The sequence below is a fragment of the Gymnoscopelus microlampas genome (assembly GCF_963454915.1).
Source record: "Gymnoscopelus microlampas genome assembly, chromosome: 19".
NCBI lineage: Eukaryota > Metazoa > Chordata > Actinopteri > Myctophiformes > Myctophidae > Gymnoscopelus > Gymnoscopelus microlampas.
In genome coordinates, this window is record NC_139956.1 from 9,497,555 (window position 1) to 9,569,045 (window position 71,491).

Consider the following 71,491-nt stretch of genomic DNA (forward strand, 5'->3'; position numbering starts at 1 on the left):
GGGCCAGCGGTTTGCGTCGTTTGCGTTCAATGCCCGTCATTCGTGAAGAATAAGTAAGAAAAGACTTGGACCAGTGTTTTTTTTATTATTGGGTCACGGCCAGCGTTTTGATTTGATTTGCGTCGCGTCTCAGGATTTCACGTAACATCCGTACAGGTAAGTCATCACGTCCGCCCACATCACATAAGTCCATGGTGTGGTGTAGTGTAGTGTAGTATGTGATGTGGATTGATGTGATGTATGTGTTGTCATTTCACAACACATGCGGGTAAAAATTACATTTGATTTCACGTCGCTTCCGTCATATGCAGGTAAGTCTTCATCACGTCAGCCCACATCACATATGACCGTACAGGGGGGCCGTATGTGATGTGCATTGATGTGATGTATGTGTTGTGTTGTGTCATTTCACAACATATGCGAGTAAAACATCATCACGTTAGTCCACGTCACATATGAACATATGTGGAGGTATGTGATGCATGTCGTCCTTTACGTCGTGTGTCGTTTCGCTTAATATGATTGGCGTTATACCGTTTAAGGTTATTTGCGAGTAAATCACGTCAGGCCACATCACATTACTGGTCAGTTAATGTGATGTGGATTTATGTGATTTTGTGATTATTTCACGACATTTGCGGATAGCTCGTCATTCACATCGGTCGGCAATTTTTTCTTTTAGGCGAGGTACACACCGTTGTTTACAGTAGGTCAGAACAGGAAGAGATGTAGGGCCATCATTCATATCATATGCATTTAACCTATTAAGACCTGGAACTGTGTCATTTTTAGATTTGAGCTAAAAAGCTTTATTTTACACTTTGGCTAATCAAAAATAGCAGATATACAAGCTCATAGCGCAGCACCGAGTGCCACGCTATGAGCTTGTAGATCTGTTATTTTTTTATTTATTTTTTAAATGTGTGCAAATCTTTGAATATATATATTTTTAAAGCGAATATTTTTTAACTAAAATCTTTGCTTCTGGGGGGGTCCCTGGAACAAAATATTTTGATGGGTGTCCACGGCCAAATACATATCATTTTGGGGGTCCTTGACATGAAAAAGTTTGAGAGCCACTGATATAGAAACTTATGTTTTTCAGAAAACTGTTGGGATTTAGGAGACATGTAGAATCGGCTCCAGGTCTTAAAGGGTTAATGACTTTGGTTATTCCTGTTGCTTGTGTTTTATGTTGTGTATTAATGTTATTCATAGTGTTGTATGTTGTTTACTAATGTCATTCATAGTGTTGCATGTTGTGTACTAATGTCATTCATGCTGTTGCTGTATTGCTGACAAATATTGGCACAATTGATTTTAGGTTGCGTCATTTGCGTTAAAGCTTAATCACGCCAAATCACATCACATATGACCAGTATGTGATGTGAAGGTGTGTGACGGATGTCGGCATGTGCATCACGTGTAGTTACTCGTTATTTGTGCCGTCATTTGCGAGTAAAGCTTCATCACGTCAATCCACATCACATAATAATAATAATAATAATAATATAATATAAACGATACATACAACCATATGACCAGTAGCCTATGTGATGTGGACTTCGTTTCACGTTGTTTGCCTACAATGCTCGTCATTTGGCAGGAGAATAATGAAGAAAATGGACTATTTTGATGCTGGACTGAGACTGATGCAGAGAACATGAAGCAAAGAATGCTGCTGCCATTGCGTCATATGCGCCTTGTATAATTTATGTCAATCGTACACAAATGATGTAAATTATACGAGTCTCTCTATCTCTCTCTCTCTGTCTCTATCCCTCATCTCTCTATCTCTCCCCCTGGTAAGTATGTTGGTGAATGTAATGCACATTACAAAGTGCTTTGGTTAAAGGTACTATAGATAAATGCACCATTTAAATTGTAAACTTTGAATTGAACTCATAGGCATCAGCTAGCAGCCACTGTGACACTGTGTAAGAGGCAGTTCAGTCACTGTAGACTGTATTACTCCTGGAAAATAAAATAAACATTAATCATAAAGTGTGATTGCATTCTAAACATTACAGTCATAACTGATGTCATTCAAAATGTGTAAGCTCTATATTTAACAGCTACCAGGCATTGTGCCACTGCAGAGGTTCCCAAACCTTTTAGCTCAGGACCCAAACTAGTGAAGATAATAGATTTGCAAGCTCACAACGAGCATGTAAATCTATTTTCACAACCTCTTTTTTTTTTCTCTTTTCTAATTTATTGCTTAGATTTGTTGTTTTCACGAAATAGCACATGTTCTATGTGCTTTTAATTCATTTTAATTTTACTATTTGACCCCAGAAAAAATAGTCACTGTTTGAATCTGGATCTGAAATTATCAATAAAAAAGCAATGGCAAAAACACACTGGAATGTAAACATTTCAGTGTAAAGATTTTCATAACGTTTTAGCTCGAGACCCAAAAGAGAAATGTGATGTCTCCCTGGGACCTAGTGAGAATAGCAGATCTACAAGCTCGGCTTGTAGATCTGCTATTTTCATTACTCTTATTTTAATATTTTAAATGGAATTTCTTTGATTTTTGTTTTTAAATGTATCGGGTTCTTTTGAAACATAAGAACGTTTTACTACTCTAAATATTTTTATTTTATTCATGTAAAACAAATGTAGGATACTAAAAGGAAAGAGGAATATTTACTGACTGATCTCAAAAACAAATGAAATCTGGCAGAAATAAAGACTCACTCCATAAAAACCTTAAGGAAAACTCCTCAGACAGAGACTAAGAACATATATTTTTATTTTATTTTTTCTATGTTCATCAAGTGCTCCAAGTGCTCAAAGTGAAAAGTGCAGCAACACACATTTAGGTCGTAGGACCATCGTCAGTGCTATATCATCAGATGTAATCATTTGCAAGTAAAGCTTCATCACGTCAGTCCACATCACATAATGACCGTAATGTAGTGTAGTGTAGTGTAGTGTAGTATGTGATGTGGATTTCTGTGGGTAAAGCTTCATTATTCATGCCGGTCAATAGGCGAGGCACTGACGGTGGTCCTTTGACCCAAACGTTTGCTGCTGCACTTTTCACTTTTAGCACTTGGAGCTCTTTATGAGCATGAACAAATAAAACACTAATATATATTTTTAGTCTCTGTCTAAGGTGTTTTTCTTAAGGTTTTTGTGGAGTGAGTCTTTTCTTCAACCGGTTTTCCTTTTGTATGAAGATGTTAACATGGCTTCACATTTATGGTCTGTAAATGATTACATTATTACAATTTTCAAAAATATAAAATTGGTTGGAGGAGTCAAGATTTTATTTCACACTTGTAAATTTTGTGGACATTTTTGTTTTTTGATAACAAATATGATCTATATGTCGTTTACCCGATTAAAAGCATTATCAGGTTTTTATTAAAACAATGTCCACAGCTTTAAACAAGTGTTAAATAAAATAAAGTTCCTCTAAAAATGTCAATCTTAATTGTGAAACTTAATTACATGTCGCTCATGTACTTAATCCATAGGGTTAGGTTTTCATCTGCCGTAGTTGTAGATCTTTAATTAAATGTTCAATTACAGAGTGTTAATCCATAGGGTTATGTTTTCATCTGCTGTAGTTGTAGATGTTTGAAATGTGTAAATCAGTGGTTCTCAACCTTATTCTGGATCTGACTACTTAACATGGCAGCCGTGTTAAGTGGACAGATGGGTGGGCCTTTTCAGAGCATGCTTTAAAGACCAATCAATCCATTGGTACTAACTTAGTATAAATGATTTATTTAGTATAACGTTTTTATATTAAATCTTAATGTTTTTGCCAAATATTTAGGAGGAGAACCACTGGTTTAAATTTCAACTAAATGTAAGTTGTATGTTAAACAAATGATTCCCCTACTTTATGGAATTGCTTTTCTTTTTTTAATTTACTTTATGAAATTAGTTTGAGCTTGTAGATCTTCACTCTTGTAGATTTTCATTATTTTCTTTTCTTTATGGAATTTCTTATTTAGCGTTTTCTTAAATTACATTATTTTCAATGTTTTTCTTTATTTTCTGACATTGATCTTCTATCTTCTATATGGCTATTTTCACTTTTTATAATGTTTTTTGGACATCAACAATATTCCAATATGTCATATCTGCTCCATTCAGAACAAACCAATGTCACTTTCAAATGTATTTAATACATTACAATGTTCAATGAACCGTAATCCACTGGCCAATCACCTGCTGGAAGCTTTGATTGAATACTTAACAGGTTGGGGGGGGGGGGGGTTATTTACTCATGACCCAAGAAAATGTGTCCACGACCCATTACTTGGGAAACAGTGGACAAGGGTCCATTTGGTTCCATGTGTTTCCTTAAATATATGAGGTTCCTTTGAAAAATAATGTTTTATTTCTGTACATTTCTTTCTTTTTTTTTATTGTAGGAAACTAAAAGGAAAGACTGGCAGAAAAAAAGACTCCCTCCACAAACTCCTTAGACGGAGACAAAGAAAAGCTATTTTTATTTTATTTTTTTCATGATCATAAAATGCTCCAAGGGATCAAAGTGAAAAGTGCAGCAGCAAACATTTAGGTCATAGAACCATCGTCAGTGCTATATCATCAGATCTAATCATTTGCGGTTAAAGCTTCATTACGTCAGTCCACATCACATATGACCATAGTGTATGTCTGGTGTAGTGTAGTGTAGTGTAGTGTAGTGTAGTATGTGATGTGGACTTATGTCTCGTTTCATTTTGCGTAATTTGATTTGCGTCTCGTCTTATCATTTCACGTCACTTCAGTCATGTGCAGGTAAGTCTTCATCACGTCAGTCCACATCACATATGACCAAAGGCGCTGTATGTGATGTGGATTTATGTGTTGTCATTTGCGGGTAAAGCTTCATTATTCACGGCGGTCAGTAGGCGAGGCACTGACGATGGTCCTTTGACCCAAAAGTTTGCTGCTGCATTTTCACTTAGCTCTTGGAGCACTTCATGAGCATGAACAAATAAAATGCAAATATATTTTCTTAATCTCTGTCTAAGGAGTTTTCCTTAAAGTTTGTGTGGAGTGAAAACATGGCTACCTATTTATGGCCTGTTCATGAATTTTCCATGGCCAGTCATTTGGGATCAATAAAAGTACGAAAAAAGGCTGTTATTCTAGTCCGGACTTGTTCTTTAACATGGCAGCCTTGTTAAGTGGATAAACTAAATTGGTAAATGGATGAACTGTGACGGGATAGATGATGGAGGTCAGCAAGAGTTTTTTTTGTGCAAATATTAATTTGAATATCTGTTAGTTTATTGTATCTTATCTGTATTTTGTTTTAGTTTTTCTCCTTTTTTTATTGTTGTAATGTTAATTATTGACATGTATTTTGGGTTATTGTTTTCTTCTTGGTCGTCATGACTTCATAGGCTTGTCAAAATTACATAATAGCATTAGTCTTTGATGGATAATATCATTGGAAATTATGTAATATTTGCACAAAAATATTTCAGTTGTAAAGTATGTTTTGTTTTAACTTCCATTTACTGTATTTGAATGTGATGTTTTTTTTGTAATTGTATTTATTTGTTTGTTTATTGCTTTCTTCTTTTTTTTGTAAAGGCGCTACAGTATATCACTAAACATTACCGTATCTGATCTCAATAGGCTCATTATCTGTAACTGTACAGCTGTGCTGCTTAAGGAATTCTGTGACCAACAGCGTAGCTCATCATTGTTGTAATGTGAAGAGACTCATCTTCAGACTCCACCTCATCCTGTAGCACTTAGATGCATTTTGAGCTTGTAGATCTGCTATTTTCAAATGGCCAAAGTTTAAATAGGGTTAATGTTTGTATGTTTTGTAGTAATAATCAATATCTACAAAGTAACTAAAAGTTTCAAATAATTGTAGTGGAGTAAAAGTACAATATTTGCCTCTGAGGTGTGGTGGAGTATAAGTAAAAGTACTGAAAATTGGAAATACTCCAGTAAAGTAAAAAATACCTCAGATGCTGGGTTCATTTGTTGACCTGGCATCCTATAGTTTCTATGTACTGATTATTAATTTATTATACCGTTTAGACTGATGCTCGGTTCTTGGTTTACCTGTGATCCTAGTTTACTGAGACACTACACTGTCTCTGCATTCTATGTATGTGTTTACCTTGTTTATTGTGAGTCACTCTGGACAAAGAGTATAGATGAATATCTACATTGAAAATTGTAAAGTGACTTTACTGTTGAAATGTAAATGAGTGAATGTTAACATGTGATTTGTAAATAACAACATAAAAACAAAGGCTCTGGTGTGGTTCTCCTGGTTTACCGGGATGGGGTTCAATTCCCTGCAGTGCCCTACTCATAGTGTTGTACTTACCATTTTATATGGTCTGTTGTATTTATGTTCATAGTGTTGTATTTACCCTTTATGGTTTTATGTTTTATACTTTATGTTCATTGTGTTGTATTTACCCTTACATGGTTTGTTTAATTCTTTGTTCATAGTGTTGCATTTCCCCTTATGTGGTTTATTTTATCTTTATGTTCATAATGTTGTATTTACCCTTACATGGTTTGTTTTATTCTTTATAATGGTTTATCAGACGTGAAGTCCACACACCAGCTCTGACAGTGTGATGGATACGGTTCCAAATGCTAACGCAGCTACAAGCTCTTAGCCTGTCTCAAAGTGGGGTCCGGGGACCCCCGGGGGTCCTTGGGGGGATTTCAGGGGGTTCCCAGTTAAAGTAGTTAAGGTAGCATCATAAACGTTCTAACCACTTTATCCATTTACTAGAGTCTCGGGGGGGGGGGGGGGGGGCTACGCCCCCCTCGACCCCAGCCGCTGCGCGGGGCTTTGCGTTCGCTGGTGCCTACGTGTGTCTGTCTTTGTGTTTGTGTCGCTGTAGCACAGAGTGGGCATTAAGATGGGATGTATGCTCCTTTAAGGGAGGTGGATCGTGGGATTCTGTTGTTTGCAAAGAGGCGTTGTGAATATTGGCTCATTGCAGACAAGCCTTATTGCCACCTGATCGTGTGAGTGAGTGTTGTGTGTACGTAGGGCGGAATAGCTTGTGGGGTTGTGTGCTTTTTTGTTTGCTACTGGGCCTTGCATAGGAATGGATATTTTGAAAATATGTATTGTGATGACATGTGAAAAGGAAGTGCAATAATGTGAGATAAATGACATAGATGGAATTGCATGTGACGAAGTGAGGAGTTTATTTGCATGAAAGGGAATGAAGATTTTGTATTTGTAGAAAATGATGTAGGAGTGAGCAGGTGTTGCAGACACAGACAGTGGCAACGTGCTGAGGACGACAGCTTGTCATGGCTGGGCCTGCGGAATGGGAGAGAAGGACAAGGCAGGAGTCAAGCACGCAGTCTGGCATGTCCATCAGGGAACGGGTGAAATGTAAGCTAGTGGTGTAGTAGTGAAGTGGTGAGAAGCATTGTCTGCATCGGTGATGTAGGTGAATGAGATATGGCACAGGTGACAATGCAACAGATGTACCTAATTTGTGAAGGAGTACTTCCCCATGAAGGAATGTTGTGAGGGATGCAACTTCCATCGATGGCATTCATGGCAGAGCCTGCAGAATGGGAGAAAGACAGAAGGCGGGAAGAAGGACATAATGTGGATGGCCAGCATAGAGTATGTAACAGTAAAGGCAGCATCTTTTGTGTGAAGTGGTAGGCCTTGATAATTATGTAGTGCAAGCATAAATGACACATGGAAGAATGCAACAGATGTACCTCAATGGGGAAGAAGCAGATGTCCATGATGTAAGGAAGTTGGCACGTCATCAGGTTCCAGAAATTGTCAACGCAGGGCCTGCAGAATGGGAGTGAAAGAGCAGCCAGGAATCAACCACACAATGTGACATGTTGAAGAGGGATTATGTGAAAGGAAAGGCAGTGATATGTGTGTGAAGTGTTAAGCAGCAGCACTATTAGTTATGTGGATATATGAGAAAGGAATGTAACAATGCATGAACCTTGCCTCAAGGGGGACGAAGCAGTAGTCCAGGAAAGAAGCTGCAAGGCCGGCAGGTTGCGCAGGTTGTCATGAGAGGCTCTGTAGAATGGCTGAATGGCAGCGGTGACTTTGATGACAGCGTTATTGAAGACACGACTGTGTGTGCGAAAGAGCTTGGCCTCAGGCAAACCGGCAAACCACAGATCATTGATGGGCTGTGGGGGCGTTGGGAAGGCTGGAAGGCGTACCTTGCCCTGTAAGCAGCAGAGACTGCTCGTCTCCTTCTTGAATTTATATGCGCCACATTTGACGCACTTGATGCTGATTGTGCCAATAGTGTCAGCTGTGCGTGTGAGTTCAGGGATTTGTAGGTTGCCATTGAGAATGTGCAAAGTCTTAGTTGCAGGTTTGAGATGAGGCCGGGGTTGTTGTCTTTGTGGCTGTTTGCAGGTAGTTGAGTTGCGTGGTCGGTGTGGCCTTTGTTGGCTGTGTTGTGCTTCCATGTCAGTGGCCTGGGCCGGTGTCTGGCGTGTGTGTTCCTGGTGTGCAGCTGAGAAGGAAAGACAGTGGAGTTAGATTAATAAGTGGAATGTGAAATGAAATGTCTCGGTGTGTTGGGCTGCGGTTGGTGCTGCTGGCAGCTTGTGTTCTTTGCGAGGAGTTGAGCTGAGAAGTGAAGACAGTTGGCTATGAAGTAGTGTGAGGAGCAATTATGCAGTGTGGATGAGAGGTGCGTGAATTGGCAGTAAGGCTGTCTGTGTGATGTAAGTGATAGATATTGGGGGCTGGTGTAGTAGGTAGCTAGTGTTCAGTGTGAAGATGTACATAGGAATGTGGGGTGGAGACTGAAAGAATTGCACACACATGTATGTTGCGGTGTATATAGTGTGTGGTGCTGTTTGTGGAGGTGAAGCAATGTGAAGGTGAAAGGCAATGAGGGCAAAGAGTGTGGCGAGGGGTGTGATGTGAAGGCCAATGCAACAGCAGAGGACGTCCACCTGAGGACAACAGATGTGCGCAAGGACGTCTGTGTCGTGCAGACAATAGAGTGAAACACAGACACTCTGTGTGACAGAGAGACACACACACACACACACACACACACACACACACACACACACAGACACTGCCACACAGACACACACACACACACACACACACACAGACACACACACGCGCACACACAGACACACAGGCTGTAGTTGTGTGTGCATGGTGGTGATGTGAAAGAGTAGGTAGTACATGGATGACAGTGGACTGCATGAGTGGAAGTAATGAGAATTGCATTAGGCAGTACCTTGCTTGTGAGGCAGCTGCAAGGAAGGGCCTGCTGTGTGTGCAGCGTGCTCCGGTGTGTGGTGACTGTGTCGATGGTGTTGTTGTTCTGTGCCAGTAGGCAGGTGTGTGCTGAGGCGATTGGGTTGATGGTCTGCACCTAATAATGGAAGACAGTTGAGGTGGATATATTTGTTGCATTGGAAAGGCAAGTAAAGGCATCAATGAGCAATGTGTTTTTGACACGGTAGGTGTACTGTGGAAGAGAAGTAGGTGAGGGTGATGTGGTGAGGATGTGAAATAAAGATGTCCCTGAAGTGAAGAGAATGTGTTGGAGGGTCAATGTAATAGCATGAGTCGTCACCTGTGGCATGGGGCTGGGTGAATGTGCGTGTCCGTGTGTCTGGCGGCTGTTGCTGGTCGTGCGGGTGTGTGTCCTTTGCGAGGAGTTGAGCTGGGAAGTGAAGATAGTTAGAGATGAGGTAGTGGAATGAGCAGTAATGGCATGTGGATGTGATTATTGCAAGGACGGCTGCGTGTTGCAGACGATAAAGGGCCACGCACATAGACAGACACACAGACTGGCAGTGTTCCTCTGTGTGCATGTTGGTGATGTGAGGGAAAAGGTTGTACATATGCTTTTGCGAAGAGAATGGCTGGAAGTTTGGGAATGCAGTAAAGTCTACCTTGGCTGTCAGGCAGCTGCAATGAAGGGGTGTGAAGCTGGCGTTGTGGTGTGGCATCATGACCGGCATCTGAGAAGTGATGTGGCATGTACAGTATATGAGGTACACATTGGATGAAAAGGATTAAGTGCAGGTGGGAGACGTGGTGTGCTTTGGGTGGACATAGAATGTGCGAGAAGGTGAGTGTAGTCATGATGGGAAAGTGTGCGCCAGTAATGAGCAGTAATGCGATATATGTGAATCAGTGAGACAAAAGAAGTGGTGGTATGTTGTTGTGCTGGGCAGAGCATATGTTGGTGATGAGAGATTATAGGTGGGAAATAGTGTAGAGTGGAAAGACTGCATGGAAGGGATGAGGACAACAGAAGTCATTACCTTGGCTGTCAGGCTGCTGCGGTGAAGGTGTGGGAGGTAGGGCTGGTGGAGTGATGTCGTGCTTGTCAGCTGAGAAGTGAGGTATACATGTTAATAGGTGTTGAATAGGATTGACTGCATGTGTGGTGACACACACACATATGTATGCATAGTGGCTGTGGCATGATGTGTAATGCTATGCGCAAGGGAAGAGCTAAGGACATGCAATGGAGGGGACTGCATAGTGAAAGAGACGTACAGAGAAGGTGGTGAAATGGAAGTACTGCATTACCTGATGTGTGTGGCAAGCGTGGCCGCTTGCGTCGTCTAGCCAATGCAGGCCTTTTCCTTTTCATGACTGCCAGACAATGTGACGGTCCCAAGCAGGAGTGGGGTGGTTGTAGGTAAACTGTGAAGTAGGGAACATTGTGAGGCAGTGTAAGTGTGGTGTGACACCTTGTGAGGGCAAATGAAAAAGTAATAATGGTGTGTACAATACAGCAGTGTTCCTCATAGACATGCTGTGCAAAGTGCTGTGGCCAGCGAGAAGCAGCAAAAGGCACAATAGGATTGACAACGTAAAAGAGGGCCGAAGAAAACAATGTCTTGAAAGTAATGGGTCCAAGACAACATAACAGGCAGTGAGGCAAAGAGTGAAGAGATGAATTAGAACATAGAGAGTGGGAAGAGAGGAATGGAACTGAGTGCTAGAGTGAAGGAAGAAGTTTCGGCGTGTGCTTAGAAACACACGTGCAGTAAGTGGGGCCACAGACAGCGTGTGAGGTGATGGGTGTGTATGGCGTTGTTGTGATTCAGTTAGATGGAGACATGGTGGCAGTTGTGGTGCGCAATGGCTCCTTAGTATAGTTTTGTGTGTGAAGAAGTTGTATTGAATGATGTACTGCCTTGGCATTAGATGACATTACATTGTTGGTATGTGAAGGCGTGATAGCATGTGAAACATTTGTAGTGGCAGTGTGTCAAAGAGCAGTGTGCTGAGGTGGTTTGTAAACATGTTATGGCATTAATGTTAGCAGTCATGAAATACAGGGGAAAAAAGCAGCATCCGTTTAGAAAACAATCATACATGTGCATAGAAAGAGTGTGAATTAGCATGGAGAAAATGCGAGGTTGTGAAAAGCATGGAGATAAGATGGGAAGATGAAAGAAAGAGGTGAAAACATGAGTGTTAAAAAGGCATTGCACATTACATTGTTGGTTTGTGAAGGCGTGATAGCATGGGAAACATTTGTACTGGCGTTGTGTGAAAGTGGTGTGTGCTGAGGTGCTTTGTAAACATGTTATGCCATGAATGTGAAGAGGCATGAAATAGAGGCAAAAGAACGTGCATCCGTTGTAAAGACAATTCAGCGCGCACGCCGTGGCTACTGTGGTGGCGAGATGTGGTGTGTCGGTGTTGTGTTTACTCGACAACAGAGCTGTGGGTATAGCGTCAGTGGCGGGGCGGAAGTCACTCCTCAATTATATAAGTAGATATGTTTATCGTGCCGCGCTGTGAGCTTGTACATCTGCTATTTTTTAAACATTTTCGAAGGCCCGCTCTTGTCCCCAGACGCCTCTTTCGCCGTTTCCACGCTATGATCCCTGCCGAGACAAAGGGAAGATCTCCCACCACCCAGCTGGGTGGAGGGTTTTCTGCGAAAAAGTCCGGAATTCTGTGTGCGATCGCTGTGCTGATGTCCAGAAGTGCTTGCCTGTCATAACTCCTTAGACACCCGACGGTGTAGGAAAAAAAGAAAAGGCTTAAAAATACTAAAAAGGAAAAACGCTGCCACGCTGAGGAGTGTGTACGGAAGCAGCCTTCCCCCTCCATTGGCACTCCCATATAATGATGTCACATGTGTACTTTTTATAGAATGTCATATCAGAAGACAGAGCCTCGCAGCGTAAAGAATAGTTATACCCTTCCAGTCAGAGCTCCTATGTCTTGAAGGACCCATGTCCGTCCCGATAGAGCGAGCTCTGAAAGCACAGAGATGACCGAAAGGAGCCTTGCCTAGGGAAGTGTGTTGTTAGGCTTATGTTCTAACATTAATCGAGTATTGATTCCAAGTCCTTGGAATCTATAAGCGAATAATAGTTGCCCCTTCCCTACCGGCGTCTATAAGGTATATGTTGCATTCTGACTTTGACTCTTGCCTTGAAGACTACTGTGTCCGCCGGGATATGACTGGAGATACTGGGAGACTCCTGTTACTGAAAAACACAAGTTGAAAATAACTTTATACTTAACTTTTTATTCTGGGTGGAAACATTCGTCAAAAATAGCAGATCTACAAGGCTATAAGCTTGTATATCTTCATTTGTTGTTTCTGGTTTATTATTGTTGTTGAAGTAATTGTAGTATTAGTCTGTAGTAAATTCTGAAAAACAGCCACAACAGAAACCTGTGATCTGTAGTACTTTGTAGTGACTTTTTTTGGTCCCTAACATTCATCGAGCTCTGGACTTAGTAAAAAAAAAAATCACCATTGTGTCACTACCGAAACGAAAGTTTGTCACTACCGAAACGAAAGTTAAATCCGAAAAATCACTAAGTGTGGAGGCCAAAATCGTCCCCCCAAAAACCTGTTAGGAGTACGTTTCAGGCAATTTAGAGTTGATTGGTAGCACTTTGTAGTGACCTTTTTTGGTCCCTAACATTCATCGAGCTCTGGACTTAGTAAATTTATTTTTTCACCATTGTGTCACTACCGAAACGAAAGTTTGTCACTACCGAAACGAAAGTTAAATCCGAAAAAATCATTAAGTGTGGAGGCCAAAATCGTCCCCCCAAAAACCTGTTAGCAGTACGTTTCAGGCAATCTAGAGTTGATTGGTAGTACTTTGTAGTGATTTTTTTGGTCCCTAACATTCATCGAGCTCTGGACTTAGTACATTTATTTTTTCACCATTGTGTCACTACCGAAACGAAAGTTTGTCACTACCGAAACGAAAGTTAAATCCAAAAAAATCCAATCCGATTGCCAGAGGAAACATTCTCTTTGAACGTTTTTCAACGTTTCTCAAACTCCGTGCATAGACTACTGGAAAACCACAAATTCCGTGCATAGCCGCCTCGCATCTCCCCCATTTAGTCCAGGGGCCAACACTGATATTTTCACAAATTGGTACCACCTAAGGTGACCGTAAAGTTTTTGTATTTTTGTCTTCCTACATGTCTCTAGTTTATATTTTGGTATGATAACCCTTCCAATCTTGTAGCTTAATGGCAGTTATCACTACCTACCGGCTAATGTATCCGGTAGGAGACACAAAGTAGAATCTTTGTGTCTCCTACCCCGGGCATCAAATTATTGCGACAAAAAAACAAAATGTATCCATGTATTCAAGGCTTCATGGGGTGTGCAATTGATAACTTCTCAGATTTTTGGTGTTTGCAAAAAGACTGCTTTCCATAAGCTTGTAAAAGTTGACCCTCCTTCGGTCTAGGGTGGTCATAGCTGAATGGGTAGAGAGTCCCCCTGGAAAACTTAAAGGAGGAGTTCACCCAAAAAATGATTTATTTTCTATCAATTGCACACCCCATGAAGCATTGAATACATGAATATATTTGGGTTTTTGTTGCAATAATTTGATGCCCGGGGTAGGAGACACAAAGATTCTACTTTGTGTCTCCTACCGGATACATTAGCCGGTAGGTAGTGATAACTGCCATTAAGCTACAAGATTGGAAGGGTTATCATACCAAAATATAAACTAGAGACATGTAGGAAGACAAAAATACAAAAACTTTACAGTCACCTAGGTGGTACCAAAATATGTCTTGGCCCCTGGACTAATTGTGACTAAACCATTTCGGAGGCGCGCAGTCTCAAGGGAATTGTCGCCGTGTGAAGGACCACCGAGCGAGCTAAACCGAGCGAGTTGCCGTCCTGAACATTGCAACATTCCCTTGAGCCTACTCAGCACCGTTTGAGTTACGTACCGATAGGCACAGAATCGTAAATTTTGTTGTGGGGACTGCTCTACTTCCGGGTTTTTCCGGGTTGCGACTGGTTACGCCCACCGTGGGACTCACCGTACATATGTACGGAATTTGGGGGTTTCTAGGCGACTATGCACGGAATGACATGCACTGGATCCGTGCAATGTATACTAATTCTCTGGCGATCAGGCTGAAAAAATCACTAAGTATGGAGGCCAAAATCGTCCCCCCAAAAACCTGTTAGGAGCACGTTTCAGGCAATGTAGAGTTGATTGGTAGTACTTTGTAGTGACTTTTTTTGGTCCCTAACTTTCATCGAGCTCTGGACTTAGTAATTTTTTTTTCCACCATTGTGTCACTACCGAAACGAAAGAAAAAGGCTTATCTGTTGTTGATTTTGGGCTTACACTCAAGCACAGGGTTCTAGAAATGTGTCGAGGAATTACAGGGCAGGATCACAGACCCCCCTCCCCCCCCTTCCAGCTTTTATTTTACACTTTTTGAAATGTGTTTGAAACTTAGGAGGTATGTACTGTTTTCAGAGAGGAGAGTTTCAAAAGAGAAAGTTAAAACAGATGGAAAGCAGATGAACAAAATAAGAAGAAATTAGGAAACAAAACAGTTAACTGATAAATGCGCCAACAACTGAGTCTGGCAGGCAAATAGAATGTCAACCAGCTGACATTTTAAAACCAAGACAAGTCACTTGTGGCGTGCCGCAGGTTTTCACGGTGGATGTAGTGTTAAGATCCGATAAGATTCCAGTTATTTCTTGTCCAGCTCGCTGATCTTTTCACATTTCGATTCTCAACTCAGCAAGAGGTAGCCATTCTATCTGCATCTTGTTTGAATGACTGCTTTGTGCCAAAGAGGGAAACCATACCCAGGGGTCGGGCCTTTTCCTGCGCTGTAGTTCTTATTATGTATCTCGCCTCTATAATGCACCCCAGCTTGACTCTTTGAGACCACGCCCCTGCATAGAAACACGCCTGTCAATCACATTCCCTAGGAAATGCTTTTAAGTGGGTGACTATGGTGAGAGATAGTGTGATTGACAGCTCAGGCACAGGGCACAGGCTGTGAGGGACAACTATTGACAGAATCCTCTGCCAGTGTGTTGGTTTGCATCTCATAAAACAGGCATTTCATTCATATCTGACTTGTCTCCTTCGGTGTAATTGATTCTTCGATAAAGTTGTTATATTCGATAAAATGTCTGGTACAGTAATGCTTTGTTTTGTTTTATGAAGCCAAACTAATTGCACTAAAGCATAATAAAGCAACTTGGAAACTTTGAAATGATGTTCACCACATCATTCCACAGTTATAGGCTTTGTTCTATTTTAAGTCCTTTGATTTTCTGAGTTTCAGATGGTTAATTTACAGTGGCCTGGAAGTGTACACATTTCAAAAAGAACAAATGAGCAAATCATTTGCATCAAAAAACATGAAAAGGAATTTCAAAAAATGTAAACAAGGACAAAAAAATGAAGAATTAACAACTAATACGATATTACAGAGAGTGGGCTCAACTGGGGAGATCTTGAAAGAACCGCTAAGAACCGAGTGAAATGGCGGACACTTAAGTCAAGTAAGTCAAGACTATATTATGTTGTAAAAGAAAGTATATGCTGTCATACTACGTTGGATGTTTCCATAGTGTAAAAGCAACACCACATGAAGCCACAACCTCCCCAGTTTGATTACAGAAAGAGAACATCAATTGCAGTCAAAATATCATCGCCGCCGCTAGCATCACTCAACGCCATTGTCGGGAGTTTACATCTTGAATTATTTAGCGGAGTGACGAATCTGCCGATCCACACAAACCATCTTTTGACCTCTCCCTTCAACCTCAAATATGCCCTAAACATCTCATCGATGTGAAAGGCCTGGCTGCACAAGAGAAGGTGGAGATGCTTCACAAATCTGATGATTGGGGGTTTGGATCTTAAAGGTCCGGTGCAATGACATTTTCTGATATTTTTATACAACTAGATTCTGACAAGGAGCACGTTTTTAAGATTGAGTAATTAAGATTGTTTTTTTTTAGGGACTTTTGATATAAAAATACACAAAAATGAGTTTAATTTGTTTTGGGCATCTATTGTTAGGTATGCCCATATAATAACGTGCAGCTATGAGTATCACACAGGTGAACAAAATCAAGATAAATTCATACTCATAAAAGTGTATATCCCTCCTCACACGTTCACTCACTCAATGACATAGTATGTCGGTAACATGGTCAGTATCATGGTCAGTTAAAACTCAGTGTCAAAAGTAGCAGAAATAAGCGATCTACAAGACCCCAACATATCGTGTGTGTGTGTGTGTGTGTGTGTGTGTGTGTGTGTGTGTGTGTGTGTGTGTGTGTGTGTGTGTGTGTGTGTGTGTGTGTGTGTGTGTGTGTGTGTGTGTGTGTGTGTGTATCTTTAATTTACAGAGAGGAGGAAACCAGACAAACTGCTGTCCTGTGCATTTAGGGGAATAAAAAATACCATTACATCACCCTAATAATAATAATAATTTGACCTATTTGATCCTGTGGCGTAGACTCAGTTTCCAGCTTTACCCAGCTGATGGTTTACCACAGTTAGGGGTCCAATGCCTTGCTCATAGACACGATGACACACTCCGATGAACTCTCCAGGTGGATTCTCTCTCCATTCAGCTATGAAGCCTCTCACTGCACCTTCCATCACCATGTCCTGAGACACTTGTTCAGACCTACTGTCTGTTCTGTGTTCAAAATGTTTTTTACATGCAATGATGGGGTCCTTTCCACATGCAGTAATGTTATGCTAGTAACACTAGGTTAGAGGGGAGTGCACTTTAAATTGCCTGAACCGTACTCCTAACAGGTTTTTGGGGGAACAATTTTTCTTTCGTTTCGGTAGTGACACCATTGTGTCACTACCGAAACGGAAAAAAAATTACTAAGTCCAGAGCTCGATGAATGTTAGGGACCAAAAGAAAAGTCACTACCAATCAACTTTAAATTGCCTGAAACGTACTCCTAACAGGTTTTTGGGGGAACATTTTTTTTTTCGTTTCGGTAGTGACACCATTGTGTCACTACCGAAACGGAAAAAAAATTACTAAGTCCAGAGCTTGATGAATGTTAGGGACCAAAAAAAAAGTCACTACCAATCAACTTTAAATTGCCCGAAATGTACTCCTAACAGGTTTTTGGGGGAACAATTTTTTTTTCGTATCGGTAGTGACACCATTGTGTCACTACCGAAACGGGAAAAACATTAAGTCCAGAGCTCGATGAATGTTAGGGACCAAAGAAAAAGTCACTACCAATCAACTTTAAATTGCCTGAAACGTACTCCTAACAGGTTTTTGGGGGAACATTTTTTTTTTCGTTTCGGTAGTGACACCATTGTGTCACTACCGAAACGGAAAAAAAATGACTAAGTCCAGAGCTCGATGAATGTTAGGGACCAAAAAAAAAGTCACTACCAATCAACTTTAAATTGCCTGAAACGTACTCCTAACAGGTTTTTGGGGGAACAATTTTTTTTTCGTTTCGGTAGTGTCACTACCGAAACGGAAAAAAAATTACTAAGTCCAGAGCTCGATGAATGTTAGGGACCCAAAAAAAGGTCACTACCAATCAACTTTAAATTGCCTGAAACGTACTCCTAACAGGTTTTTGGGGGAACATTTTTTTTTTTCGTTTCGGTAGTGTCACTACCGAAACGGAAAAAAAATTACTAAGTCCAGAGCTCGATGAATGTTAGGGACCAAAAAAAAAGTCACTACCAATCAACTTTAAATTGCCTGAAACGTACTCCTAACAGGTTTTTGGGGGAACATTTTTTTTTTCGTTTCGGTAGTGACACCATTATGTCACTACCGAAACGGAAAAAAAATGACTAAGTCCAGAGCTCGATGAATGTTAGGGACCAAAAAAAAAGTCACTACCAATCAACTTTAAATTGCCTGAAACGTACTCCTAACAGGTTTTTGGGGGAACAATTTTTTTTTCGTTTCGGTAGTGACACCATTGTCCATAAGTATATACTGTTAGGCACATACGTGAAATGTGTCCTCTGCACTTTAACAACTAACAGCCTCAACTCACTCTAAGATTGCCACATTGTTGACCTGACCTGGAATCGTACCCAGGACATCCAGGACCTCTGGTTCACCAGACTATCCCTCTCCCGGCACCGCTATGGCACTCTGATTAACATCATGTCAGAAAATGAAAGGAAACAAAAGTCTGACTATACTAAGTTGTTATTTGTTTGTCTAAGTCAGGCTATACTCTACTCAGAGTCATAAGTTTACAAAATGTACTAAAGTACAGTGAACGTCTGTGCGGTTTGTCTTCATCACTGAAAATAACGTACATGTAAACAGATATAAAACTGCTGTCATGTGCAGTTGGGGTGAAGAAACACAACCATTTCACTCCTAATAGTACCTATTTGATTTGACATCCTGACTTGCTGCTGTGGCTGAGGCTTGAACCTGTTACCTGCGGCTCAATAGTCAGTGACTCTATCCATTCACCTACAGCTGTTTCCTTGGAATCTGTGGTTCTAAAACGTTTTGTTGTCAACCCCCCAAATTGTATTTGGGCAGTGGACCCCAATGTGAAAAGATGTAGCGTCAGGGCCCCCCATGAAAAAGATTTATATTTATGCTGTAACACATTTTTTTAAAGTTATTTGTCTTGTTTGTTGTTCAAGTCAAAACACCAGGAAGGCTGTACTTGTCAGCCATCTGTTAGCTCAATGGGTTGCGACGCAGTATTCATGATCCAGAGGCCATGAGTTCAAATCCCATTGATGTCTTTCCTATGAGTCTTTCCTTTGCAGACTGGCTTCCAGAAGATCAACTGAAAACCACCAGGAAGGCTGTATTTGTCATCCAACTGTTAGCTCAATGGGTTGAGACGCAATATACATGATCCAGAGGCCATGAGTTCAAATCCCACTGGTGTCTTTACTGTGATGCTTTCCTTTGCAGACTAACTTCTAGAAAAACAAGTTAAAACCACCGGGAAACCTGTAACTCTCAGCCAACATCATAGCTCAACTGGTAGAGCATCTGTCCAATGACTTGGCTTGACTTGAGTGGGTTCGATTCCCACTCGAGTCAAGTGTCCCCGGTAACTTGGGGCAACGGATAAATTGATTGATATCCTTAGTGATGGATAAATTGACTGATATCCTTAGTGATGGATACATTGACTGATATCCTTAGTGATGCTTCCCTTTGCAGACTAACTTCTATAAAAACAAGTTAAAACCACCGGGAAACCTGTAACTCTCAGCCAGCAGCATAGCTCAACTGGTAGAGCGTCTGTCCAATAACATAACATGACTTGGCTTGACTTGAGTGGGTTCGATTCCCACTCGAGGCAAGTGTCCCCGGTAACTTGGGGCAACGGATAAATTGATTGATATCCTTAGTGATGGATAAATTGACTGATATCCTTAGTGATGGATACATTGACTGATATCCTTAGTGATGCTTCCCTTTGCAGACTAACTTCTAGAAAAACAAGTTAAAACCACCAGGAAACCTGTAACTCTCAGCCAACAGCATAGCTCGACTGATATCCGTAGAATAACTTGTAGGAGTGTGCACACTCCTACAAGTTATTCTACGGATATCAGTCAATTTATCCGTTGCCCCAACACTTGACTCGAGTGGGAATCGAACCCACTCAAGTCAAGTCAAGTCATGTAATGACTTGACTTGACTTGAAGTCAAGTCAAGTCAAGTCAAGTCAAGTCATGTAATGACTTGACTTGACTTGAGTGGGTTCGAAATTGATAGTCACTATCAATTTATCCGTTGCCCCAAGTTACCTGGGACACTTGACTCGAGTGGGAATCGAACCCACTCAAGTCAAGTCAAGTCATGTAATGACTTGACTTGACTTGAGTGGGTTCGATTCCCACTCGAGTCAAGTGTCCCAGGTAACTTGGGGCAACGGATAAATTGACTGATATATCCGTAGAACAACTTGTAGGAGTGTGCACACTCCTACAAGTTATTCTACGGATACCAGTCGAGCTATGCTGTTGGCTGAGAGTTACAGGTTTCCTGGTGGTTTTAACTTGTTTTTCTAGAAGTTAGTCTGCAAAGGGAAGCATCACTAAGGATATCAGTCAATGTATCCATCACTAAGGATATCAGTCAATTTATCCATCACTAAGGATATCAATCAATTTATCCGTTGCCCCAAGTTACCGGGGACACTTGCCTCGAGTGGGAATCGAACCCACTCAAGTCAAGCCAAGTCATGTTATTGGACAGACGCTCTACCAGTTGAGCTATGCTGTTGGCTGAGAGTTACAGGTTTCCCGGTGGTTTTAACTTGTTTTTCTAGAAGTTAGTCTGCAAAGGGAAGCATCACTAAGGATATCAGTCAATGTATCCATCACTAAGGATATCAGTCAATTTATCCATCACTAAGGATATCAATCAATTTGTCCGTTGCCCCAAGTTACCGGGGACACTTGACTCGAGTGGGAATCGAACCCACTCAAGTCAAGCCAAGTCATGTTATTGGACAGATGCTCTACCAGTTGAGCTATGATGTTGGCTGAGAGTTACAGGTTTCCTGGTGGTTTTAACTTGTTTTTCTAGAAGTTAGTCTGCAAAGGAAAGCATCACAGTAAAGACACCAGTGGGATTTGAACTCATGGCCTCTGGATCATGTATACTGCGTCTCAACCCATTGAGCTAACAGTTGGATGACAAATACAGCCTTCCTGGTGGTTTTCAGTTGATCTTCTGGAAGCCAGTCTGCAAAGGAAAGAATCATAGGAAAGACATCAATGGGATTTGAACTCATGGCCTCTGGATCATGTATACTGCGTCTCAACCCATTGAGCTAACAGTTGGATGACAAATATAGCCTTCCTGGTAGTTTTCAGTTGATCTTCTGGAAGCCAGTCTGCAAAGGAAAGACATCAATGGGATTTGAACTCATGGCCTCTGGATCATGAATACTGCGTCTCAACCCATTGAGCTAACAGATGGCTGACAAGTACAGCCTTCCTGGTAGTTTTCAGTTGATCTTCTGGAAGCCAGTCTGCAAAGGAAAGAATCATAGAAAGACATCAGTGGGATTTGAACTCATGGCCTCTGGATCATGTATACTGCGTCTCAACCCATTGAGCTAACAGTTGGATGACAAATATAGCCTTCCTGGTAGTTTTCAGTTGATCTTCTGGAAGCCAGTTTGCAAAGAAAAGAATCATAGGAATGACATCAGTGGGATTTGAACTCATGGCCTCTGGATCATGAATACTGCGTCTCAACCCATTGAGCTAACAGATGGCTGACAAGTACAGCCTTCCTGGTAGAGTATAATAATGCATAGTCTTAGATATTTTAGGAATGTTTTACAAAGCATGTTAAACATGAACAAACACATTAACAGACAGTTGTAAATGATGAACTGTCTTCACTTTACTATAGGGCACATAATAACATGTATTAAGGATTTATAGATACTTTAGGAATGTTTAACAAAGCATATGTTAAACATGAACAAGCTACCAATAGCTTGTATATATTATGTAACATCAGTTACAAATGATTTAATAATCATTTACAGATATATTATACATGTCTTATTCATGAATAGTCATAAAATACCTTTAGAGATGATTTGTAACCGTAGATATAAAGGTTTTAGTAATCATTTACGAATGTCAATAAACAGGTTGTTAATGATTTGTTAATAGTCTACAAACTGCTTATAAACGTTTATAGATGCTTTAGAATGGGTCGTTACAAATGATTTAATAATCTTTTACAGATGTATATAAATGGCTTATTAATGAATAGTTCACTACTTACTAATACTTTATAAATGATTTGTGACTGTAGTTATAAAGGTTTTAGTAATCATTTACGAATGTCAACAAACAGGTTGTTAATGATTTGTTAATAGTCTACAAACTACTTATAAACGTTTATAAATGCTTTATAACGGGTCGTTATTGTAAAGTGCTACCAAAAAGTCACTACCAATCAACTTTAAATTGCCTGAAACGTACTCCTAACAGGTTTTTGGGGGAACATTATTTTTTTTCGTTTCGGTAGTGTCACTACCGAAACGGAAAAAAAATTACTAAGTCCAGAGCTCGATGAATGTTAGGGACCAAAAAAAAAGTCACTACCAATCAACTTTAAATTGCCTGAAACGTACTCCTAACAGGTTTTTGGGGGAACAATTTTTTTTCGTTTCGGTAGTGACACCATTGTGTCACTACCGAAACGGAAAAAAAATGACTAAATCCAGAGCTCGATGAATGTTAGGGACCAAAAAAAAAGTCACCACCAATCAACTTTAAATTGCCTGAAACGTACTCCTAACAGGTTTTTGGGGGAACAATTTTGGCCTCCACACTTAGTGATTTTTTCGGATTTAACTTCGTTTCGGTAGTGACACAATGGTGTCACTACCGAAACGAAAAAAAAATTACTAAGTCCAGAGCTCGATGAATGTTAGGGACCAAAAAAAAAGTCACTACCAATCAACTTTAAATTGCCTGAAACGTACTCCTAACAGGTTTTTGGGGGAACAATTTTTTTTTCGTTTCGGTAGTGACACCATTGTGTCACTACCGAAACGGGAAAAAAATACTAAGTCCAGAGCTCGATGAATGTTAGGGACCAAAAAAAAAGTCACTACCAATCAACTTAAAATTGCCTGAAACGTACTCCTAACAGGTTTTTGGGGGAACCATTTTTTTTTCGTTTCGGTAGTGACACAATGGTGTCACTTAGCCTGGTAAACCCTCCCTCCGGAAATCTCATTTCAATTCGATTTCAGAAAGGAGTCTGGTCTGAAACGCCTTTCTCCAATAATCGCTCTGCTCGCCGAGCCGACGAGCCTATCAGCGTCGTCGCTCATTGTTCTGTGATTGACAGCGACAGTTGGCCAATCAGGTGGCGAGTTCGAGTGAGCCCGAATGAACCCGAGTGCAGCCTGAGAGCCGCCGAAAAAAGACGAACGGCAGCCATTGTTGTTTGTGCGAGTGCCTTCACTTCTTACTTTCAGTTTTATAACGCTTTCAAACTTCTTTTTTGAGGCACGGAATTTACTTATAAGATATCGTTTGGATAGAATTTAGTTGTTTAACTTCATATATGTGGTCAATTAATCATGACAGAGCCTATTTAAAAATATAAATTTAGAGAACCGGCAGGGGTGGGGAGTGACACGCATGTATCCCAATAAGGCAACCTATTTTCGGCATGGCCGTCCCAAAAGTCCCGTTGCGTCACATAGTCTGGAGCTCGTCAAATTGAACTGCTCATTGGCTGAAGGGGAAAAACGATCATTGGTTGAAGGGGTTGTCAGTCAACGGTATTACTCCCGCCCAACTCCAGCCCACAGCGATTATTGCAGAAAGGCGTTTCAGACCAGACTCCTTTCTGAAATCGAATTGAAATGAGATTTCCGGAGGGAGGGTTTACCAGGCTAGGTGTCACTACCGAAACGAAAAAAAAATGGGAAAAAAAAAACGGGAAAAAAATTACTAACTCCAGAGCTCGATGAATGTTAGGGACCAAAAAAAAAGTCACTACCAATCAACTTTAAATTGCCTGAAATGTACTCCTAACAGGTTTTTGGGGGAACCATTTTTTTTTTCGTTTCGGTAGTGACACCATTGTGTCACTACCGAAACGGAAAAAAAATTACTAAGTCCAGAGCTCGATGAATGTTAGGGACAAAAAAAAAGTCACTACCAATAAACTTAAAATTGCCTGAAACGTACTCCTAACAGGTTTTTGGGGGAACCATTTTTTTTTCGTTTCGGTAGTGACACCATTGTGTCACTACCGAAACGGAAAAAAAATGACTAAGTCCAGAGCTCGATGAATGTTAGGGACCAAAAAAAAAGTCACGACCAATCAACTTTAAATTGCCTGAAACATACTCCTAACAGGTTTTGGGGGGAACAATTTTTTTTTTCGTTTCGGTAGTGACACCATAGATGTTTGATTTTAACACTTCTCACCTTCTTAGAATGACTGAATCTCCAAATACATGCACTAACTAATTTCTTAGTTTTATGACCAAAACTATAGTAGTTTTAATCAACCAGAACTATACTAGCACTTTGGATCATTAGATTAAAACATTTGGTGGCTATAGAGTTTTCAACTAGTTTCTCAAACAGTGTTGTATTTAAATAGTTTAGAAACATTTTAAAAACACAAATCTTATATGGGGGTCCACGTCCACGGCCAAATACATTAATTCGGGGGTCCTTGACATAAAACAATGCATTGTTTTTCTTTCAGCCAGCAGGTGCCGTGCTAACAACACTGAGGTTTGACTCAAGACCCAAAAGAGTCTTGAGTCAAGAAAAGACGCAGGCTCCCGGGGAGACATCAAATTTCTCTTTTGGGTCTTGCATCTTGGGACTCAAGACCCAAAAGAGAAATTTGATGTCTCCCCGGGAGCCTGCGTCTTGACTCAAGACTCTTTTGGGTCTTGAGTCTTGGGACTCAAGACCCAAAAGAGAAATTTGATGTCTCCCCGGGAGCCGGGACCCAAGCCTCAAGACTCTTGAGCTAAAACGTTTGTGAACCACTACCATTTAGTACAGTGGTTTTCAACCTTTTTCATGCCAAGGACCCCTAAATTGATATTTGGCCGCGGACCGCCATCTGAAAATGTTTTGTGCCAGGGACCCCCAGAAGCAAAGATCTGAGTTAAATGTCTTTTTGTATGTCTGCTTCTGGTGTTTAACATTCTCCTTTTGTTTACATTCTACTTTTTGTGTATAACTGAAAAATGAATAAACATTGAATCATAAAAAATAAAAAAAGATCTGAGTTAAAAATGTTCGCTTAAAACATTTATATATATTTCAAAGATATGCACAAATTTTCAAGATTTTTCAAAAATAGCAGATCTACAAGCTCATAGTGCGGCACTCGGTGCTGTGCTGTGAGCTTGTAGATCTGCTATTTTTGAATAGCCAAAGCTAAGTGGTTAAAAATGATTGTGACGCTATCAGTGGCGTACCCACTTTAGAGGCAGGAACTAAAATCTCGCCTCCCCTAGAAAATGAAGCAAAAGACAGGCAGTGAAAAACAGGAAGTGAAAAAAATCCAAACAGAATAGTGGCAAACGGACCATTAGCCCGCCTCCTCGTCCATTCACGCGGGCAGGCACCACTGTATCCATTCAGCAGAGCGACCCTCGCCTATATAGTGATGCAAATGTATGCCTTTGTCTTCATGGGGTACCAGGAGTGCCAGGGGTGGGTGTCTGGGCCATCACCTGTAGGCCTACTCACCTGGCATAAAAGGGGCTCTGAGCAGCTTGAGCCATTCATTACTAAACTACAACATGAAGAGACCACCGCTGAAGAATTGATTGATTGATTATACTTGCATATTGTTTTTATTAATGTTTTTCAGTTTTGTAGTCAGTGTGTGTACTGTGTAGTGTTGTTGTTAACTTGTTTCCCCCGAGGGGGGAATCTCGCCTGCACTAAATGTAATTCCTGGGAACGCCACTGTTCCATGAGCTACTGCAGTGCTGCTGTTCAGCCACAGAGAAGAACACCGCTCTGGTTTTGGGCTCCATGATTGGTCAAGTTCAAGGATTCTGCTATCGACTTTCATGGTCTTTTATAGGAATACGTGAAGCCTGGCTTTATCATCCTGGCTTGACAAGGTCTAGCTCGACAAAGTCGCTCCTTTTCAGCCTGGCTTGGCGTTCATGGAACGGAATAAACCAGGCTGTACGGACCAGACTTTGTCAAACCTGGATTTGACTTAAATCCAGGCTTTTTTAATTCTCCTTTCGTGTAATAGGCCCCCGTGCTCTGAGGAGCACATTTTCTAGTTATGTCTGTTTTTTTGTTGTTGAAACATGCAGAAACACAATGAAAGTTTTCAAACAACACTTTCGTATGTGCATACTGTCTTTGTCGTTTATTATTGTTTTTTTGTTTTTTTTTAAACAAATGAGGAAGATATGATTTTAATGTTAAGTAACAGCCTGTACAACGCAACATACAGAAAATTAAAGAAAAATAAAATAATACAAATTAAATCTTGTACAAAGCAGCACTGGGCCATAAATAACCCATACATTTTCACATTTTGATTGGACGTTGCAAGATTCCTCTATCCAACCCCAATGATTTTCAGTTAATTAAAACTGAAAACTGTCTGAGAACTCACAACTTCCTTTGTTCAATCTGTCATAACAGTGACTTGGAAAACATGGTGGGATCTTACATAATGTACGGTATGTAGTAATGGAAAAACAAGTCTAATATCTAATTGGCAACATATAACAGAATGGCTAGTAGATATGCTTTGGAAAGCTGTTGACATACAATCAGTCGTTAGGTGAATATGTTTGGATAAATGGGGGTGGGGGGGCATGTGTAAATCTTTGTAAATGAATGGGAGTTAGCGAATGAGAAAGCAAAACAATCTACAAAACAAACTGCAAAGCCCTAATGAAATCACATTCACAATGTAAACACCAGCATTAGGGTCTTGACTCTTGTTATCTGAGGACTCCGATTTCCCAATGAGGGACTACTCAGCGAGCATTCCTGCAACATGGTTGACTCTGGAAGTCCTTCCTGGTAAACAAAGTCAGACATCACGAGACAGATGGATCAGAGCGAGGATATGAATGGAAGAAATGTAAACAAAGGGTAAAGTAGAGGGTGGGGTGGGTGACGTGGTAAACCACATTTGTGAAACAAAACCACCTTAACCCATTCAATCTGGGAACGCATCTGTGCCATTTTAGATGTCTTTGGGCTATTCAAAAATAGAAGATATACAGTACAAGCTCATACATGGCACTGAGTGCTGCGCTATGAGCTTGTAGATATGCTATTTATTTATTTTTTAAATCGTGAAAATGTGTGCAAATCTTTGAATATACATTTTCTAAAGCAAACATTTTAACTCAAATCTTTGCTTCTGGAGATTCTACAAATGTCTTCTGAATCCTAACTGTTTTTTGAAAAAACTTAGGACGCTATAATATGAATGGTTCTCAAACCTTTTTCATGTCAAGGAACCCCAAAATGATATGTATTTGGTCGCAGACCCCCATCTAAAAATATTTTGTTCCAGGGACCCCCAGAAGCAAAGTTTTGAGTTACAAATGTTCGCTTTAAAAATATATATATTCAAAGATTTGCACACATTTTCACGATTTTTCAAAAATAGCAGTTCTACAAGCTCATAGCATGGCACTCTGTGCCGCGCTATGAGCTTGTATATCTGCCATTTAATAGCCAAACAAATCTCTAAAATGACACAGATGCGTTAACGGATTGAATGGGTTAACTTCCCAGTCCCTCCACAGTGCAAGCCGGGAGTGTTCCACTGAGAGGAAAGGGGGGGGGGCAGAATACAGAATACCAACGGGACAAACAGGCAAACTGATGCAGGAGATGACAAGCAGAGAAGACGAAACACATAAAGTTATACGTGTAAACATTTGTTGTTTTCCTCCAGTTGTGTAATTCCACAGAAAGCCACGGGACTCGCTTCGGTATTCTCTTCAGAGTTCTCGGATTCCAACCAATTGTCCGTCTTCTTTTACATCTGTTCGAAAAGTTTCCGCTCTTTTTCACAATTTCACTTTGCCCCACGTTTCGGTGTTTAATAAATCTGACAGTCCTTGAGCGTGCAGAATGGCAGATGAAGGTTGTTGGGCTTTCACAGGCTATGGTCCACAAGAGTTGGAACAGGTGTTCTGGACCAAGTTTTCCGTGGAGGATCAAGAGCAGTTGTTCCAAAAATAAAGGGCCAGATCGAGAATAGATGATGAGTGTAAAAATAAGAACAAGTGGGAAGAAAAAGACAGATTAACGGGTTGTGATAGGGTAGAACAAAAGGTTTGGGAAAATGGGAAAATACTAAAAAGGTGCGAACAAAAAAAATAAACGCCACAAATTTAACAATCGTCTTGATGGTAAGTTGCTTTAAAAATTGCCCACGAGTGTCCGAAACATAAAGTGCAGGCAGTGTCTGTTCTTCTCTGAAACCTTCATAGTCCCCCACCCATTAAAAATGTCCAGGAGCAAAGAACCAAACTTAAAAAAGAAAAAAGAAAAAAAGAAAAAGCTCAATTGTCAACAATCCACAGCAGGACACTAAATTCCAGAAGAGTCTTTAGCTCAAGGCAGGGGGTTGGATTTTGGTTGTCGATTAACAGTAGAAGGTGTACCACAGGGCTGCATACCTGGGTATCTTCTCATTCTTTGACTCCTTCCCCCTTCCTCTCGTGTCTCATCTTTCACTCTACCCGGATGAGCAGTCCATAGAGAAGAGTTCCACCCTGCTCCTTGGTGATCCACTCAATCTCTGTGTTGCTGAAGCGGGGATCCAAGGACTCGCTGGGACCTAGCGACTGGGGTCCCACCTTGTAGGATCCTGGCCGAACACACACCTGGAATCCCACCTGAGCTTGGTGGCGGCGGTGAGAGCGAGGGTCCTGAAATCTAGAACAGAGAAGAATAACGATATACAGACTGGTCAATATCATTTTTTTATATTCGAAGAGATGAAGAGAACCGAGAAGCGTAAGTGTAATGCCTAATTTATGCTCCGTCGTAGGACGGTGTCGTGCACCGAAAATAGACGATCTACAAACTCCCAATGCGTCGCGGGTGCAACGAATTGTGAGCTTGTAGTTCAGCTATTTTTGGCGACACCATCGTACGATGAAGTACAAATATTAGGCCAACAGAGGTTTTTATCTAAAAAATGTTTTATAATGATAATAAAACATGAGGACGTACTGCACTTTGGGGGCAAAGATGTCCAGGCCAGAGTACCGCATGGTGGGAGAAAGCTGCACTCTGGGGACCTCCCTGTCAGGAGCACTGTTCTCCTCTGGCTCACTGTAGCCGTTTGGCCCTTCCGTCTTGACTGGAGACACTGAGAAGACTGATGACGTGCCTGCACCAACACAAACAACACAACATCACACATAATTTCATTTCAGCCATTTGAAGCCCACTCACGTCTATCTCATCATTTGAGCCGGATTTATACTTGTCATACTATCGTCGTACGGCAGCGGTGCGCACCACAAATAGCCGGTCTATAAGCTCAGAATGTGGCACGGATGCGACGCTTTGTAAGCTTGTAGATCTGCTATTTTCAACGTGGAACGCCATTGTACGACAGAACATAAATTAAGCATTAAGCTCCTTACACACCGGGGGCAATTTTTTAATGCGAATAATACGTTTTTTTTTTAAAACCTTATGAAGTCAATGCAAGCTTCCATGGAGCGAAAACGCGAAAAAGCGAAGCGTCTTTTAATTATTCGGAACGAGTCCGAATTTTGCGTATATTCGCATAATCGCCGGTGTGTAATGACCTTTAGGCCGAACAGCAGGTTGGCTTTTGGAGCCGTGTTGCAATACATCAAATGTCTGGATCTTTCCTATAGGGTCGAAATATCGATGATTCAAGATAATATATATATATTATTATTAATTATATAATAAAGTGAGGCTGTTATTACTGTGAAATAAAACCCTTCCGGGCCAATCAGGACCTCTGCCTCTTCTGTCTTCGTCCTCACTGTATTTATCCCTAAATATCTAACTAACCAGATATGCCGGTGTGTGAACTACCTGACAATAGTTGGCTGTGGTCCAGAGTGCGTCGTAGGGCTCCTACACTGGTACCATGGTAGGCTATGTGCCACTTCTTCAATGCATTAGAGACCTCACAGTGGGCCTTGATCCTGCAGAGACAGAGGATGCACGTCAAGTACATGCATGTTGTATGCTCATTATTGAAATGTGACAATACCTTCATGTGGTACTTCTTCAAGTGTCAAGGTGTTTTATTACGCATTCACAATGCAACTGGCAGCAACATATAATAAAATGAATAACAAAGAAGAAGAATAAAAGAGTCCAAGGCACTCTGGAAAACTTAAAAACCATTATAGTATAAGCTAATGCATGGCAAGAAAGCGCAGATGTAAGCGAGACCTGTCTATGCATACTGCGTGTCTGTGCATATGGAGGAAAGATCTGAAGGAGACCACTGTGTGTGTGTGTGTGTGTGTGTGTGTGTGTGTGTGTGTGTGTGTGTGTGTGTGTGTGTGTGTGTGTGTGTGTGTGTGTGTGTGTGTGTTGCAGCTTGATGGAGTGGAGATATTCCTCTCGTTTCATTAGTTATAGTCATATTCATTAGTTGTTGTGATTAATTAATTTGACTGGTTCGAGCTAGTCTCATTATGATAGGTGATAACACAACAGGACAGTTTTGCGCATCATTTTGTTCACTCGCTGGCTTTCAGGAACTGGTGTAATGCCTCTGAAACCCAACTAGTTTATGTGATTGGTGGGTAACCTCTGACCTGAGGGCAAAGCGGCACCATCCGAAGGGCAGGGCATAGTCGCGGGGCGGCTCTCCTCTCTTGTAGTAGGCCTCGTCACCCCGCAACTTGTGGCAGGACTCACAGTAACACAGGTTGTACTTTGCATCCTCATTGAAATAACCATCTTGAAGAAAGAAAATGTGTTTGTGAAAATACTGTTGACTGAACGCAAAAGGAGATTAGAAACAAAAAGGACTGTGATAAACTACACAGCTTGGAGGTGATTTGTCTAACTGACCTGGTAATGTCAGCAAGTCCAAGAAGCGTGAACACAACGCCTGGTACTCGCAGGTCTTGTTAGGGTTGACCTCTGGAGGGGGCGTCCAGCACACGCTCTCTTTGATTCCTGGATGGCATACAATCAAAGCATGATCAAACATTAAAATACGATTTTGGCAAATGGGTCCTTTATACTTTCACAAGGTGCCTTGCTAGTGAAAACGTAAATAACAAACGTGGGGTCTAATAAAGGTGTGGCTTGACTTTTTTGGCCTGCTGGCAGCGTGCACAAGAAATCGGTATTCGGTATTTGCGTGATTAGCCACGGACAGACACACAAATTGTGACGCACACACACACACACACACACACACACTGTTCTAGATGGTTTGGATGTGTCTTACCGTCAACCATGTCAGCCTTCTCCATGTCACCCTGGAAGCGGGCCTCACCACTCTCCCCACCAACGGCTGGCACGTTGTTAGTGACTATGGTAACCTGCAGTTACGACACCACATCACCACCATTAGCACTGGAATAACGTGTTAGGTTGTACATATATTATACAATATACAATTTTAGGAATTTAGCAGACTTAAAATAGGGATCGAGCTAGCTGAATATCAACTGTGGTTAATCTAAAGCCCCCACTGGGAGGACGAAGCGTCTCCGTCCTTCTCCTCCCATTCAACATCCCCCACTGACACGCCACCCCAGCCCGTAGGGGTCACTAGCGCAGAGACAACAATCGCCCTCCCTGCCTGGCTTCCCTCCCCCGAAAACTGTGGTGGACAGGTACTTTATCCCTGTGCCATCTGAGCACTATTTATATTTACTAGTTGATGTCAATATATAAACCAGACTTCCAGGAAGAAGTTCCAGGTACAGTTAAAGTACATTTTTTTATACAAAATTAGTTTATAGCTTAGTAACCAATATGTCATTATTTTGCTATGATTCCCTGCTTGCATATGACATGAAAAAAATAAAATTTAAAAATGCTAGATGACTGCCTTCCAGTCAAATTTGGTCACATATAGCTAAAATCTAAAATGACACAGATGCTTCCCGGGATTGAATGGGATAAATAAGTGCCCCTCCTCCCGCCCAATACCTCTATATTGTAGACAGAGGAGTCTAAATGCGTGTGTGTGCGATCTGGCCCTCTAACCTGTTCGCACTGTCCGTAGAGGTCAATGAGGGGGTAGCAGGGTGAGGGGATGTCCTGAGCGGCCACTCCCTGGTCCATGCCGTTCACATAGAGGTGGAGACAATTGTTTGTGTCCACCAACAGACCCAGCACCGTCCCCTCTGGACACGTGTCCAGGTTAGGGCCATAGTTCTCACAGATCTAACAGAGGAGAGGAGAGAGAGTCGAAAGAATGGTGAGACACATAGAAGGAGGAAACAGTGGGGTAGAGAGGTCAGATGTAGAAGAGTGGACAGGAGGGAGGGGCGTTGTTTAGAGAGGAATTAGAGGAAACATAAGAGATGGAGGGATGGAAACGGTAAGTAAAAGAGAGCATAATTGACATTGAATTCACATGGTGACCATTTTGTTGCTACCTCATACTCTGGAAGAGATCAATTCAACAGTGAGGTAGAACACACAGTCAGGCAGAGATTAAATCAATACACAAGGATACAAATTCACTGACAAGTGTGTGCTCCTCCACTGACAGAATGACAGATTGTGTGCGTGCGTGCGTGCGTGCGTGCGTGCGTGCGTGCGTGCGTGCGTGCGTGCGTGCGTGCGTGCGTGCGTGCGTGCGTGCGTGCGTGCGTGCGTGCGTGCGTGCGTGCGTGCGTGCGTGCGTGCGTGCGTGCGTGCGTGCGTGCGTGCGTGCGTGCGTGCGTGCGTGCGTGCGTGCGTGCGTGCGTGTGTGTGTGTGTGTGTGCGCGTGCGCGTGTGTGTGTGCGTGTGTGTGTGTGTGCGTGCGCTTGTGTCAGTCAGTACCTTGAGGGAGTTGAGGAAGACAGAGTCCCTCTGCAGCAGCCAGGCTGAGCGTTTCAGACAGCACGCCGTAGAGGGGAAGTTGAGCCGGTCAGGGGAGTGACCGATCACCCCCAGAGACAGCGACGACGTCCATTGCGGATTCAAACGGTCGATCTGAAACTATACAAACAGAGAGGATGACTGACAAGTTGATGCCTATAAACAGGACTGGATGGCACACTGGGAGTCTCAGTGCAATGGTTATAACATTCATGGATGTCTGACAGACGGAGGGGGGGCGGGGGGGGGGGCGACTGTAATGTGAGCTGAATCCCTGAATGCTCTATGAAAGTGTGATAGAACATTTAGATCCTTTTCTGGCTCTATTCTTGAACTTAACAGTAAAGCATACACTTTTCAACTGTATTGTGTGGAGCTCTTTTGATGAAATCCCTCTATTTCTTTAAATTACTAAGGCAAATAAAGTATATTAATATATATATAAATAAAAAACATCACATGGATGCACCTGGGACGTATCATCAGTGTTGTATCCCGGGGTCATCGGGTGTTTCGGGTCTCGCAACATACACCCTCGGCAACAAATTAAACCGTTGATCCTTCGTGGAATAGTGTCCTCCAGAGGTCTATATACGGTGCACCAAATCTCTTTGGCGAAAATAGCTATCGCCGAATATTCGCCTATTATAGCCAAATGTTCATCTATTATGACATGCACAGAATAAGGACACTAGGGTTCAGCTATTCGCTTGTGGAACCCGCTGGTGATTAGCTTCATAAGAAGCAGCAATGAACAGGTAACAGCAAGCCAGGTGTGACCCACCCTGCTCTCCCCCCCAGTACCTGGAACAGTTGTTGTCGGGTCAGGGGCTGTGCGGTGACCAGCAGGCCCTGGTTGTAGCTGGACACCCTGGCTGCTGTCAGGTTCTGGTTGGACAGCTGGATGTTCTTGCCGTGGTTCTCCAGAAAGGCCATGACGGTGGGCACCAGCGCACACGGCTCGCTCTCCGCCTGGAAGGTACGTGAAAACAGGATTAGAACAGACATATTTTAAAGGGCTACCAAGCTGACGGGATGGATTGAGATGGGGAAGATAGATAAATGGATACATAAATAAACAAGTCGTGTTATTTATTTAGTAAGTGACAAACTGTGGATGATGTTCTGCCACTGACAACAATTATGCTGTGATGTTTTGCATACAAAAACTAAAGGATTTTCCAATTACATTTATTCAGGATTATTTGAAAGAGGTTTGAAAGAGAGAAGTAAATTCCATAAATACATATGAAACTAAGGTAACACTTGCTTTGAGGCTTATCTCTATCATGCTTTATAAACACACATATAAAAATGTTCTTATCCAATACATTATAATCTGATTATAACACTGTAAATGTATAATTACAAGCACTCTTACTTAATGTTTCTGCCTACACTATAAAAGTGATTATAATGCATCACCAAATTATGATAATGAATTACAAAATTGTAATACACTATGAACCTTGAAAAAATCACGTGTCCAGCAATTATAAAGTATTATGATACTTGTTAAGTAATCATAAAATGCTTAAAGGAGGAGTTCACCCAAAAAATGACTTATTTTCTATCAATTGCACACCCTATGAAGCCTTGAATCCATGGATTCTTTTTTGTTTTTGTCGCATTCCTAAGCTAATAATTTGATTCCCGACTCCTACCAGCTAATGTATCAGGTAGGAGACACAAAGTAGATTATTTGTGTCTCCTACCGGAAATACACACGGTCATCAAATTATTGTCTTAGGAATTCCACAAAAACAAAAATAAATCCATGAAGTCAAGGCTTCATGGGGTGTGTAATTGATAGAAAACAAGTCCTTTTTTGGGTGAACTCCTCCTTTAATGCGTTATGCTTAGTCGTAAAACATTCTGAATATTTATATTATGAGTAGTTATAACTATAATTATACAGTGTTAAAAGCAGATTATAATGTATTATAAGTATGTTTATAATGCATTACAGACATGTACTGTATTACAGATGAAGTACAAGGCTGTTGCTACCTCTCTGAGGGCGGTGCTGTCCTCCTCTCCTTCACTACAGCTCCCTGAGGAGAGCGACGGGGCCTTGATGCTCTCCACGTCCTCCAGCACCGATGAGCTGACGATGGACACGGCAGTGATGCGTCCGTACAGGTCCAACACCGCGTACACATTCTAACACACACGAACACACACACACACACACACACACACACACACACACACACAGGGAGGAGATGGTGAGTCACTCTGTGCTGGGTATGTGTGTGTGCAGATGAGTTCACGATAAAACATATTTCAACCCATTCAAACCGGTAAAGCATCTGTATCATTTTAGATTTTTGCGTTGGCTATTCAAAAATAGCAGATATTTTTGGAACATTTCTGAAAAATCTTGAAAGTGTGAGAACTAATGATTTAGAAGGCATTTGTAGAATAGGCCTCAGGTCTTGGTGGGTTAAATGGCCTTTGAATGGCCTAAGTATAAAATAGGGTTAAAGTTGTTCAAACTACGGTACACTAAACAAGAAATGTTGATTCTGTATTAACAATTTTTGCTGGAGGACCCCCTAGAACCCCTTCAAGGACCCCTGGGGTCAGGGTTAGGGTTAGTTTTTGATAACTACTAGTTTAAAGTGTTTCGTGTAATTGTGTGTGTAATTGTGTGTGTGTGTGTGTGTGTGTGTGTGTGTGTGTGTGTGTGTGTGTGTGTGTGTGTGTGTGTGTGTGTGTGTGTGTGTGCGTGCGTACCTTGGCCACCGCCGTTGCAGCTGGTCCCATGTCCTCTCCGTCAATGAGGATGTGCATAGTGTCATCGCTGCACCTCTTCACTCCCACACGGTTCCCCACCTACACACACACACACAAACGCACACACACACTGCAGTCATTCTCCGCTATACGAGTTTCTCTATTAGAAATGGATGAATGCCCCTTAATGCCTTCAAATACGCAGCTCACATCTCCCGAGTGTTACTCTCTACCGTCCGTCCATTTGACGTATTTCCCCTGATATGATAACGATTTCTGGAATGACTTTGTTCCGTTCACTTACAGATGCACGATTGATACAGAAGAAAAAATGTGTTAACCCATTAAGACCTGGATTAAGACCCATTTTTAGATTTGAGCTAAAAAGCTTTATTTTACACTTTGGGCTATTCAAAAATAGCAGACATACAAGCTCATAGCGCGGCACCGAGTGCCGCGCTACGAGCTTGTAGATCTGCTATTTTTGAAAAATCGTGAAAATGTGTGCAAATCTTTGAATATATATATTTTTAAAGTAAACATTTTTAACTAAAATCTTTGCTTCTGGGGGGTCCCTGGAACAAAATATTTTGATGGGGGTCCGCGGCCAAATACATATCATTTTGGGGGTCCTTGACATGAAAAAGATGGAGCACCACTGATACAGAAACATACGTTTTTAAGAATACTGTTGAGATTTACTGAATACTGTCTCAATGGGTTAATATGACTGTTACGACAGCGCTACTTTTTTCTTTAGAGAATGAATGTTTTGTCCAGGGTAATATAACAAAATAGCTGCAGGTTAGAAATAAAACGACAATAGTGATGCTTCTTAATATCGTATGCTTTTGCATCGACACTCTCCCTGAGTGTCTCCTTGTGCAATAGTAAAGATGGACTTGGTCCTGATCCAGAGAGCACTCCAGGGGGGGTTAGGGTAGAGCCTGTTTACCGTCAGCCGGTCCAATGAGCAGCCGTAGTTCTGCCGCTGCAGCAGACCGTTGCGTCGTACTTCAGAGCCGCAGAGCAGCCAGGTGACCTTGGTTCGGAGCTGAGGGAGGGAGGGGGACAGACCCGACAGCGGACAGGAAGGCAGCTCTGGGGGTGCCAGCGTGGTCAGGCCTATGTGGAGCGAGCCGCACCACTGCTCGTCCACCTCGTCAATCTTCACCTGCAGGGGAGAAGATGGAGTTGTGTTATAGCCAGTGTTGCCAGATTTTGCGCGAGAAATAAGCAACCAGGTCTATAAAAACAAAAGAAGCGACTGTATACTGTAGGCCACATGAGCACTTTAAACCTATATGCATCTACAAGCTCACACGCGTTGTGATCTTGTAGATCTGCTATTTTCAAACAAATCTTGAAAAAAAAAGAATATTTTTTCAAACATTTTAACACATCGGGTGCCGATCACGGTCTGGACCGTGTTTTCACATAGTAGCGCTCTGGTGCCGTTCACGGTCTGAACCGTGTTTTCAGTCTTTTTGTTTTTTTCGTTTTTCTCCACACGGGCGGGGCTAGAGCAGCTCTGGGAGTACCCATTGTGATCCTAAGAAGGATAGGCCAAATGTATCACCGGAAACAAAAACATGGCTTCCATCCGCTTCCTGTCTATTTCCTTCTTTAAAACGCCTATATCATCCGTTTCCGGTGGTGAAAACCGGTCATGCGCGATGCGCGATCCTCCCCCGTTGTAACTCGCGAGTGAAATGTTATGGTTCCAGGCTGTAGCCAGGGTCATCGCTCAACATGAATGGATGCTTTTTTTAACGTAGATTTGCTCGTCGCGGAGTCTAAAGCTTTAAACAGCAAAGCGCAGTCAATGGGGAGAATGCTGGCACCCAACGTAAGTTGTTATGAAAAAATGCTGGCACCCGATGTGTTAACAACACAAATCTGGTACCCCCTCAGATGGGGGGGTCCGTGGACAAATACATATTCATTTGGGGGCATGGAAACGTTTGAGAACCACTGGTTTAAACATCTTTAGGAAACAAGCCCAAATAAGCAAAAACATTTTTACAAACAAGCCCAAAAACCCGCAACCCACAACTACTAATAATTTACAAGCAACTTGTAAACTTGTAAAAAAAACAAGCCCAAAGTCGCTTATAATAAGCAAACTTGGCAACACTGGTTATGGCAAATTTATGCTTAGTCATATGTCCCACTGACTTTCAAGTTTTCCCGTTGGAAATCTTGTTATTTTTGGGGAGGGACACAGCCATGTGACGAAGTAGGAATTAGGCTTTAGGGAGATTTTAGATTGATGCACAGGTTTACATTCAAAATGTTTGAAGGGTAAATGTGTGACGGGTAACATAAAGATTGTGTGCACAAATCTAAATTGGGTTACATTTAACAAGAGGACAAAATTGCTGAAAATGCCATTGAGCTTTATAATTAAAATGCTGGAAAAAGCTACTGCGCAAAAACAGATTTTCTCCTGAAGCCAATTACCATTTCCTTAAGCTATTATATACTTTAAAGATAGCCAGCCACCTTACTCACAAATGCACACCTGCTTGTTTGTTTTTCCAATGAAAGTCATTTGGTAGTAAGACGGCAGCTGTGCAGTGTCACCCTGCTCACCTCAAACAGTTCGTCTGTTTTTAGCTCCTTTGCACTGAAGACGATGCCATGAGCGTAGCCTCCTACTCGGACAGCTTGGCAGCCTTCTCCCAGCAGCACTACGTTTTTACCATGTTTATTGTGGAGACGATGGGCCACGCCAGCCACTACACACACACAGCACACACACACACAGATGTAAGAGGAAGATAAGGATTCAAGAACCAGCTGTTGGTTCTGCCTTTTATTCTTTTTTCTTTCAACTCGGCCTGTCCCACTATCATTTCCATTCATCTGTATAAAAACAGCTGGATGAAATCAAGTTTCATGATTAACTATATTATTTTGATTATCGATACCGGTCATTTCCCTGTATACTGCAGTAATAGGCCTTTAAGTTATTTGTCATATCTGCCCTGTGCAATTTTTGTTTACAAAGCCTAAAAGGGCAAACAGAAATGTAATTTGTACTTATGTTCCAATGTTTTGTTTTTCACAAAACACAATTATTTGCATGACAAGTGAACAACTAAAATGTCATGATCGTGACAGCCCTATGAGTCACATGAACACACAGACACATACCTGGTGAGTGGATGGGGAAGCTCTTCTCTGTGATGTTGCTGGTGCAGAGGCTGTTGTCCAGCGGACCAGAGGAGCTGGTGATGGACACCTGTACACACTGACCATACAGGTCAATCACCGCAAACACCTCTGATGGAGGGAAAGGGGGATGGAGAAAAAGGATTAAAGAGGATTATCGGGGGAAAGCGCTTTCAGGTGAAAAATCAAATCAAATGAAAAAACTATATTAACATATAAAGAGGATAAATACAAATCAAAACACAACCAGATTAACGATACAACAGGAAGTATGAAGATAAAAGGAGGATGGTAGTAAATAAAATTGTATTGACCTTTCCCTGGCGGAAGGCCAGTGCAAGCTACCCCCTGGTCCACTCCATTGATGTAGTAGTGGAGGTCCCCGCTGGCCGAACGCATCATACCGATACGGGAGCCGGTGGTCAGCGAGTCCAGGTCGCAGCCGTAGTTGTTACGCATGGTGTTGCCGTCCTGCATGATGGCCGTGCCACTGAAGAGGCGAGGAGAAGAAGATCTGGCTGAGGTTCTTAACCAGTGAACCAAGTTTACAAAGTGTTTATTCCGGCAAGTTAAATTTAACACCATTTCAGTATATGTTAGCATGAAATACAAGACCAATTTCACCAGCAAATGAACATTGAAATGAAAATGAGAGAGAATACAAGTATGTGTGTGTCTGATGGATTTCAAACTAGTGATTCAGTGAGTCTAGAATATTGGGTTTTATTTTAAGACCTCAGAGACGTGACTTAAAATGTACACACTAAATGTATCTAAAAAAAACTCTTTAGGAAACGAGAAAACACACTTTGTTACATTTCAAAACTATTTCTAGGCCTGCAGATACCCTGAAAAAAAAGCACATTACTGATCTTCAGCCGTACCTAAGCATCCAGGTGTCATAGTCTATGTCAGTCATAGTGTTGGGAAACTCCAGCTCCTCTGGCCTGATGGCTGTCACCCCTGGACACACACAGCGAGATGGACATCATCAATATAAGAACATATGTGAATCTGTGTGAAAAAGAAATCGCAGTGTGGCAGGCGGGAGAGAATAGAAACACCATACCTGCTTCTATTGAGCCCGACCAGCGGTCCACCATTTTCTGGATGATTATTTCAAACAGCTCTCCGTCTCGAAGGCACCTAGGCCAAAGCAGAGAAATAGATAAAAAAACGTCCAAGGTAAGGAAATCTACAAATAAACACCATGAATAGTTATGGTAAGTTAGAATAAGTATTTGCTTTTTGTTTGAACTTGCTTTGACTACATGGCTGGATAGGACCAAATAAGACAGGAGAGACATATTACTTTCCACATCCCCTGAGTGTCATACATACATGGAGTAAATCAGAACTTAATTAATTATAATGGGACGTTAATTCAAATGGCAAATGGCGAGCGTAAAATTAAGTTCCAGCAGGACACAGGAGTATTGGTAATGTGTGAAAATCTAATTTTCCCAGTCTGCTGACCTGTTGGAAATGACGATAGCATCGTTGAACTCGCTGCGGCAGTTCTGCCGCAGAGCGGTGCGCCCCCCATTGGTGATGACTGCGTTGGTGCCGTGTAGCTGGTGGAAACGCAGGTCGTTGGCGGCGTTGACCCCGGTAATCGAGCAGGGGCTTCCGGGGGACATGGCTGTTGGGCCCTCCGAGCTGTCCTCTGGGAGAGGGGGGAGGTCCGCTACAAGGCAATGCAGTGAGGAGAGGGAGACAAGAGGGGACATGGTTTATAATGGGACAAAATTAGATTTGGAAGAAGAAAAAAAAGAGTGGACACAACTGCCAGTGTTCGCAAGTGGGAAGCCAGCAGGGGATTGTGTCCTTGTCGCTGGACTAGCGACTCCTACTTTTTGGTCAGGGTGCTTGTACTGTGTGTACAGTGGGGAAGGGAATATGTGGGAGACACTGTGAACCTCCACACACGTTACGCTCTCCTTGTAAAACTGTCAGGTGAAAAGAAGCAGCTGGTGACTCTATGTGCATCAGAGGAATGTGGTTGTCTACACCCTCCCCAGGACATCAGTGGGGGTTGGTAGAGACAAGGACCGCAGAACACATGGAAGGAACTGGCAACGGCTAAATTCTGAGAAAATTACACTGGGTCTCATGAATAGTTTTACTCACTAGTAAATTGATTTTACACAGTTCTCCTTGACCAAGCATGGTCTGTATTATTACAGAGGTTGTGTAACGGGGTCTCATCTCATTTCGTTCTCTCTCACCCATATCATCCATGATGGTGGCCTGAGCAGCCTGACCGTATAGGTCCACCACGGCGTAGATGCTGGGAGGGACGTTCCAGGCCGCGGGTCCCTGGGCCACTCCGTTGACAAAGAAGTGGAGGCTACCATCCTCTTTTCGTACCACGCCTACCGTGTCCCCCGCCTAAGGAGTGAGGAGAGGGAGGGGGAGTTAAAGTACAAAGGGTTATGAATACCATGCACTCTGCATATTTTGTTGATATGAATGTGGACAGAAAAAAGCAGCAGAATAAAGTCAGGTCATGTTGTTCAATAGGCTGAATTGAATGGCAGAGAAAAACAAGCAGTGATTGACAGAGGGTGAAATAAAGTGTTTTCCACTGACTTTGAGCCTGTCCAGGTTGTGTCCGTACTCGTCCAGTATTGTGGTTCCATTGTGCATCACACCGTTCCCGGTCATCATCCATGTCCCTATAAGACAGGAGAGACATGTCCATAATACATATTACTTTCCATGTCCCCTGAGTGTCATACATACATGGAGTTGATCAGAACTTAATTAATTATAACGTTAATTCAAATGGCAAATGTGCATTTTACCTGAGCGCAAGTTAGTCATGGTGGAGGGCAGCTGCAGGTAGGCAGGGTTGTGTGTCGTCACGCCAATCTCGATGGAGCCTGCCCACTTGTCCACCATCTTGTCAATGCGCACCTGGAATACCTCGTTGGAGCGCAGCGGCCGGCTGCTAAGGACCACGCCGTGGTTAAAATCGTCCGTCGCACTGCCCGAGTGAAAAGGGTGTCAGCTTAGAGGAAGTATTGTTTGTTTGTTGCATATGCTGCATAAAGGGGGCTTAATACTAAGCCAGTGTTAACCTAAATACAACACATTATATATACACAATTAAAAAGATAATGTCCCATGTAATGCTACATACAAACAATACATCAAAGAACCAACTAACCAAAACTTAAAAGTAAGAAAATGGAACACACCAAGAGGAAGTGTGCCAGACAATAGCTGATAGTAGGACCAGGGGCAGAGACATCATATCTAAGCACGGAGGAGGAGGCAGACTCACTGTGGTCGCAGAGCTGTCCTGCCGTCGCTGATGATGGCGGCTTTCTGGCCGCAATTGGAGTGGAAGAGCAAACGGTCGGTCCCTTCGAGGTCCGGGGTGAGGGAGAGGGCGGGACGGGGCCGGCCCACATCGGGTGACAAGGCCCTCATGATGGCATTGTTGCGTCTGAGGCGGTCACTGTGGTTGTGGTTGTGGACGATGGTGACTTTGACAGCCATGCCGTACAGGTCCACCACGCCGTATACCACGGCTGGTGTCTGGGCTGCTGCTACACCTGGCGGAGCGTCACAACAACAGATCGAGGATTGAGGTTTTTACGGACAAATCAACAAACACATTGGATAATCTCTAATCAGCCACTGGGACTGATCACTGATGTTCTTATTAATGTCACAGGAAACAAAGTTCAAAGTACTTCTGGTGTTCAAAACGAACAGGACTTAAGTTTGTATTTATCTAGGTTATGCTTTTCTGACACCCACAGTCAGCATTATATGCTGTACTTATGTACTGATACATTTTCCCCAAATGTTAATTATTACAATAGTGTCCAATAGCAGCAGCTTTCAGTTTTTCATGTTTGCTATAATCTTTGTTCCATGTTATTTGCTACACTGTAATTGTTGCTTTTAATCTTTGTCTTTATGTTGTCACACTACTGCTGCTACTGTATCTTGGACAGGGTTCCCTCGAAACAGAGATCTTCTATCTCAACGAGATTTACCTTGATAAATAAATGTAAAATAATAATAATAATGATAATAATATTAAAAGACATCCAGTCCAGTGTTCACCATATTACTTATTCAATCTTACCATTTCACAGTATGCTGACATCAGAAACAGAGCCAAATAAACATACGACCAACATCAATACAGACCAGGAATTGTACAAGCAAATTGGCAAGATTTACTGTAACCAGCAAACATCTGGCTGTAACCCAATGTTTCCCACTTGGCTCCACATTTCCATGTACATATATCATACCATGTGTAACAGAGTTAAAAGTTAATTTAGAATTTGTCCACTATTGAGCAGCACCAGCCAATATTTGTTGGTTCAAACTAATGTTTATACTGTGGTATTCGGGTGCACTGCATATCGCACTGTATGTCCTAGTGGTGTTGCCGTAGCTGCCTCAGTGGATTCCTGTTCTGCTGAGGGTAAGCGGTGCTCTTAAAACACAGTGATGTATTTTTATGATTTTGCTATGAAAAACAGTTCATTTCAGATGTAAATTGAAGCACACAGTGCTTAATTATTTTATGACGTTGGGTCATTATGAGGATATCATTCTGAGTGCAATTAACCCTTTTGTAAACGTCTTTTGTTTCATCACATTGGGACTAGTGATGACGTCATTCAGTGTTGTTCTTTTTCCGCGAAAATGAAATGAATGTACTTTTTGTTTTGTGTTGCACACAGAACGTCTGATGATATGCAGTGCCCATCAAAAGACAAATATTGTGTTATTTGTCTGTTTCCTACAGGTATGTGCAATATATATGTACCAATTGTATAACAGTTGTTTTCATTGAATGTTCTGGCTGGTAGCTTTTCTGTAAACTCAATGTTGAGTCCAGTATGCTGAAAACTACTCTATTTAAGAGTATATAAAAAAACACTATTAGATAGAAGTTTCTGTTATTGGTCAGGGAAACAGTATTAGATAGAGGTTTCTGTTATTGGTCAGGCTAAAATAAAAGAGTGGATTCCTGTTCTGCTGAGGAACGTCTGATGATATGCAGTGCCCATCAAAAGACAAATATTGTGTTATTTGTCTGTTTCCTACAGAATAAACTGTCAAACGTGGTTCCTGGTCTCATCCTTGCCTACCAAGCGGTATCCGTTACACATGCATATTATTTGTGCCAACGTACTGGTTATTTATATCCCAACGAGCAAAATGATATGCCATTTAAAAGCATCAATTATATTTGACTTTGACCTCTTTATTGATAATAAACATAAATGTGTAAAATACATATAATTTGTCACACCATTATCAAAAGGATAAAATGCAGGAAAGCCAGCGGCTTATCCACCCGCCAGGGCCTTTGTTCCAAATGGTCTGGATCTCTCACCTTGGTCAATGCCATTGATGTAGAAGTGGAGCGCCCCACTGGCCTTGCGCATCAGCCCTATGTGGTCACCTTCCTAAAACGACATGGAAGGGACAAGGGGGGAGAGTGAGGATAATGATGGATTTACAGGTGTTATATGAGCTGTATGCATATTATGAGTTTGTAATGCGTGGCTGCTAACCTGAAGTTCATCCAGGCTGAATTCACAGTATTCCCGGCGGGTCCCTTTTCCATTGGTCAGGATCCCACAGCCACTCATCATGATTGTTCCTGGCAAAATGAGCCAAAACAGTGTGACTAAACACAGACACAAGTGGAATTGTCTATGAACAACAGTGTGTGTGTGTGTGTGTGTGTGTGTGTGTGTGTGTGTGTGTGTGCGTGCGCGTGTGTGTGTGTGTGTGTTACCTGAGCGTAGATTGGTCATGGTAGCCGGATAGTCCAGGTTATTGGGGTTGTGTGTTGTCACACCAATCTCTATGGAGCCTGACCACTTGTCCACCAGTTTATCAATGCGAATCTGAGGACATGTTAACATGTTTAATTATCCATGTTGGGTTTGATTACAGTCCAACCCAAAAGCATAATATTTTTAAGTGCAGCCTTGAGCGCAGTGAGATGAATATTGATTAACTTCCTCCTGCCCTCATGTCGCACCATATGGAGATTGAGGGATTAACTCCAACCTCTGATAAGAAAGAAATACAGGATGCACTGTGCTTGAACCCCTTTCCCAGCAATATTAATTCATATATATTCTTATCATTTCCTTACAATGCTAAGAAAATACGTAAAAGTCAAGTCAAGTAGCTAACATCATGACAGGCTAAAAGTAATAGAAAATAGATAATACATACAGTAGAGTTGGCAGATGTGGTCATTGCCATCATGTAGTGCTATGCTTTTGATCAAACTAATGCCATCTGTTGTAAGCATGTCGCTGTGTGTGAATGGAGGGTGCCAGCATTGAGGCGTGCGATTGGCCCCACCTCAAACATCTCGTTGTGTCGGAGCGGCCGATTGGTCATGACGACGCCGTTGTTGAACTCGTCCAGAGGCCTCCTGCGCTCCGCCGTCTTGTTGTTGTTGCTCAGCTTGATCAGCGTGCCGCACTTCTCGTGGAACAGCAGCGCATCATTGGTGGTCATGCTGCCGGTCATGGGCCCTTGCCCCACCCCTATGTTGCCAGCAGGACTGTTATTGGTGCTTCCTCCACCACCTCCTCCTCCTCCTCCTCCTCCTCCTCCAGACCCGCCCCCGCTGTCACCTACGCCTCCTCCGCTGCTGCCTCTGTCACTCCTGGAAGAGGATTCTGTCCCTGTAGCTCCTGTGCCTGCTCCTCCCCCACCATCAACGCCTCCTCCCCCGCCCTCATCCTCAGAGCGATAGAGAGACACTATTGCATTGTTGAACACATCGAAGAGCTGGTGCTCTGTCAGAACTGGAGAGAGGGGGGGTGGAGGGTAAGTCAATAACACTGGTCATGTTGCGTCAAGCCCAACAAAAGCTCTGTGTGTTGGATTATCTTACCTGTTTCAGGCTCCAAATTGTTGGGGAATTTATCTGGTCTGCTGCAGGTAAGCTCAGGCACTGATGGAGAGACACTAGAGGGTTAGGGAGGGTGTTCTACGAAACCAACACACAAATCACAAAGTTTTGAAAAAGCACCCTATCCCTACCTTCGTCACCATTCAGCGTCCCATTCATCGTCGCCACATTCACCAGCGCCGCCATTCCGCCATCGTCACGTGACCCGCAGACCACCACCTCCTCCTCCTCCTCTTCGTCGTCCTCCTCGTCATCTTCCCGCTCCACGTCCCTGTCGACCGCCTCTCTCTCGGCGGAGGGCGGCGGCGGTTCGCAGCTCACCACCGTCACCTGGGTGCACTTGCCGTACAGATCCACCACGGCCCAGAGTCGCGGCGGCAGGCCACTCGCGGCCGCGCCACAGTCCTGCCCGTTCACCCACAGGTGGAGTTCCCCGCGCGCATTGCGCTGGATGCCCACGCGGTCACCCTCCGCCAGCTGGTCCAGGTCACGGCCGTACTCCTCCAGGACCGAGCGGCCGTCGCGGAGCACCGAGCAGCCCGACACAATCCAGGAGCCGCCCTTCAGACCTGTGGCACTGCTGGGGAAGTCCAGCGCCGCCGGGTCCAGCGCCGTCACACCGATTTCGATGGAGCCGCTCCACGAGTTCACCTGAGGTGGGGAAGGGGAGAGGGACAGGGTTAGAATTAGCATCTAGAATTACAAGGTTTAGAAACATGAAGGTCAGTGGGGTTCTGGGAACTACATAGTCATGTCACAATAGCATTCAATCAATAGATGGAAATTGAATATCCCACATTTGAACACAGGGATGAACGTACCGCAATCTTAAGAATTCAAATGGACAGAGGGAAGGCTAAACCCCAAATCTGGTCAAGTCTGGATGAATAGTTATCACTAGCACATTGGAGAGGCCCCAACATGAGTTCAAGTCATAGAGTTATATATATCTAGAGAGGTACCTGGAAATCCCCGCCCATTAGCTTGTATGGATTTGCTCACCCAGCACATGCTCCCTTTTTACCCCTTCTTCTGTGTTGGGAAAGATGACGTGCGGGGCATATCTGGGGCCTCTGCGTGTCGTCTCACATGCGCAGTAGTGTCACCTCTGTGTGCAACCCTGTGCGCAAGCTCGGGAGTCGAGCCCATGGGTCGAAACCGTTTTCGCTCATTCATGTGGATGGCCCCAGCTGTAGTAAGCTGCAGTACCAAAAATCGGCCACCATGACTAAGGCGCTTCACTTCTCCCTCACGGTTCTGGGGGCTTGGCTCAAGTCCTGGCTCATGCAATTAATATTAACAACACCCTTATATAACAACAACAAAAAAACTGCTTTGGTGGTGGTCCATAGGTCATATTTGTAGGGTAAATTAAGGGATATATGAACTAGATAAAACAAGTAAACATGAACTTCTCCATTTGGCTAGCGTACTATTTTGTATGACACCATAACTTTGAGTGGATTGTTTGCAGTAAGTCTACAGTACAGGCACGGCAAACATTTGGCAATAACACCCGGTCAGGTCTGGTGATTTTGAATGCCAACTGAGCTCTTCATTGCAAAACCCTGTCTATCCCTGTGTGACTTTCAACCGATTCCTTCAACTGACTTCTTCTCATAGACACAAGAATCAACAGCAATTTACCAGCGATTAAAAAACAAAATAAAGTAAATGCACTGTTCCATTGTTTAACCACAGTGTCCCTATTGTGGTTATGTCACAGCAGGTGAACACTCAGAAATAGGTGAACATCAGGGGAAAATAGCAGAGCTACAAGCTCACAATGCGTCGCAACATTGTATAGTAGTAATTTCAGCTATGAGATTTGGCGTTGAGGGAAAGAAGGAGGGGAACAAGTATAGACCATCGGGGGACCTTGGTCAAGAAAGTATACAGGGTTTAATGGTCTTAATGGGTTAATGATTAAGGCATGACGTACAATCAAAAGCCAACGCTACAGTATCTGTAACCACTCTGTCACATTCCCCCCATAGTTGTTAGAACGGTTTTGACTTGAATGTTGACCTATATTTGCCCTCAACCAAGCTCCAGCCTTCAGTCACGTAAAAGGTAAAGTAAACATACGGTACCGAAAGAATTTCAAGCCCTGCTCACCCGACTATATGAGTCATCCCTCATCATCCATTACCCCCTTGTCCTCCTCTCCTCTGTGTCCTCGTCTGGCATCTTTCCCTGCTCCAGGGCAGTGCTATGTAAGGCAGTGTGCTAAGGGAGCCCAGGTTTATATAGGCTAATGGATCTATGGGAGCCATGGCGTTAATAGAACCTGTCTTGTTTTTCTCCCCATAATAAGGCTATCGTAACTAGTCATTAAGGCTAACATCTGAACAAGAATGTATTTATTTGAATTGGTATCCAGGAAACAGAAGAGAAGTTCTAAAATGTTCACTGTTGTTGTCAGTTTCAAACCGTCTATACACAAAGAGAAACATGAGTCTTGGTATTTTCTATGACATTTGATGCTGAATGAAATAATCAAATACAGATGCTTGGTGGTTAGGTTTATATTGGTACTATCACTTTATGTATATATGACCTTAAATACACTCTACTGCCATCACACTAGAACAAGCACTTTATTGAGAAACATATGATTGAATAAGATATGATTGTGAATATACTGTATCGCATTCCGCATATTTAATAAGTACTTGATATCCATTGCTAAGTGATGTCTCTTACTTGCACAAGAAGAGACTGAGGTACTCTGCCTTATTTCTATTCAATGTTTTGAATACAAAATTTGTAATTATCACACAGGATCCTTCTGTGGAGCCTTATATTTGAATTATGTTAAATGGAACAACTAAGTACTGCAGAACCGTGAAACCTACTACCATTTAGTTTGAAGTTGGTGTTCATAATCTTTTAACACATCATGAGACACTCTATTCTGTACAGTAAGTGGCTGACTAAATGTATCCAATCCCGGACAAATGGAAATCTCCCAAACAAACCATTCACTTGTTCTCATCAATAACAGTAATCGTGTCCCAGCTTCCAATAAAGCTCAATGGAAGTCAATACAAACACAGGACGAGCAGCCCTGCCAAGCTACTGGGTCTGTGCTGGAGAGGTATTGATTTTTTTAGGCAAGTGATGATGCATGTGAGCTGGCCTGTATTTTGAGGACAACTCGACCTCAATCTAATGCACAAATATTAGGAAGACTTTGGCTTCAGTTCTTACAAGGTTAACTTATGCATCCTGCTTGGACCGAGAGACGTTTAGGGATATTTAAGCGGATGTCCTGTGGTCTACTCTAGCAAGGGGTCAAGTTCAATCTTGCAGCAAACATCTCTGGTCCTGCTGGGTGTACAGTAGATGTCAGTGACACTTAAATTAAGCAATGGCTGCCTGTCAGTAACGTTATGGCAGATACACACAGAGGGAAGCAGCCAAGATCACCAACCCACTCATCCAAAACAACAGGCTACCCAGAGAGTACTGTAGGTTAACTAGCTTAAGTTAACAGCAAGCTGCCTTGGAAAGCTCACTGAACAACAGCTGGTATCTCTCTCTCACACTGTGTGTGTGTGTGTGTGTGTGTGTGTGTGTGTGTGTGTGTGTGTGTGTGTGTGTGTGTGTGTGTGTGTGTGTGTGTGTGTGAGAAAAGCTAGCCAGCCGACAGAGAGGGTCTTGTTGGGTTTGCAGCTGCTAGTTAGCAAATAGGCTAACATGTTAGCGACCAACCAACAACACAGGCAGGTAACGTTAGCTAAATCAGTGACTTAAAGAGATCAACTACATGTTGGAAACGTGCTGTGTACATTGTGTAGCCTCACTGACAGACAGCACATAGTGTGTACTAGCCTCACTGACAGACAGCACATAGTGTGTAGCCTCACTGACACAGACAGCACATAGTGTGTAGCCTCACTGACACAGACAGCACATAGTGTGTAACCTCACTGACAGACAGCACATAGTGTGTAGCCTCACTGACACAGACAGCACATAGTGTGTAGCCTCACTGACAGACAGCACATAGTGTGTAACCTCACTGACAGACAGCACATAGTGTGTAGCCTCACTGACAGACAGCACATAGTGTGTAGCCTCACTGACAGACAGCACATAGTGTGTAGCCTCAGTGACAGACAGCACATAGTGTGTAGCCTCACTGACAGACAGCACATAGTGGGCTCCTGCCTCCTGTAGCGTCTATTAAAGGAGTATTTCACCCAAAAGATGACTTATTTTCTATCAATTACACATATCAATTACACACTTCATGAAGCTAGAAAATAAGTCATTTTTGGGGTGAAATATCCCTTTAATCACAGTATCACACCGCCTGTCTGCCTATCTGTCTGTCCGTCTGCATGTCTGTCTGTCTGTCTGTTCATCACAACATCAACAACAGCAGCAGCAACACCAGGTGGTCATCAGCCCGTGTTGCCGTGACTGTGTCCATCCGTGCAACAACGCCCTGGCAACGAGCAGCCCTACAGCCCCACTGCGGACAACAAGACCCCGTCCCACTGTGCACCGTGCACCGCGCATTCCCGCTGCTGCCTCCGCTCCGCTCCGCTCCACTGTTTACCACTGTTTACCTTCCTGTCGATGCGGACGGTGAACACATCGCGGTCCCGCAGCGGCTCGCGGCTCAGCACCAGGCCGTGGTTGAACTCCTGGACCGGCTGGTTGCGCTGGGCGGTTCGGTTCGAGTTGGACAGGCCGATCAGCTTTCCGCTGCGCGGATGCAGCTCAGCCGCCATTTTTTTCACTGGGCGGCGTAACGTTCGCGACACCGACCCGGGCTTGCTTTGCGACAGTATGCGATCATTACGCAGCGGTAGTCTCGCGTTGTTTAGCTGGGTGCTATTGACTCTCTCTGATATGGCGAGAATGGTGCATCTGCACAGTGGTGGTGTAAGTAACTAAGTACATTTACTTTCTCAAGTACTGTACTTAAGTACAATTTTGAGGTGTTTTTACTTAACTGGAGTAGTTCCAATCGTCAGTACTTTTACCACTACATCTTAGAGACACATATTATACTTTTACTCCACTACAATGATTTGAAAACTTTAGTTACTAGTTCATTTGTAGATTTAGATTATTACTACAAAACATACAGTAACCACTTAAGCTCTATGATTACTTTTACTTTTGGTACTTTAAGTACATTTAGATGCCAATACTTTTGTACTTTTACTCAAGTACATTTTGAATCCGGACAGAGTATTTCTATATTGCAGTATTGATACTTTTACTTAAGTAAAACATGCGAGCACTTTTTCCACCACTGATTGCGTGAGACTCAAGCCCTATTAAATATGAGGTGAGGGCTACGATGTGAGCACGGATTAATATTGAGAGTAAAATGGTAATATTATGAAATACTACGCAATTCCAGTGAGTACATCAATAAAATGGTTTAATATTTTGAAATAATAAACACTTGCTGCTCACACCACACAGCCCCACGTCATAGGTCCCTCACTCGGGGGTCTCCAGTCTGCAGATGGACGCTATAATGATGCTATTTGCGCAGCGTTTAAACCGCGCCCATCTGTACGATTACGATAACATGGCAGAAGGTCGAACTGGGGCATGCGGACGGTTTTGGCCAACGTTGCTTACTTTGAATTATATACAAGCTCACCTAGAAACCCTACAGTTCAACAATAGCGGAATAGCCTGCATTTTATGGAGGACACTGTGGATTGTGGATTTTAGACAAGGCACTTAATCTACTGTCTTTAGTAATACACTAGGGGGCGCAAAGACAACGGATGAATATCTGAAGGTCTTGTCCAAAATTGTCCCACTGCTGTGAATTATCAGGGGACTGGCTGTGTGTGAGGATCATAACACTCACAGTTCCAGTGTGTGACCTTCTAATCTAGACACATCTGTAGATTCTAGATTCTAGGATCAGAATTGTGTCTGACCCAGAAACAAATTGCCAGTCATGTGTCATGGTTTGAGTGATTATGATAATTTACTGTAGCCTACTTGTAAGATCAGAGTTCGAGTTAATAAACACAGCACTGCTCACATTAGATCAATGAAGAAGTACAGCAAGGAACGGTCTCAATATGTCTCAAGGTCAGGAGCAGGATTGGTCTGATGTTTTTGGTTCAGTCAATACAGTTTAAGTCATGGGCACATTTTAAAACTACTGTTTTGAAAGTGTTGGCTTCTGTGGCTCAATTCTCAAACAGATATTGAATGTGTTTTATTACGCTTTTATGTGTATAACCTGGGTACGAGTTGTATTGGTTTGTGTTTACTCGTATTTCTTTAACCAAAATAAAATCATCAAATCAAACCTTTAGGCCAGGGGGTAACCAGAACTGTGGACTCCTGAGTGAGAACACTGGGCACCATTTATTTTATTATTATTATTATGTATTTATTTTTGATTTTCTATCTACATTTATTTTACAAATGAGGGGCCAAATACATATAATAGTTTTTTTTGTTTACCATTATATTTAAGGCCAATATTTCTACAAATGGTACAAATTGCTATACCCTGTAATAGCCAGTCATTTTAAACAAGAAGTTGAAGGATAAACTTAGGTCTGATAATGATTTAGAATAATTTTCTGTTTAAGAGCAATTTGGAGGTCCTTGGCATGAAAAGGTTTGAGTAGTGAGTACCACTGGTCTAAGGGAGGATGGGCATGGAGGAAAATGTAACCATTAAGCCAGAAAGGTTGTTCATTCTTTATTGTGAATTAGAAGTAATTTGGTGCATGTCAGATTAGACAAAAGTGTGAAAATCAGTGGCCTAATTATAATTATGATTCAAGATGCACATATAATTCCATTAAGTAACTCCATTCAGCTACCTGTTATTACCAGAATGATGCAAGTCATTTCAAGTTAACATTCATACTAATACACTGTTAAAAAGTGTGCTTTGTAAAGTTTCTCTTAACAGACTCTTGCACTTGCCCTCCCGTCGCCACCTTATTCATGGGAAACAATACTGCGGTGTCTTTTACATGTCGTCCTGACCAAAGGTAAAAAGAACCTCTGCCTCTAAGCCAAATGCCTAGCTTAAGTCTAGAACGCTTTGTTTTATCTACTATGCAGGGCAGCTGTAAGAGGAGACTGAGGCATGCTTGACAGCTGAGTCAAGGTCCAAATCCTTCCCGTTGATCTGGATCTTCTCCAGGCAGCCTTTCAAGTAGTTGGAGCCCACATAGCCCTCACCCTCACCTGAAAGGGGAACAATAGGGGAAAACATAGAGACAAATGTAATATGTTGTATACAATTAATTGCTAAAGGAATGACCAGGTTTTTGGTACTCTCACCTAAGAGGCCTCCGATGGCAAAACGTCCCTCTTGCATCATATTCAAATAACCTTTCTGCATGCTCTCTGTAATGATAGACTCCATTTCGTGCTCTGTGGGGTTCTTATATCTCAGAAATTGCACTGAGTCCTTTTGAAAGATTATTGCCAGTCTATTGAAACTGTGTGCCATGGTGAGTTCATCTTCACCAAATGTGAGTGTGACATCCTGCAAATTCAAGAGAAAGAAAGGCCTACAGTAGTTTACTTGTTGCATAAAGCAATCTGTCTGTCTGTCTGTCTGTCTGTCTGTCTGTGAGCAGGATATCTGGAGCAGTTATGAACAGGCTTACATAAAACTTGGTAGATAGGTTGGTCTCGGGCCAAGAAAGAACAGATTAACTTTTTCTTTTTTTTAAAAAGATATTTCTTTTGGCTTTTTCCTGCCAACCTGCCACAACTTCAACTTTAGTTTAGATGTTTGTACCTTTGTGTTCTTATTGGCTTCCAGTGTTAACATTAGCGCTTGTCCAGGAGCTCTGATGCTCAGAATGGTCCCATCTATCTGGCTGAAATCTCCCCACATTTCCATCTTGATCTTCGCGTTATGCTGGAATACTAGAGGAAGAAATATTATTGTATTGAATTAATAAAATTTACCATTTTTGTTTGACAGGTCAGTTAAACATTATCCATTTAGCAATTTCCGCCCTAAAAATGTAATCGCCGAAAGCCAGCTAAATTGTTCCCTTAATGTTTCCTCTGTTCCTCTATGATGCTAACCAGGACCATATATTAAATAAGAGTGAAGCTATCCTCTGAGAGTCAAATAAAATACAATGCTAATTATTTTTTTAATATTGATTCCTCAGTCGTCATGTAAGCATGCCTGCCTTATCTCAGGTGAGTACAGAGCTAGACATTAAACCAGGGGCTATTTAAAGCCTTGCCAAAATCTTATACAATCAAGAGCTCTGTTTCCACCTGAGATGTTGTAGACGGCAAAACCATTGCCAGGGAAGTAGCTGCCAGGTCGGATGTTTTGATAGCAGGGCCAGAGCTCCTCCTCCTCCGTCTCCCAGGGAGTGCTGAGGTTCAGCCAGTTGCCTTCCCGCACACAGGCATCCATCTCCGGCTGTAACTGCAGCGGCGACAATGAACCAGTGACATAGAGTGCAGAGAGGGAAATTACATGTGTATGTGTGAGACAGTGAAACACACACACACACACACACACACACACACACACACACACACACACACACACACACACACACACACACACACACACACACACACACACACACACACACACACACACACACACACACACACACACACACACACACACACACACACACACACACACACACCCACACACACACACACACACTGCAAACTGGGTGAACATGCAGTACTGTACCGGGACAATTAGCATCCCCTTGTCAATCAGGATCCCACCGACGGCCATCCGGATCTGGCCCGCAACAAGCTCATCAGGTGATTCTTTAGTGTCCATGCCCACCTCCAAGGCCTTGGATCCGTCCACCTCCAGAGACACAAACTTCCCCTTGCTGGCCATCCCCAGCTGCGTGGAGCAAAAGAACACAAAGGCCCAATGCACAATTATGCAATTATACAGCCAGTTGTAGAAATGTTGCAGCGACTTTAGCTTAGTTTGATTTGGTTCATTTACATTTACAATTCCCACCAAGTTGAATGAAAATACGTCCTTGGTTTTCAACTTGACCTTGATTGTGACCTTGGCCTTTTTGACCCAAAAGTTAATCATCTCTTTGGGGCAGCCTGCTGTCAATCCATCCATCCATTCTCTATTTTGCTAACAGTCAAAGCTTAACCTTGATTGTGAACTTGACCTTTGCCCGTTTAAACCCAAAGCTTCCTAGTCACTCCTTTTTTTTGCCCATGCCCATCTTTTCTCAAGTTATCTTGCTAACAAAGATACAGACACAAGCAGACAGGACCGATTGCAAATGCAATACCCTGCCATGTATTGCTGCGGGTTGGGTAAAACATGACAGAATCACATTCATTTTACAGAGCAACATTTGCTGGGTCAAGAATACACAATGATGATAATAATGATAAGTGTTGTTTGTGACATAACATAGTATGCCTTTTACCAATTTTAAGCTGAGCTTACCTGGTGCCATTGTCCATCATTGATTTTAGGTCCTCCTGCTGCACTAACCAGCATGTTTTCTTTTTTGATCTGCATCACAGGGACACCCTCATGCAGGGATAAGACAAACCAGTCCTCACCATCTTTGGTGTCCCCATAGAAGACTGCACCCTCAGGGTCAAACGTCCGAAACAGAAATGTTGACATATAACTGCGGAGTAGGAAAGAATGGAATACCTTTAGCGCAACAGTTAAGCCTTTAGGACTGTGTTGCTTTGCTGGACATTTTCACTTGAAATTCTGTTATTTTCTGTGAGCTTTGAAAACGTACACAGACTGACAGAATGATCGAGTCATGATGAGTGTGATGGTGAAGGCTGTGGACCCAGGTTCAAGTATTACACCTTGTCGCTTTGTTGAGCTGCACGGTTGCACAAATCAGGATTACAGTATGCTTGACATGACATACCTTCTAATCTCAGAGAGGTTAGCTGAGGTCTGGAGCAGAGGCTTCCAGGCTTCCCTCTGCTGGCCAAGGTACATGGATACCCCACCTGATACCTGGGTCTGGATGGCACATGTTTCAAAAGGTTTAAACTCTTAATAACAACAATAAATCCAATAAAATTCTTCATCTTCTTGTCCTCAAATAGAGGATGTATACCGTTTTGCAATCATGTTAGGTAGATGCAGACAGATTCAGTGTCTCACTTTCTAACTATAAGTATAGTAGGCCTATAGACTAGAGTTCACCTCCAATACAGTGAGTATTTAAAAGGATTATGACATGAGAAAATCATTCTCATTGACAACTGCATCTCATGGCATCAAACAACTGTGTATGAAGCCATGCTGAATGAGCCATGTCAAACTTGAAAACTTTCAAAAGATAAAACATTCAGCTGACTTAAAACGGTATGCTACAGCCAAATGTAGGTGAAGCATGATCAATGTTGATCATCCCCTCCCACTGTTGGAGCAAAGTCCTGCTGAATTGGCTAGTGATTACGGTGGTCTGAGGGTCAGGCCCACTGACAGCAATTTTGGGTGTGAGGAAAACTTTTTGGGTAGAAATTTCCCCAGGTCAATCTCACCTCTCAATCTTACCAGGCAAACAAGTATGGGTTTTCTGGTACTGTACAGAAATAAAAAAACACGTTGCCAGCACATACTATGTTTGGTTCTTTGATCGATGCACCTCCTTCTCAAGCAGATACAATACTCACAACCCTGACATACATGCAAAGACACTGACATGGGAATGAAGTACATTCACGTTACCATGAACGTGCAGCTGTTTGTTGTAACTAAACAGGCATGTTGGAACCAGCCGGTACAGTTCTCTAATGTAATCGCCCATCCTGGTGGGATGCATATTATACATTCATTCTGCAGCTGCATCGCAAAACTGATGCAAGGTTCAGCACTGGAAGTGCATGTGGCTTGAGGAAGAATTATACTACATTGCCATTATGGTTGTTTATATCTAACCTTTATATTTAACCATCACTTATAGTACTTATAATACATTATGATAGACATGATATTGTGTAGCTTGTAGGAGCCAAGATGTCTCCGCTAGGCCTGATAGCTATTGTTTTGGTTCAGCGTGTGTTGTTATGGTTCAGCTTGTCCATGTAGCAGCTAGAATAACTATGGTCTGATCCCTGTGCTCGTCGGCAGAACTACCGTACCACCGACATGAGTGTTATTGTACTTCTCCCCATGCTATCATGTACATTAAAGCGTATCTATCACCACCTAGATATTGTCCTCCTCCTCTTGCCTCATCAATTACTGATTGATCCAGAATTCCACGACAGGCTGCAGCATATGGGGGACTGACTGCATCTTCAATGGTAAATCCTGGGTGAACGCCATGAGAGCCTTTCGGAGTGTATCAGCAGCACTATTGAAGAGGTTTCTATCAACTGACATTTGAAGAGATAGAACACTTCCTGGCCTCCATCACACTGGCCAATACTGGGTAGATAATTCCATTATTCCTACATTCATGATGAGACTTTTGAGGATGATGTAGACCAGGATGTTGGGGAAGAGAATTTTGAGGCTGCCAATCAGGATAGCTAAGAGGATGTGGTGGGTGTTTTTTTCTGATCCTGATTATGAGTGGGAGCATTCAGATGCTTAATTTAGTTTATTATCATCTTTAAAGTGGTTGATTTAATCACCACTTGACCTTTTAGCAAGTGAGATTGACCCAAAACAGCAGAAAAACAGCATTATAGGACAAGTGGATCAAAAGTTAAATGTTCGCCATGGCGTTCAGTGGCCATCTTGGATTATGCAAATTACAAGAATTGCCCAAATGGCAACTTTGGGCAACCAAGCCATAATTGTTCTAGGACACCATATCCTATATTAAAACTGGCTTAAGGGAGGACCGGCCGGCAGGCGGTCCGGCTGACGGGCGGACGCCCAAATATGGAGTGTGTTGTCTAACCTCAATGTGTCGTCATGGCATCAGGCGCAAACAAATCAGTCAGCTCCATATATGGGCACAAAAGGGGACATGCCCATATATGTGCATTTACTGATGACATCAGGGATCTCCATATATGGGCATAAAAGGGACAAGGACTGACAGATAAAGAGATCTCCATATATGGGCATATCAGTCGGATTGGCGGTGAGACGTAGGTGGGAGGCCACGTAGCGGCCCGAACCTCTAGTAGTGAATACAAATTAGAAAAAAGACTTAATCGAAAATAACTTTAGTCATGTGACCTTTGCCCCGTGGAAATAATAGTAATAAAACGCATTAATGTAATGCTGGTATAACGTCCCATGTGTATTGTATTATTATAATCATCATCATTATATTATTATTTTAATTTTATCTTCCTTTAGTTAATTTTGATTCCTCGCCAGGCCAGGTTGCCTACCCAGGGCCCGCAAAGTTTGGAAGGCAGTCATAGTCAATTGGAATGGAACCTGCAAAATCTGACAGATGACCCCCCCCCCCCCCCCCCCACCCCCCCCACACACACACACACACACACACACAGCCACGGCTAGAATGCACAACGCACATACAGTGTTTTAATGGAAACAATGTTAGCCCTGTTATTTGCAAAGTTAAACACTGTTTTCCCATTTCAACATAAAACCATTATGATGAGCTGTAATGTGTCTATTCAGAGCATCATTGCTACACTCCCATATTTTCATATAATTTGGCTTGTATATTTTCAACATTTCATATTAATTTGACATAATTGAAATGGTGCTGACCAGTGGCCAATATGGCATTTTCTACAAAATGTAAAAATTCCCGCTAATAGACTGGCCCGATTCCTCAACTCTCTTTTCTATTTACCATACCATTCAAAAACATCTCAACTACAATGAGGGTAGATTGCGCAATATTCTTTTTAGATTAGCAGGCTAATCCTGTTCAAGACATGGGTCACATATCTATCAACTACACACTAATAATGGCACGATAAAGCATGTGTGCTCACATACCATCCCTTGTGCCTCTGCTCTCCATTGCAGAAGAATAAGGCTCAAAGAGATCAGCAGTCGACCTGTAATCGTTTTCAACGCAGCCATTCTTCAGTTTGTTCAGCCCCAGGCTTACCAATGTCCAGTCTCTTGAGCCCTAAGGGGGTCCACTCAATCCAAACTAGCCTGAGGCAACAGTGGTGGGACACGCTTAGGTGCTTTGCACTTGTAGGCAACTACCACAGAGCAGAGGGCAAACAATGCAATGGTCAGTGCAACACTTATCGATCCCTGAGATAGTTCATGTTTGCATCTGTCTGGATGTCTGAGGTAAGGGAAAACAAATAAAGAGAGAGAGAGAGAGAGAGAGAGAGAGAGAGAGAGAGAGAGAGAGAGAGAGAGAGAGAGAGAGAGAGAGAGAGAGAGAGAGAGAGAGAGATGCAGAGAGAGAGATATGCAGAACAAAACCAATTAAGGATAATTATGGCTGTGCATTACAATAATTGTGCTTTCAACATGTTGTTTCACTATTGCCTCCTGTGTACAAAAATAAACACAAGTGCAATGGGAAATGTACTGTACAGTGCTATTACCTTCTGTGTACATAATAGGCTATACGTGTAATGATTCAAATTTGTTTACACATATTGCCCTTATCAGCCTCTGTATTTATCCAAAGTACATTTTACTGTGTAAATTCTTTGTAATACTGTTGTTACTCAGTGTAATGCACCAACCTCACAGAGGAAATTCTGCATGTGCAAACATACCTGGTAATAAAACTAATTATGATTATGATCTTCTAATTCTAGAAAATAGTACTTTATATTATGCCATGTGTAGTATAAGCAGACACAGTTTTACAATGTCACCAGTCTTTAAATGATCTCTGTTTCTGGGCACAGTATATTGGACATTTCTGCTGGCTGGTTGAGTGACCCATCAAACCGTTGGTGTCTGTTTACCCATCACTCTGGACCCTTGAATGTTCACTGCAGGCTATGACTCAGTTTGTGTGTATGTGTGTGTGTGTGTGTGTGTGTGTGTGTGTGTGTGTGTGTGTGTGTGTGTGTGTGTGTGTGTGTGTGTGTGTGTGTGTGTGTGTGTGTGTGCGTGTGCGTGCGTGCGTGCGTGCGTGTGTGGGTGCGTGCGTGCGTGACAGACAGACAGACAGACAGACAGAGGGAGAAAGCGATGAGTAAGAAGCTTATAAAAGTAACACACACACACACACACACACACACACACACACACACACACACACACACACACACACACACACACACACACACACACACACACACACACACACGCACACGCACGCACTCTCTCTCTCTCTACTCTCCGTTGGCAACATTCCTATGACACAATCATCTTCCAGGAAGGCCACTGTGATGCTGGGAATGGTTTGACACATGCACGCACTCGCACACGTGCACACTCACACACGCACGCATGCGCGCACGCACGCGCGCACACACACACACACACACACACACACACACACACACACACACACACACACACACACACACACACACACACACACACACACACACACACACACACACACACACACACACACACACACACACACACACACACACCTTTGTGTGTGTGTGGGCTTCAGGGTTTAAAGTCAACATGTCAAATTGACTTTGACTGCACCTGAACAAAACACTAATCTTCGACATTCAACTTTGGATGTTTAGTCATTTCATTTGGATGAAGTTAATCAATTTCAACTAACAGATTTGAGGTTTATTCTCATAATATTAACTAACATTAACCATAGATGTATTTTCTCTATTACAGGTGACGTTTAAGTTAAAACTAACGATCATAGGGGCGTCCGCTGGCCTAGCGGTCCAGGCGCATACCACATGCTGGTAATCCAGCTAGACAGCACGTCGCAGGTTCGGCTCCCGACCCCGACTATGCTGTATGTCATCCCCCCATCTCTCTCCCTATTTCCTGTCAGCCTACTATCCTATCAATAAAGGCAAAAAAAGACCAAAAAATATCTCTAAAAAAAGAAAAACTGACGATCATAAAACCATAAATACCTCATTTTATTTCCTTACACAATTTATATTACCATAACAAGTGATGATGGTTTTAGGAAACGTACATCTGGTTGGAGACACACTTTAGTTCCATGTCAATGATAAAGAAACAGAAAAGAGAAGCCATTCAAGATAGTCTAGTAGCAAAGGCCCTCCGATTTTGAGGTACCACTTCCTGAGCTAGAATAAAACACAACCATGTTTTTTCTTAGCTTTAGAGTCTCCCATTAATTAAATGGATTGTTTTTGGGCTTATTTATAACAAAGAGCAGCCAAATTAGGCCAGTCTAAATAGGGGAAAGCTGACAAGAAAGCCTACAACTTGAGAATGCTCACTCATACATACATCTTCATCAAATTTGCTAAGCTATAAACCAGGTGCCCTATACATCACCAAAAAGTCAGAATTGTACTTTTGTGGTGACAGGAAAAGAGGGCCCCTTTACTTCCTCTCATTTACAAGAAAAATAAATTCCTGTCAAATATGCTGTTACTGCATTGCCTTGAATGTTATTAAATGATAACCAGTGGTTGTATGGAGATATCTAGGACTGTTTTATTTCAAATGAGATTTCTTCAGACTTACCCCTCCCCTGAAAAAGACAAATTAGGTCATTCTGAATGGGAGTTAGTTGACATAATAACAAGCCATGCATAAATTGATGATGTCATAATTCCTTGGGAGGGTAAGTCCAGATGGCTGTAGTACTTCACCAAACCATCAGAATATGAAAAACCCAATCATGTAAAGTTTATCTAAAGTTACTAAAACATCAAGATATATGGCATACATAGAATTATGTTTGCATGTACATTAACACAAACTATTTAAAATCAGTATCTAAAATCAGTAACCTAAATCCAAGATTGAGCTTGTGTTGATATGACCAATTAATACAAGTAATATAATAATAATAATAATAATAATAATAATAATAATAATAATAATAATAATAAATGTAATAATAATAATAATAATAATAATACACTAAGTCTGTCCATATGGAAGTTTAAAAAATCAGGCTCTGGCGGCAGCCAAGGAATCTTACAATGTTACTCCCCCAGGCCCACCCTCCAGGACCAGTGCACCCATCCACTCTCCTCCACCAGGCTACAACTTCCCTCTTGTGCACAGCCACAGCATGTCTCCTACCTGGAGGCAGCCTAACACCACCACCCTACCCCTCATCATCACTGGGGAGATTTGAGAGACTGGTCCTGCAGTCTCCCAATGACACTTTGACTGGCTGAGTCTAGGGCCGAACCAGCGACCTTACAATTCCCAGATTCCAATACCCACTCACAACACCCTGCAGTTTGCATACTATAAAAGGTGTGGGTGATGCCTTTATCTGTATACCTGCTCCACAGAGCCTACACAGACATGGACTGGTCACGTAGCACTCTGAGAGTGACATGTTCTTTGACTTCATCAGCATCTTTAATACCATCCATCCAAAGCAGCTGAACCAGAAGCTCTCAGTGATGCAAGTGGATATAGGCTTGGTTGCCAGGATTTCAGACTATGTCACCAACACTGGTGCTGATTGATTGATTGATTGAATACTTTATTAACAGTTTACAAAAGGTACAGCGGTACGATTATACAATGATGCTGAAAGGATAACATAAAAAGCCCTGAGGGCTTGTTACCATTGTGGTCCTATGTATTCAATTCATCAAGCAAGGTGCTCCCCAAGGAACTGTGCAGTCACCCTTCCTGTTCACCCTCTAAACTTCTGTATTCACAGATAACAATAAGGAGGATTACAGGTGGTGAGCTTCATAGGGTGACAACAATCACCTTCAACTCAACGTTGGAAAGATCATCAACATTTTTGAATGGGATTGAGTTAGGTCCTGTATCAATATTGCTCTCAATATGGATAGATATTTTATAGATCTTTTAAGTGTTAGACAATGTTAACTAATAAGGATTTTGACTTAAAACCTTTCGATTTGGTATATATCAAAAATGGAAATGAACTTCAACAGTATAATTTGCCCATTATATTACAGTTTAGAGGCTTACAGTACTAGTGAAATTATCAATAAACCTTTCATTAGTACATGTGCACTTGCGACCTGACTACTCGCAAGTTTGAGCAGGATCAGAGCTTGTCTTGAAAAGCCAGACAGCACTATGTTTATGACTTTATCCACTGATTTAACCACTTTTGCCTTTAAATACATTTCCACAACAATTAATTTAATGAAAAAACAACAACATTGCTGTGTTTTGTTTGTATTCCAGCTCAAAATTGGAGGACCCCTCCTGCTTGACAAACATTCAGTCTTTTTTGTAAAACATTCTGTTTTAGTCATTTTAGATCAACTTGACATTGTTGGTCTATTCATTTTTGGATAGTTTAGTGAGTATGAGTGAGCATTCTTAAGTTATAGGCTTTCTTGTCACCTTTCCCCTATTCGGACTGGCCTAATTTGGCTCTTTGTCAGAGATTGGGGTAGGTCAAAACAACAAATTGTGCCCCTAAATAAAAGTCCATTTCATTAATGGGAGACCCTAAAGATAAGGAAAAACATGGTTGTGTTTTGTTCTAACTCAAGGGGTACCTCAAAAACAAAGACATTACATTTTTTGAGGACTTGCTGCTGGACTAGTAGGCGATGACATTCTTCTGGATAAGAGCTGTGCATGATACTGTGGTTCTCATTTAAACCACTGAGTGTCACTAGTGAGAGGCTGTTCACACAACACTTCAAGGAATACAAGCAGTCTTTAGTCTAGCTCTACAGTATATTGCTGGCAGGATATTACATACCATTCAGGAAAAAAAACATCTGCATGAGTGGACCCACAATAGAGAAAATGCCTAAAAATGTCTCCAGCTTTTATGTTGTGCTGTCTCTCACATTACCTAGGATGGAAGCTTAACCAACGACTAGTCCTGAACCATAACCAAGAGGTGCAATTCATGCGTCAAATCTAATCTAATTCTGAAGCCATGGGTGATGCGGGTTGGCGACCTGAAGGCAACTCATCTGCACAAGGTCCAGATTTCCTTGCTATGTCCCCGATATAAATAAAACTGCACACCAGTGATAGAACTACAGCAGATAAAAATAAAACACGAGACAGGACCAAAGCACATTCTGTTGGGTCATCAGGTTAATACTTTATTTTGTTTGATTTGCAGCAAAGAGAAAGAAAGGGAGACGGAAACAAGAGGAGAGAGAATGTCAGAAAAGAGACTACAGACTTTGGGATAGCTGTGGCTACAAGCCTTTGTATCAAATCTAAAGACAAATTCGTCAGGCAACATTAAAACATCTTTTAAAAATAACATTAACATATTTTTGTGGGCTCTATATGGCACAGTATTATCCTAAACATGTACACAATACCAAACAGTTTAGCCACACCCCTACATCTATGACCAGCTTCATAGCAAACTAAGCCACAAGATTTATCTCCAGATCATGACATTTTTCAAGAAATCGCCCAGTTACCAAATCAAATTTCTTATGCCATAACAAGGCACCTTAGCAGTTGAAATCTGGCAGATCCACATCTGACTATAGATAATTATCATTTAAATATCAAAGCAGAGGCACATTCATTTAAACTAAACATACAGTAAATGTTTGTATATAACCACCAGATTCCAGTCCAGTCACTACAATACGTCGATTTGCATGCTGTTGGTCTGTATGATAACCATGACGGCAAACTATGGCATAAGAAATGGTCCAAAAACACAAATGTTAATCTACGGGAATGGCTTCCGATAGTGTTTGGAGACAGCAAGGCTTGGCTGGAGAGGTTTACACTGTTAAAAAAAAAGAAATCGGCCCATATATTCCCACGGGTTATGTTGCTTAGGCAGATTTATTTTGGTTTTCGTATTCACACATGCAGACACACTCATTCACAAATACAAATACATACACACGGGCACACTCGCAAAAGTCTTGTAACCATACACAAGAGGAGACTGAGCCCCTAGTTTCACACTCCTAAACTAAACAGCGCCCCAGTGATCACGTACGCACACACACGCACGCACACACACACACACACACACACACACACACACAGGCGTACATACTGTAATTAGGAGTTGGTGCAGTGTGTTAGTACTGTATGTCTTGTAGTGAGGAGATAACTTAGACAGCTCTTATATACTGTAGTGATTGTAACAAACATACGATGCAGCTAATTTCAGTTTGAGACTGAAAATTCAGAACAATAATGAAAAAAGAAAAGGAAGAAAAACAACTTAAAAGATCTGGAAGGTTGAGAGGCCAAAAAGTGTAAAAGGTAAGAAGACACAAAAGCTGTGCGTGTGTCAGACTTTCAGAGGATATAAACTGTTAGGAAGCAAGTGTTGCTCATGCTTTGTGGATACAGAAACCCAAGTTTATTGACATGTTCCTAGGACTACTGTATATATGCATACCAGACATTATAACGGTTCTTAAACAGGTTATTTGTTTCAAATAACAAAGGAACTGAAACCAATCTACATTTAATGCAGTTGTACTTCATTAACCTCATGACTAAATTTACATTCATATGTGTAGTGTCTGTGTGTAGTGTAACCCCCACCCCTCTTTTCTTTCCCACACTGAAGCCACTTCCAACCAGTAAAAGGGGGCTAAACAACATGAACAAACAACATAGTGTAACAAAACAAAACAAAAAATAACGGAGATAACATTACACGTAACAAAATAAAAGGCCCAGGGGGCATTCAGGGAGTTCTGACCAGCACTTTGCTGTTTCTTCCAGCCCTATCCTAGCAAATTACACCATTCCTCTTCTACAAAAAGCAGAAAAGAAGGAAATGGTCTAGACTCTTTCCAACGGCCCCTCGGTGAGAGGGCTAGGACAGGCATTTTTTTGTCCGGAAAGTTCGTTCTGTAGGAGGTTCTGACTCGGACCCCTGACCTTTCTGTGCCCGATCCATTTTCTTTCCCTAACCAGAAATAACTCAATACCCTGAATCCATTTTCTCTCTTTCCTTCCTTGCTCTCGCTTTCTTCCTGGCCAAGGAAACAGAGTGTGCCTTTGGAAGAGGAAAAGGCCACTGAAGATGGAGGTTGAATGATTTTTATTATTTTCTCTCTTTTTTTTCTCTCTGTGAAGGAAAATGAGATGAAACCTGGAAGTGCAATGGTCTATTAGCCTACGATTCTTGCCCAGTGGCCAGCTACATGTCTGGAGCAGCTACGAGTGTTGATATTATTATCCCCTTTAAGTAACCAAGTGCTATTTTTTTCCTATTGTGCAGATAAGGTAAAAACTAAGGTGAATGCTAGGCAAATCCTACAGAATGTCATCTGGCCACAAGGTCATGGATTAGTCGAGACATTAGAAGCTCAGAGGACCTGTTGTTGTCATGGATTTAAATCCAGCCAAAATACTAATCATCGCTATCATTCACTTCTGTTTTTTATTTATTTTGGGGATATAGAGGAATCACTTCTAAATGCACTTCAATGCACTGACCTACTGTAGCTAGTAGTCCAACTAGCGTAGGAATGCTGTACGCGCCTCAGAACCATTATGGAATGATCAGCGCTTAGATGGCATACTCCAGCCATTCATGCACGTACTCCCGCAACGCACACGAGGATAAGCATACACACACACACACACACACACACACACACACACACACACACCCAGCAACACAAATAACTGTGTAAGCCCAATTCTGCATGCACACATTCCTATATACTGTGCATGTATGTACTCACATAGAGCTTTCACAGACAACACGGAATACACCAGTATTTTGACTCATTCACTCACTTTTTCTCTCTCTCTCTCATACACACACAGTCAAAAAAGTCACATGTGCACAATGCGTTGTTTAATGCTCTGCCTCCAAGTGTGTTGAGAAAGGATTTTCTGTCTCATCCCTTTCCTTGCCTACACAAGCCTTCCCAGAAGAGCTTTTATCCTCATTATGCGGCCACTATAAAGGGAAGCAGACTGAACTAATTTTTCACAGAACACACACCCTGTTAGCAGTTCTTATTCTTATATTATAGATAATATCATAAAGAGTCCGAGAGGGAGGTTAATCAAGCTCTAGAACTACAACACTACAGAAAGACAGGAGAAATACAGAGAAAGGTGAACAGGAGGAAAGAGAGGGGAGGTAATGATACGTCACTGTAATGTTTGTGTCTCCTCCCCTTTTTCCTTCGCTCTTTCTCCTCCCTTCACCCTCTCTCCTGATTTCATGCGTAGCTCTGATCTCTACTGAACAAAAGAGAGGCAGGGGGAGACCGTGCGAGTGTACACACTAAGCCAACAAGCTCAGAAACCCCTAATCCACGACAGGCCAGGTCCTCTTTGACATATAGTATATTCCTCATTTACGGTGCTTCTGCATCCTACGGTTTACTGCTGTTGCCATCCCGCTGTTTCCTGCCACTGCTGCTGCTGCTGTTATAGAGGTTAGGATTGGCCACAAAGGGATGAGACGCTGTGCTCATGTAGGGACCAGCGGCAGCCGCTGCGGCTGCGTAGTTGAAGATAGCAGGCAGGAAGGGCAGCGGCTCCACCTTGTCCCCTCCAGGCGCCATCATGTTCAGAGCCACGGGGAGAGCGGCCAGGTTATAAGGGTAGGCCAGCAGCTGGGGCCCGTAAAGCAGCTGGTAGGGGTCGGGGTAGAAGGGCAGCTTGGCCAGATCAACGCCACTGGGGACCATTACCTTCCCCAGTGGTCCAAAGGGAAGAGCTCCCGCAGGATAGGACGACATGAGCAGGTTGTCATCCTGCTTCTTCCCAGAGCGGTATCCACCTGGTACGATGAGGGGCAGGGGAAAGTCCTGTATGGGGTAGCCCATTGAGTTGGCCTCCCCCTGTTGGGAGTCCGTGGAATAGCCTGTGTCCTGGTGCTCAGTCTCAGTCTCAGGTGGTGGTCGGGCCCGGGGGAGCAGAAGGGCATGGGCAGAGGGGCGGTCGCCGGTGCCAGCTGCACCAGTGGGCAGTGAGAGCCTGTCTAAGGCCTGTAATGGGTGGTGGGCATGCTGCCGGCGTTTGACTTGAGCTAAGAGGTCCATGGCTGTGGGGCACTGGCAAGGTGATTTGGGAGGGGGCCTGGGTGATGGGGGTCCATTAATAATAGTGGTTTGAGAAGTGATGTGCTGGGGGGACGGCACAGGGCTCAGAGGCTCCTCTTTAGGGACCAGGAGAGTAACCTCCTCCTGTCGGGGGTGGGCTGCACTACTCATTTGCTGGGCCAGTTCTGCCTTCTCCCTTTCTCTTTCTCTCTCTAGCTCTATCTCCCTCTCTCGCTGCCTCTCGATCTCCCTCTCTTTTTCTCTCTGCCTCTGCATCTCTTTCTCTCTGGCTAGTATAGAGGACATAGTGAGGTCTTGTGCTTCGGTGGGAGAGGGGCTCCTGGGCAGGGAGCTGGGGACTCTAAGATCTTGAACAAAAGGCGGTTCCTCATAACCTACAGGGAGGAATGTGCCATTCCCTAGCTGCCTGTCTCTATCCATAATGACACCTTCCCGTTTCATGATTCCCGCCTCTGGGCTGGGAACAGTTGTCATGGAAACAACAGGAGCAGCAGTGGTTATTCTGGTCTGTGAGGTCATGGGCATGTTCGGAGAGGTGATAACAGGTGCCATGACATGTGCAGGGCTAGGTATTCTGTGGATTTGGCTGTCTAGGCTCTTCTTCCTGTGGGTCCGGTAATCCAGACATTCAGAGCTGCTCATGACCAACACACTCTGGAGAGTGGGGGTTGAGGTGGGTGCGGGAGGAGTGAACTCAGGTTTGGTGGGTGTGAGGTTAACTGGGCTATCTAACAGAGGCTTTATCAGAATCTGTGGGCTGGGTTCTCTTTCAGGACCTGTTGTTTTTAGTTCTGGCTGATCAGTCTTGTCACAAGATTCTGATAATGTTTGCTCCTCTCTAAGCTGGATGGGAGGGTTTTCACACTGCTGGGTTTCTAAACAGTCATCACCACAGGGTGGCTCTGTTGTTGAAAAGCTGATAACTGAAACGGACTGAGCAGCAGTGGGAGCCTGGTCTTTTTCAATATCTGGGTCTTTGCTAACAGTGTCGACCACCGTCTCTGCATCTTTCGGCTGTGATTCAACCTCCTCCCTCTCTCTTTCTGGGGAACTGCTTAATTCATGACGTCGAATGTGTCGTGTGAGTGCTGAGGATGTTTTGCACACCTTGTGACACTGTGGACAGGTGTGTCTGGCTAACGCTCTCCTGCTAAGAATACTTGGACTGGAGGTGGCCCTCGCTACCCTTCCCACTTTCTCCTCATCCTCCCTTAATGTTTCTGCCACCCCAGCGCCAGCCCCAAACCCATCACCTGGTTCATTAAGTGCCATTTTGGGTGGTAAGGAGACGGCCTCGGGGGGCTTGGGATGCTGGGCTCTCTGATGATCCTCCAGCTTTTCTCTGGAGGGGAAAGTGGCTCGGCAGAAGAGGCAGACAAACTCAAGCAGGTGGCTCAGTTCGTGTTTGTCTCGTTTTCTTGGGCTGGAGAACCAGCGTCCGCACGTACCACACTCTGCTGCATTCCCGTTAGTCCAGGGTCGGCGCTTTATTCCCCCAGGAGTGGCTGAGGTAGATGGAGGAGGCTTTGGAGAGCACAGAGGAGGGGAGGAAGCCTTGGAATGAGCTGCCTCAGTGCTTGCCTCACAGGCATCTTTGCTTGTTGCTCTGGAAGGGACAGTGACATAATCTATCATTTTTCTGCCCTCTTTTTCCACTTTTGATTTCTCCTCAGCCTCCCCTACCTCTTCATTTTCGCCCTCAACCTCTTCCCCACCCGCCTCGTCCGCTTTCCCATCCTCTTCCTCACCTTGCCTTTTCTCTGTCTCCTTACTGACATGGTTCATGAGTCTCTCTGCCCGCCTCATCAGCCGGAGGGAGCGCTTGTACTGCAGCTTCCGCTGCCAGTTCTTGGCCCTCTGGAAATGTGCTTGGGCCTTCCTCTTGGGTTTGTAGGCATAGTAAGGAAGCCACAAGTCCTCTCCATCATGGTCACTCTCCCCTTGCTGACGCACCTCCTGGCGGAAGTAGTATTCCCTCACTTCACTTACTTTGTCAGGGCATTTGGAAATCTTTTTCCTGACCTCACCCCCAGAGCCTCCTCCTCCTTCCTGTTCTTTCTCGGCACCCAGGCTGGCAGAGCGGTGGCCACGGTGCTTGTGGTGATGGTGGTGAGAATGAGTGTGGCGCGGTTCCTTGGCATCTGGTGGAGATGTGACTTCGCTCCGCTTGCCTTTCGGAGGGGAGTGGCTCTTGTCCCTCCTGAGGTCAGTCTCAGAAATGCTGCGCTTGACCATGGCCTCCTCGCCGATACGCACCGTAATCTGACACAACGGCCCTGTCCCTTTGACCTGTGAGCCTCCCGATGCTGACAACTGCTTGGCAGTGGACATGTCACTCTTGCTGTGGGACCTGCGCAATTTGTGATGGGATCTGCCTGTTTCTGCATCCTGTCTGCCTCTCTGACCCTCCTCTGTGGTGTCTGAACTGTCTCTGGATCTCTTTCTATGGCTCTCTGTGCTCTCCCTTTGTTTTCTGTTTAACCTTGAAGTGGAGCTGTGAGATGTCTGACTGTCACTGGTTTCGGGGGAGGGGCTGTTCACTGGGCTTTTATCACTACCAGAGGCCACTTGGTTGCTATGGACGATGACTGAGGATGACAATGCTTTTCCATGGACAATGACAGAGGGTTTTGTGTGGCCATACGTTATCACAGAAGACATGCCCGCCTCTGTGCCCCTACTGCTTTTGGGAGATTTGGTTTTGCTGCTACTGGACATTTTGAAGCTGCCTTCTCTTCTCACCTGCTCTAGCTCAGGGGCCTCTCTCTCATGTTTTCTAACTTCGAGCGTGTCTGTTTGGGGGAGGGGGGCTAGCGTGGACAGGTCCCCGTGTTCTACTCCCATAGAAACAGGGAAGCCATCGAGGAAGGCATCTGGGTCGGGCTTCATACTCTGAGGGTGGGCCCCACTAATGAGGCTCTGGAGGTCTCCAGTACCCAGGCCGCAGTCCAGGCCCAGAGACAGGGGGATGGAGGGTGAGTCAGGGGGGGGCAAAAGGAGGCCATTTGGCAGGCCATCGCTGTAGGTCTTATAGGGTCTCTTCTGGGAACGCATGGGGAGAAGGCGGTAGAGCTTCAGGGCATTAACTTTCTGCTTGTAGCCACCATTGGCAGTCTTCTCACTGGAGATGAGGCCGGGGTTGATGCCATGAATGGTCTTCTGGTGGGTTTTGAGGTTGTAATAGGTTGCAAAGGCGTCCCAGCAAAAGATACACTGATATCGGCGTTCCCCTGTGTGCCACACTTCATGCTTGGTGCGGTACTCGGCCAGGGCAAAGACCTTGTCGCAGAAATGGCAGGGGTACTTGCGGCGCCATGAGTGCACGTTGGAGTGACGCTTCAGGCTGGATAATGTCATATATGACCGCTCACACACAGAGCAGAAATAGATGACATTGCCGTCTACCACCTTCACAAAATGGTTCTCATCTCCCCCCAGCAGCTCAGCGGCTGCTGCATCATCACCTTGGATTCGTGCCAGAATGCTCCGTGCCTTCTTTCCTGGCCTTGCCTTGCTGTCTATTGCTCCCCCTGCTCCTACAATGACTCCTCCCTCCACCCTTACCTCACCCTCTTCCAGCGGCTCTTCCTTGGGCTGGACAGTGAGTGAAGGAGGGCCCAGGCTGTTTGACGCTAGGCCCGGGGCCCCGCAGGCGGCCTCGTGGGACTGCAGTCTCTTGCTGTGGATGAATGCTTTGCCACAATAGCGGCAGCTGAGGGCCCGGCTGCCGCGGTGCAGCCGCATGTGGACTGTCAGCGAGGAGGCAGAGCTGAAGAGCCGGTGGCACACCCCACAGATCAGCTCTGGTTTCAGACTGTCGGTGGTGGACAA

At 43.0% G+C, this 71,491-nt stretch overlaps 3 protein-coding genes across 4 annotated transcripts in view; all 3 read right to left on the bottom strand.

The window, feature by feature from the left end:
- Positions 1–26,112: 26,112 nt before the first annotated feature.
- Positions 26,113–50,388, bottom strand: neurl4 (neuralized E3 ubiquitin protein ligase 4; the record flags this gene model as incomplete). The annotated part of the gene is made up of 29 exons (XM_084043801.1): positions 26,113–28,686; positions 28,987–29,146; positions 29,833–29,945; positions 30,570–30,714; positions 30,829–30,936; positions 31,214–31,307; positions 31,981–32,160; positions 32,767–32,925; positions 33,610–33,777; positions 34,816–34,968; positions 35,545–35,643; positions 36,500–36,718; positions 38,140–38,285; positions 38,704–38,832; positions 39,036–39,211; positions 39,606–39,684; positions 39,791–39,867; positions 40,198–40,408; positions 40,950–41,112; positions 41,314–41,399; positions 41,529–41,710; positions 42,011–42,284; positions 44,096–44,168; positions 44,277–44,365; positions 44,504–44,615; positions 45,085–45,536; positions 45,626–45,685; positions 45,775–46,294; positions 50,224–50,388. 29 exons carry the CDS (start codon positions 50,386–50,388, stop codon positions 28,482–28,484), a joined length of 4,797 nt encoding a protein of 1,598 aa, XP_083899927.1. The 3' UTR covers positions 26,113–28,481.
- Positions 50,389–52,712: 2,324 nt separating this feature from the next.
- shbg (sex hormone-binding globulin) lies at positions 52,713–60,483 on the bottom strand (the record flags this gene model as incomplete). Its single annotated transcript, XM_084042247.1, has 10 exons — positions 52,713–52,846; positions 52,943–53,150; positions 53,409–53,539; positions 53,906–54,062; positions 54,345–54,509; positions 55,086–55,275; positions 55,534–55,631; positions 57,075–57,184; positions 59,874–59,929; positions 60,413–60,483. 10 exons carry the CDS (start codon positions 60,481–60,483, stop codon positions 52,713–52,715), a joined length of 1,320 nt encoding a protein of 439 aa, XP_083898373.1.
- Positions 60,484–64,760: 4,277 nt separating this feature from the next.
- The window catches only part of zbtb4 (zinc finger and BTB domain containing 4), a 25,253-nt gene continuing 18,522 nt past the window's right edge, over positions 64,761–71,491 (bottom strand). For both annotated transcript variants that reach the window (XM_084043685.1, XM_084043684.1), the window contains one exon: positions 64,761–71,491. This exon is cut by the window's right edge and continues 1,141 nt beyond it. In XM_084043685.1, the coding sequence (XP_083899811.1) occupies positions 66,968–71,491 (4,524 nt within the window). In that variant the 3' untranslated portion in view covers positions 64,761–66,967.